The sequence below is a fragment of the Nicotiana tomentosiformis genome, chromosome 2 (genome assembly GCF_000390325.3).
Source record: "Nicotiana tomentosiformis chromosome 2, ASM39032v3, whole genome shotgun sequence".
NCBI classification, from domain to species: domain Eukaryota; kingdom Viridiplantae; phylum Streptophyta; class Magnoliopsida; order Solanales; family Solanaceae; genus Nicotiana; species Nicotiana tomentosiformis.
The window spans coordinates 115,043,639-115,115,727 of record NC_090813.1 but is presented as its reverse complement, the minus strand read 5'-3'; the positions used below and the strand labels follow the sequence as shown (position 1 = coordinate 115,115,727).

The 72,089-nt window shown below is 37.6% G+C and overlaps 4 protein-coding genes and 1 long non-coding RNA gene across 7 annotated transcripts; 3 read left to right on the top strand and 2 right to left on the bottom strand.

Moving 5' to 3' along the window:
• Positions 1-35,859: 35,859 nt before the first annotated feature.
• Positions 35,860-36,288, bottom strand: LOC138905448 (secreted RxLR effector protein 78-like). The gene has a single exon (XM_070193972.1). It carries the CDS (start codon positions 36,286-36,288, stop codon positions 35,860-35,862), a length of 429 nt encoding a protein of 142 aa, XP_070050073.1.
• Positions 36,289-36,416: 128 nt separating this feature from the next.
• LOC138905447 (uncharacterized) lies at positions 36,417-37,148 on the bottom strand. The gene has a single exon (XM_070193971.1). The coding sequence runs from the start codon at positions 37,146-37,148 to the stop codon at positions 36,417-36,419; it is 732 nt and encodes a 243-aa protein (XP_070050072.1).
• A 2,157-nt stretch (positions 37,149-39,305) lies between these two features.
• On the top strand, positions 39,306-42,213 carry LOC104113172 (uncharacterized). The gene is made up of 3 exons (XM_009623275.4): positions 39,306-39,750; positions 40,183-40,312; positions 41,769-42,213. Exons 1-3 carry the CDS (start codon positions 39,361-39,363, stop codon positions 41,975-41,977), a joined length of 729 nt encoding a protein of 242 aa, XP_009621570.1. The 5' UTR covers positions 39,306-39,360; the 3' UTR covers positions 41,978-42,213.
• A 9,281-nt stretch (positions 42,214-51,494) lies between these two features.
• LOC104090318 (mitogen-activated protein kinase kinase kinase 5-like) lies at positions 51,495-56,813 on the top strand. Of its 3 annotated transcripts, none has more exons than XM_018768824.3 (10): positions 51,495-52,274; positions 52,964-53,587; positions 53,688-53,775; positions 54,145-54,207; positions 54,303-54,466; positions 54,547-54,622; positions 54,939-54,998; positions 55,076-55,201; positions 55,815-56,028; positions 56,136-56,813. In XM_018768824.3, the coding sequence occupies exons 1-10, from the start codon at positions 51,808-51,810 to the stop codon at positions 56,177-56,179; spliced, it is 1,926 nt and encodes a 641-aa protein (XP_018624340.1). In that variant the 5' UTR covers positions 51,495-51,807; the 3' UTR covers positions 56,180-56,813. The 3 variants fall into 3 exon arrangements, with proteins under 3 accessions (XP_018624340.1, XP_009593678.1, XP_009593679.1); XM_009595383.4 differs by having other exon boundaries at positions 51,498-52,274; positions 55,815-56,024; XM_009595384.4 differs by having other exon boundaries at positions 51,499-52,274; positions 52,967-53,587; positions 55,815-56,024.
• A 1,026-nt stretch (positions 56,814-57,839) lies between these two features.
• LOC104090317 (uncharacterized) lies at positions 57,840-58,388 on the top strand. Its single transcript, XR_684929.4, has 2 exons — positions 57,840-58,042; positions 58,177-58,388. It is a non-coding gene; the product is annotated as an uncharacterized lncRNA (long non-coding RNA).
• Positions 58,389-72,089: the final 13,701 nt, after the last annotated feature.

Genomic DNA, 72,089 nt, shown 5'->3' with positions numbered 1-72,089 from the left:
GACAGTCCAAGTAATCTTTGGGATCTGTCTCTGTGAATCTCTATGCCAATGACATAAGAGGCTTCACCCATATCCTTCATCTCAAAATTTTGGATAAGAAACTATTTAGTCTCGTGTAACAATCCCAAATCACTACTAGCAAGCAAAATGTCATCCACATATAGGACTAGAAAAATGTATTTGCTCCCAGTTATCTTAAGGTATATACACTGATCAATGATATTCTCCGTAAATCCAAATGAAGAAACAACATTATGAAATTTAATATACCATTGACGGGAAGCCTGCTTTAGCCCATAAATGACTTTATTCAACTTGCAAACAAGATGACTTTTGTCCTTATCAGAAAATCATTCAGGCTGATGCATGTATACGTCATCTTCAAGATCTCTATTCAAGAAAGCTGTTTTCACATCCTTTTGATGTAACTCTAAATCAAAATGAGCTATTAATTGTCACGACCCAAAATCCCACCACAGTCATCGTGATGACACTTAGTCTCTAAGATTAGATAAGCCAATTTTAATAACAATTCAAGCCATTTTTTTTCAATACAAGTGTCAACACTACCACAGTCGGTACCCAGTAAGTATCAAGACTAACCTCAGTAGAGTAGTGACGAGGTACAACAAAAAACTCACTAGTTAAATAACCTGTGTAATTTAACATATAAAATAATAGAAAACAAATAGCAGTGATAGCAACACAAATCAACTAGTGATTTAAACAGCAAGGCAACAAGAACACCACAAATATTGCGCAAACGGATAATAAACACAGGTACAGCCAATTAATCAAGGCCTTCAAAATATACATCTTTTATCTATAAGTTTTTCAACAAAGGTCTCTAGAATATAATCCTTTCCAATAAATATATTTCGAATATACTTCCTCCAAATAAATATCTTTCCATTATAATTCTTTCAAATAAATATCTTTCGAATATAATTCTTTCAAGTAAATATCTTTCAAATATAATTATTTCAAGTAAATATCTTTCAAATATTATTCTTTCAAGTAAATATCTTTCAAATATAATTCTTTCAAGTAAAAATCTTTCAAATATGATTCTTTCAAATAAATATCTTTCGAATATAATTCTATCAAGTAAATATCTTTCAAATATAATTCTTTCAAGTAAATATCTTTCAAATATTATTCTTTCAAGTAAATATCTTTCAAATATAATTCTTTCAAGTAAATATCTTTCAAATATGATTCTTTCAAGTAAATATCTTTCAAATATGATTCTTTCAAGTAAATATCTTGCAAATATAATTCTTTCAAATAAAAGTTACCATGTGACACCTCATTTAACTTCTCTGGTGTGAGAAATATATTCAACATATCACATCAAATGGCACGACAATACCTTCGTGCACTTGTCTCATTCTCACCCAATATATATATATATATATATATATATATATATATATATATAACCAAATTAATTGGCACGACAACATCCTTCGTGTATTTATCTCTTTCTCACCGTGCATACATATAACAATACCAACTAGTTGGGAGAAAAGTCAATAACAATAAAAGAAATAAAGTGGAAGGCACACAGTAAGCAACAACGACTACAAGTCATATAGAAAACATATGTGCACAATAACATCTCAAGATAAAGGCATGAATATATACACAACAAAACGATATCACAATATAATGTATGTCTCTCGTCCTCGCCTGCACGGAAACACCATTCAATACATGAATATATGATAATATAAAAATAATTGCATGACATCACCCTTCGTGCTTTTACTCTCATCCTCACCTGATAATATAAATGAAATGGAACGGCATCACCCTTCGTGCTTTACACTCTCAATGGCACGTCATCACCCTTCGTGCTTTACACTCTCAAATGGCACGACATCAACCTTCGTGTTTTACACTCTCAAATGGCACGACATCACCCTTCGTGCTTTACACTCTTCCTTACCAAGCACATGTATATCATTAACAAGCAAGGTAGTAAGCATATATAACATCAAGGAGAGTGTTTAAACCATAACACAATACAAAAATTCATATCACAATTTTCCACTGACCACAACCAAATTCCAAATATGTAGCAGAATCAATAAATTTCTCATCAAATAGCCCAAGGCTCCACACAACGTATATAAAACCTCAAAACAGTCAACAGAGGTGAAAAATACTCAGTATAGGGCAACATCTTCATTAATCCAAATTTTTGATAATTATATTAACTCCTCAATTTAAACTTATTTAATAAATATTTGCAGATAAGGATTCCATCATGAATTTAATTCCAAGAAAAATATCAAATCAACACACACACAAAATTCACATAAAATCCAAGTGACAATAACACCAAATTATTATATAAAATACAAACTTGACAAATAAGGAATGAGGCATGATAATTCAAAGATTTACCAAATGCCAACAATTATCCAATTTAATACATAAAGATGCCTAAAACTTTAAACTAATAAAATTTGCACATATAAGCCCGAGTACATACTCGTCACCTCGCGTACATGGCTTTCAATCACACAATTTCCATATAAGAATCAATGCCTAATTGGTAATTCCCCCACTCAAGGTTAGGCAAGATACTTACCTTTTTAAAGTTATGCCGATATTCCAAAATTGCCTTCTTGCTTGAATTGACCTACAGACCTGTCACGACCCAAACTCCCTTCGTATAATGTCGTGACGGCACCTAGTCTCTACGACTAGGTAAGCCTAACAAATTGCGGAAATATAACAAAAATGAAAGTAAAACTTGGCAACTAACAATAGTGGATAACTGAATAACTAATAACAATGCCGCTCGGCATGTACAATAACCAATACTCTATAACACACAGTCTTCCCAAAACCCGGAACATCGTAAGTCACAAGCTACAGAAGGAAACTAGTATCTATATACACCAAAGTCTAACACAAGAAGTACGAAAGGTAAATGTCATAAGAGAGAATAGAGGGGGACTCCAAGGTCTGCAGATGTACCTTGAAGTCTCCATACAGCAGCAAGCATTCTCAGCTAATAGCGGGGCTAATAAGTGGTACCTGGATCTGCACACAAAAACATGTGCAGAAGAGTAACATGAGTACACCACAACGGTACCCAGTAAGTGCCAAGCCTAACCTCGGTCGAGTAGTGACGAGGTCAGGTCAGGCCCATTGGTATATAATAAATAAAGTAGGAGAATATATAGTATAATAAGAGACTAGAATTTAACAAAAGAAAACACAGCAAGGCAACAGTACAACACACAGGGATAAACAGCAGGGGATCTCCCGAGATACCGTCTCGTAGTCCCAAAATAAATATACAGGGAGAACTCCCGAGGTACCGCCTCGTAGTCTCAAAAGTAAATATACAGGGAGAACTCCCGAGGAACCACCTCGTAGTCTCAAAAGTAAATGTGCAAGGAGAACTCCCGAGGAACCGCCTCGTAGTCTCAAAAGTAAATATACAGGGAAAACTCCCGAGGAACTGCCTCGTAGTCTCAAAAGTAAATATACAGGGAGAACTCCCGAGGAACCTCCTCGTAGTCTCAAAAGTAAACACACAGCTCAACCGATAAATACCATAGTTAACAGCAAGAATTTTACAGTTAAGACTGATAAAGAAAAAGGAAAAATAGGAAATCAACTAGGCATGGTTCACAGTGTTCAAATAAGCAGTTAAAGCACGTAGACATGCGATATTAGACTAAATAGGATAACTACGCATGTTGGAATAGCTCAATTAAGAATGAAAAATAGACTAATACCCATTTAAATGGTATAACTCAAATTAAAGGAAAAACGGGTTGCTACTCAAGAAAATAAATCGGGTTTTTCAACAAATAGCTCGTGTACGTACTCGTCACCTCACATACACGGTGCTCACATATGACAACAGTACCAAATCCTAAGGAGATTTCCCCTACACAAGGTTAGGCAAGCCACTTACCTCGAACCAAGCTCAATCAATCAGTAACAATGCCTTTTCCACGAATATCCGACTCTGAATGGCCCAAATCTATCGAAAATCAATTACATACCATAAATACAACTATAAGAAATTAATCTAATTAATGAAATCAAATCTAAAATAAGAAATTAGAAAATCGCCCTAAAAGGTCTCCCCGGACCCACGTCTAGGAATCGGGTAAAAGTCACAAAATATGAACACTCATTCCCTCATGAGTTCACTCGTACCAAAATTATTCAAATCTGATGTCAAAATCTCAATCAAAATCCAAAATCTTAGTTGAAGAACTTCTGCCCATTTCCCCCCAAAATTTCAACCCAAATCCGAAATTAAATGATGAAATCAACCATATATTAGTGGAATATAACCATAAATGAGTTAAGAATCGTTACCCAAATGTTTTCTCTGAAAATCCCTCAAATAATCGCCCAATCCGAGCTCTCAAAGTCCCAAAATTGAAATGGGAAAATAGTCATCAAAATCTTATTTTCTGTCCAGCAAACTCGGTTTTGCGAGTCTTCAACTGCACCTGCGGTACCGCACCTGCGGTACCGCACCTGCGGAAAGCTCATCGCAGGTGCAAAAATGGCTGGGACCGCATCTGCGAACCCGCTCCTGCGGCTTGACTTCCGCGCATGCACTCACAAACCTTCTTGGCCAACAGCGCACCTGCGCCCTTCACTCCGCACGTGCAATCCCGCACCTGCAGTATCTCCACCGCGGGTGCGAAAATACCAGAAACTAGAAGCTTTAGCCATTTGCCTAAGTCCAAATTCAATTCGTTAAGCATCTGAAACACACCCAAGGCCCCCGAGACCTCAACTAAATATACCAACAAGTCCTAAAATACCATACGAACTTAGTTGAGTCCTCAAATCACATCAAACAACGGTAAAAACATGAATCACTCTCCAATTCAAACTTAATGAACTTGAAACTTTAAATTTCTACAACTGATGTCGAAACCTACCAAACCACGTCCGATTAACCTAAAAGTTTTCACATAAGTCATATTCAACATTACGGACCTACTCTAACTTCCGGAATCAAAATCTGACCCCGATATCAAAAAGTCCACTACTGGTCAAAATCTCCAAAATTTGACTTTCGCCAATTCAAGCCTAAATCAGTTAGAGACCTCCAATTCACATTCCGGACATGCTCCGAAGTCAAAAATCACCCAACGGAGCTAAAGGAACCTAATAAACTCCATTCCGGAGTCGTCTTCACATAGTTTTGACTACGGTCAAAATCCTAAGGCTTAAGCTTCCGTTTTAGGGACTAAGTGTCCCAATTCACTCCGAAACCGCAACAACAACTTCCCGGCAAGTCACATAAGTAGAAAAAGATACCGGAGAAGTAGTTAATAGGGGATCGAGGCTAATACACTCAAAATGACCGACCGGGTCCTTACATCCTCTCCCTTTTAAAATAATCGTTTGTCCTCGAATGAGCATAGAGACATACCTGAAGTGGTGAAAAGATGAGGATATCGGCTGTTCATATCATGCTCGGTCTCCCAAGTCGCCTCCTCGACTGGCTGACCCCTGCACTGAACCTTCACGGAAGCAATGTCCTTTGACCTCAGCTTTCAAACCTGCCTGTCCAAAATAGCCACTGGCTCCTCAACATAAGATAGATCTTTGTCCAACTAGACTGAGCTGAAATCCAACACATGAGACGGATCACCGTGATACTTCCGGAGCATAGAAACATGGAATACTGGATGGACCCCTGCAAGACTGGGAGGTAAGGCAAGCTCATAATCAACCTCCCCAACACGTCGCAACACCTCAAATGGGCCGATAAACCTTGAGCTCAGCTTGCCCTTCTTTCCGAACCTCATAACACCCTTCATAGGAAAAACCCAGAGCAAGATCCGCTCTCCAACAATGAATGCAACATCAAAAACCTTCCAATCCGCATAACTCTTCTATCTGGACCAGGTTGTGCGAAGTCGATCATGAATCACTTAAATCACCATACAGAACTATTCCCGGGCTTGGAATTCCAAACAGACTTCGATAATACCAAAACCTACTCCAAAACAATTTTAAAGAACTTTAAAACCTTCAAATAGTCAACTTTCACTATTAAGCACTGAAACGCTTTCGGGTTGTCCAAAACCCGATTCGAACATACGCCCAAGTCCAAAATCATCATACGAACCTATTGGCACCATCCTGATTCCGATGTCGTTTACTCAAAACATTGACCGAAGTAAAACTTAGCCTTTTAAAGCCAAACTAAGGAACCAAGTGTTCCGATTTCAACCCGAACCCTTCCAAATCCCGAACTAACCATCCCCGCAAGTCATAAAACAGTAAGAGCACATACAGGGAGTCTTATTTAGGGGAACGGGGTTCTAAAAAACAAAATGACTGATTGGGTCATTACATTCTCCACCTCTTAAATAAACATATGTCCTTGAACGGGTCTAGAATCATACCTGAAGAGCCGAATAAGTGTGGATATCTGCTCCGCATGTCCTCCTCGGCCTCCCAAGTCACCTCCTGGACTGGTTGGCCCCTCCACCGAACCTTTACCGCAGAAATCTTCTTGGACCTCAACTGGTGAACCTCCCTGTCAATAATGGCAACTGGTTTCCTCATAACCCATGCTCTCATCTATTTGTACCGTGCTGAGGTCTAACACATGTGACCTATCGGCATGATACCTCCAGAGCATAGACACGTGAAAAACTAGATGAACTCCTGATAGACTGGGAGGCAAATCAAGCTCATAAGAAACCTCCCCAACTAATTTCAACACCTCAAATGGACCTATAAACCTTGGGCTAAACTTGCCCTTCTTCTCGAACCTCACGATCCCCTTCATCAGCGGGACTTTGAAGAGAACTCTCTAGCCTACCATAAATGATAAATCACAGGCCTTCTGATTCGCGTAAATCTTATGTCTAGACTGTGCTGTGCAAAGTTGCTCCTGAATCAACTTTACCTTTTCCAAGGCATCCTTCACCAAATCAGTACTATATAACTTAGCCTCGCCAGGCTCAAACCATCTGATGGGTGAACGACGTCGCCGACCATATAAAGACTCAAATGGAGCCATCTCGATACTGGACTGATAACTGTTGTTGTAAGCAAACTCGGCCAAAGGCAAGAACCGATCCCACTATCCTCCAAAGTAAATCATACATGCTCTGAGCATGTCCTCCAAGATCTGAACTATATGCTCCGACTGCCCATCATTCTGCAGATGAAAAGCTATGTTGAGCTCAACCCGGGTCCCCAACTCACTATGTACTGCTCTCCAGAAATATGAAGTAAACTGAGGGCCTCTATTTGATATGATAGAAACAGGCACACCATGCAAACGAACTATCTCCTAAATATAAATCTGGGCCAACCTCTCTAAAGTATACGTGGTCACAACCGAAATGAAGTGTACCGACTTGGTCAACCTGTCGATAATGACCCAAACTTCATCAAACTTCCGCAAGGTCCACGACAACCCAACTACGAAGTCCGTAGTAATGCGCTCCCACTTTCACTCTGGTATAGTCATTTGCTGGAGTAGGCCACCTGTCCTCTGGTGCTCGTACTTAACCTACTGGCAATTTAGACACCTCACGACATACTCAACTATGTCCTTCTTCATTCGACGCCACCAATAATGCTGTCTCAGGTCGCGATACATTTTTGTAGCACCTGGATGAATAGAATACCGAGAATTATGTGCCTCCTCTAGAATCCTTTCCCTCAGCCCATCAACATTAGGAATACATAGGTGACCCTAGAGTCGCAGAACACCATCCTCACCGATAGTAACCTCCTTGGCACCACCCTGTAGTACAGTCTCTCTAAGAACCAACAAGTGTGGATCATCAAACTGATGAGCCTTGATTTGCTCCAATAGTGAAGACTGGGCAACGATGCATGCAATAACTTGACTGGGCTTTGAAATATCCAACCTCACAAGTCTATTAGCCAAGGACTGAATGTCTAAAGCTAATGGCCTCTCCTCTCCTGAAATGAATGCCAAGCTACCCAAACTCTCTGCCTTTTTGCTCAAGGCATCCGCAACTACATTCACCTTGCCCGGATGGTAAAGAATGGTAATATCATAGTCCTTTAGTAACTCAAGCCACCTGCACTGTCTCAAATTTAGATCTCTTTGCTTGAACAAATGCTACAAGTTGCGATGATCAGTGTAAACCTCACAGGACACCCTATAAAGATAATGCCTCCAGATCTTAAGGGCATGAACAATCGCGGCCAACTCTAAATCGTGCTGAAGGTAATTCTTCTCATGGGTCTTCAGCTGACGTGAAGCATATACAATAACTCGCCCCTCCTGCATTAATACACAACCCAAGCCAACGCGTGAAGTGTCACAATATACATCCCTGAACCGGAAGGCAACACTAACACTGGTGCTAAAGTCAAGGCGGTCTTGAGCTTCTGAATGCTCACCTCACAATCGTCGGACCATCGGAACGGAGCACCCTTCTGGGTCAATCTAGTCAAAAGTGTTGCAATAGATGAGAAACCCTCCACAGACCGACGATAATAACCTGCCAACCCCAAGAAGCTCCTGATCTCGGCGGCTGTGGTAGGAAGAGGCCAACTCTGAACTGCCTTGATCTTTTTAGGATCAACCTTTATACCCTCGCCTGATACAACATGCCCCAAGAATGCCATGGAATCTAACCAAAACTCATACTTGGAGAACTTAGCATATAGCTTCTGTTCTCGCAAGGCCTGAAACACCACTCTCAAATGCTGCTCGTGCTCCTCCATGCTATGCGAGTAGATCAAAATATCATCAAATCCATAAATGTCGCTGAGGTGTTAGTCAAACCAAAGTACATCACTAGAAACTCATAATGGACATATCTAGTCCGTAAAGTAGTTTTCGGAACATCTGAATCCTGAATCTTCAACTGATGGTACCCCGATCTCAAGTCGATCTTAGAGAATACCCTGCAAGTGGTCAAACAAATCATCAATATGCGCCAACGGGTACTTGTTCTTAATAGTGACTTTGCTCAACTGGCCGTAATCAATGCACATATGCATAGTCCCATATTTCTTCTTCATAAATAATACTGGTGCATACCAAGGCGATACACTTGGTCTGACGAAGCCCTTTCCTAGAAACTCCTCCAGTTGTTCCTTCAACTCTTTTAACTCTTTCGGAGCCATGTGGTATGGTGGGATAGAAATAAGCTGGCTACCTACAGACAAATCAATACAGAAATCAATATCATGATCTGATGACATGCTTGGAAGATCAGAAGAAAACACATCAGAAAACTCCCGGTCTACGGTCACTGAATCTATCACCGGAGTCTCTGTAGTAGTATCCCGAACATAAGCTAGATAAGCCAAACAACCCTTCTCGACCATGTGTCGAGCCTTCAGAAAAGAGATTACCCGGCTGAATGCACTGACAGACGAACCCTTCCACTCCAATCTAGGCAACTCTGGCATCGCCAAAGTAACAGTCTTGGCATGGCAATCAAGGATGACGTGATATGGAGATAACCTGTCCATGCCCAGGATGACCTCAAAGTTGGTCATATGAAGCAATAGATGATCCGCTCTAGTCTCATAACCACAAAATGTGACAACACAGGACCGATACATCATATCCACGACAACAGAATCGCCCACAAGAGTGGACACATAAACATGAGTACTCAAGGACTCGCGAGGAACATCCAGGAAATGAGCAAACAGAGATGACACATATAAGTAGATAGACCCTGGATCAAATAATACCGAAGCATCCTTACGGCAGACAGAAATAATACTTGTGATCACGGCATTTGAGGCCACTGCACCTGGTCTGGCCAGAAAAGCATAGAACCTAGCTGGAGCACCGACTGGCTGGCCTCCACCTGACTAGCCTGTAACTGGATGTACTCTACCTGCCTGGCCTCCATATCTAGGATGGCCCCTACTCGCCTGCCCTCCGCCTCCGAGTGGCCGGACGACTGGTGCTGTAATTAAGGGCTGATGACCCTACTGTACTGCCTTGCCCTGAAGTCTAGTACAAACCAATTCATGTTGCCAGGATCCCCGCACTCGTAACAATACCTCAGAGCGGTAGAATGCTGCCCTGAAGTCTAACCCTGATGGCTTGAATACCCACTGGTGGAACCTTGAATAGCTGGTGAGCGGTAGGAACTCTCTAACATGGCGCTAAAATAAGGTCACACTAGAGCATCCAGGGGCGGCGATGCTGGATATGTGGGTTTACTAGGCTGACCTCTCCTAAACTGACCCTTGTCCCTAGATGGAGCACCACTGAACCCTCTAGAATAACAAAACTGCTTGTCTCGTGGCATCTGCTCTCGGCCCCGCTGACGATAAACCTCAATCCTCCTAGCTATCTCCACAACTAGCTGGTAAGAAGTCCCTATCTCAACCTCTCAGGCCATAGTGGATTGAATACCTGAGTGCAACCCTGCAACAAACCTCTGTACTCTCTCCGTACTGCTGGAGCTGCTAAAACTAAAATCGCAACTCTTCCCTTTGAGATGGTAAAATATACCTATGCATAAAGGTACGTGTGAACTAGTCCCAAGTCATGGGAGGAGAACCTACTGGTCAGCCAAGAATATAAGACTGCCACCATTTAATATCCTCATGTTGTGCAGTCTGTCCCTGCACCGATCCTTGAAGTCCTGGGGATCATCATGTCGCTCACCTCCAAAGATAGGAGGGTGTAGCATGGTCCATTTGCCCAATAGCTTCTGCGGCTCGCCGGCCGCAGATGGTTTAGGTTCAGGCATGGCTGCTGCCACTGGCTGGGCTCCGCTCATGGGTAGTGCGCTCGGGGTGTGATACATGGTAGCTGCATGCCTAGGAGCCTAAGTTGTAGGGGTATGTGCACCCCCTCCCGCTTGAGATGTGGCTAGGTCCGCTGGAAATAAACTAGCCTAGGTTATAGTGTCCATGAACCGTAGCATGCGACCCATGACCTCCTAAAAGCCCGGTGCAGACATGAAATCTACCGGGGCTGGCTCTGCTGCAGGCGCCTTGCCCTGCTCCTCAATAATTGGATTCTCTATTGGGTCCACTGGTGGTATAGCTGGAGCAACCCTGGGACATCCTTGTCCTCTACCATGGGTTGGAGCCCTCCCTCGGCTTCTAGCAACATGGGGAGCAGCTCCTCCCGGGTCTAGAACATCCACTGTGCGCATTCTCACTATTTGTACGAGTAAGAGAAAGATACTTAGTATAACATCAACTGCACGATAGGAGATGGAGAAAGAGTAGTTTCCTAACACGCTATAGCCTCTCGAAGATAGGTACAGATGTCTCCGTACCGATCCGTAAGACTCTATTAGGTCTGCTCATAACTTGTGAGACATATGTGAACCTAGTGCTTTGATACCATGTTGTGACAACCCAATTTCTCCTATAGGCCGTGATGGCGCCCAATGTTACCGCTAGGCAAGCCAATAGTGAACTAATTATGTGATTGTTTCTTTTAACAATTTAGAAATATTTGATTTTTAATTATTGAACAAATAGGAAGTGAAAAATTTCATAAAAGTGAGTAATGGACAATTTAAGAGTACAAGAGAGGAAATAAATAATCAAAATCAACATGTGTCTACTAGCATAATTTTCAAGACCTAGTGTCACAAGTGTATGAGCTACTAGTAGAATATACAAAACATACTACACTAATGTCTGAAATAAAGTAGACAGGAAGTAAATGCAAAAGAAAGACTTCAGGTGCTGCAACACAGGCTCGGAAGAAAGCTCACCGCAAAGTCTCGTAGTATTAGGAGTGCGCGCCGGGATAATAACCAGATGCACCTGCCTCAGATCCTGTACGGTTAGTGCAGAAGTGTAATGTGAGTACATAAACAACATGTACCCAGTATGTATCTAGTCTAACTTTGAAGAAGTAGTGACGAGGGGTCGACTTCAACACTCACTATGGGCTAACAATAAAATATCAAAGTATCTAAATAGGCATGGGTTATGTAATTGATAATGAAACCTCAACAACAAGCACTAAATAAACAATTTTTTCATAAATAGCAAATCCCAAATAAACTCCCATCATTTAGTGGGTTTGAACCTCTCGAGCCAATAAAACGATATCAAGTATAATTGGGCTCCAAGTATTATTACGCAGAAATTATGCCGAGGTCGTACAACCTGATCCAAAATACTTATACATATACTGTGTGCGCTGCCGAGGGTTAAACGACACGAGCCATAGATGTATCTATTAACTTGCTGAGGCTAACGGCCCGCTCCCATGAATGTAGTGAAATTTACCTCGCTCGTGGAAATACTTGCGACGCGAGTGAACATAGATTTCTCAAAGTTATTATATAATTCTTCAATTCTTTCCAAAAGTAAGGAGTCTAAACAGGAAACTTTAAATCTTGAAATCCTCAATCTCAACTCTATTCAAGACAATTAATAAGCATAACTAAATAACGGTGTCAACAAAGCATTATGTAAACTTAAGATTACCCGGACATTACATGGAATATAGCTACGCACAGACTCTCATCACCTAGTGCGTCCGTAGCTCCCCACACAAGTAATTTAAAACAAAACATACCTAAGGGGATGAGTTCTATCTTACAAGGTTAGAAAAGAGACTTACCTCATCTCAAAGCTCGCTTTCCGGCTACAAATTCGCTCTAAAGCCTCAATTCGGTGCCGAACAATCCGAAACTAGGCAAATGTTATATAAATTTATCAATACATGTTCAAAAGTTCATGACTTAACAATTGAAGTAATTACCCAACCCAAATTGGAAGATTCTTAAAATTCAATCCCGGACCCACATGCCCGAATTCCGAATATTTTCAAAGAAAGTCGTTACCCATAACCTTACGAACTCAAATATATGATTTTTACCCAAATCCATAACAAATTTCGCGGTTAAATTCCATTTTTATCAAAACCTAGGTTTTCATCTAAACTCACAATTTTCACTAATTTACATGTTAAAATCTACCTATAAACTATGTATTTAACTCACATTAGATAAAAATTGCTTACCTCAAATATCTAGTGAAAATACCTCTCTAACAAGCTCCAAAATCGCCCCAAGAAGTGCAATAAATGAACCCCAAATGCTCAACCCCGACTTAAATAAAGTTCTGCCTTCAGCATTTTTCGCACCTACGGTGCCTCTGCCACATTTGCGGTCCTACTTCTGCGGAGAGCATGCCGCTCCTGCAGCTTGATCCGCTTCTGCGTCCCAACCCACGCACATGCGGCCCACAGCTCACAAGTGCGGACACACCGAAACTGATGCACCAATAGCCTTTTTAAGTCTTAACTCAACACGTGCATCGTCCGAATGGCATCCGGGGCCCCCGACACCCCGCCCGAATGTACCAACAAGTTTGAAATCATAAAACGAACTCGCTCAAACCCTCGAAATGCATAAAATAATATCAAAACTAAGAATAACATCTCAAACCAAATTGAATCAGCTTAGGAACTTCAAGTTCTTCAATTTACTCCGAGCGCGCCGAAACATACTTAAACTACTCAAAATGACACCAAATTTTGCGTGCAAGTCTTAAATCACCATACAGAACTATTCCCAGACTCGAAATTCCAAACGAACCTCGATAACACCAAAACCTACTTCAAACCAAATTTAAAGAACTTTAGAACCTTAAAATAGTCAACTTTCACTATTAAGCGTTGAAACGCTCTTGGGTCGTCCAAAATTCAATTTGAACATATGCCCAAGTCTAAAATTATTATACGAACCTATTGGAACAGTCAAATCCTGATTCTGAGATTGTTTACTCAAACGGTGACCGAAGTCAAACTTAGCCTTTTAAAGCCAAACTAAGGAACCAAGTGTTCTAATTTCAAACCGAACCCTTCAAATCCCAAACTAATCATCCCCGCAATTCATAAAATAGTAAGAGCACATACGGGAGTCTTATTTAGGACAACAAGGTTCTAGAATGCAAAACGACCGGTTGGGTTGTTTTAATTAAGTTATGTAAGCGGTTGATTTAAGGAATGAATGTTTAAATAATTCTTAAAGATGTTTGTAAGAAAGTGAACCTAAAGGCACCTTGATTCTAAAACTTGAAGAGATGCCGTCTTTTAAAAATCTATTTTTGGACGATGGTGCTTCATTATTTTATAAAAATCTGATTTACCTCTTGTTAGTAAAACCGACTATTATTTTCTAATCTTTCTTTCTCAAAATGGGGGCGCTATTTTGATTGAATTCTGGGCTACAAAAATCTTTAAGAAAAAGCAATTGCGCGAGATCATGGTAATGATATGAATAAATTATAATTAGTAAAGTGGAGACTAATTACTGACTAATTCCCTATAATTACTATATTGTTTAAAGCTTGCCTGTGTTTCATGTGATATTAAAGCATGAAGGTAAAGTACATGATCTAATATATGAGTGTTAAATACATGATAACAAAATGCGATAAAACGACAAGGGCAGTAGGTGAAAGTAATCAAGCAGTAAACTAGATTATCGAAGCAATAAATATTAACGAAGGAGATGAGGGAAAGAAGACTGGACTCTGGTGGTTGGGCCTCAAGAAGGTAGGCCCAACAATTGAAAGATACAACTATAGCTGACTGGACCCTCCAGAAAATGCAACAAAGCTGGTTTGGGCCTGAGTTCCTTAGGAACTCAACAGGCCCAAGTGTGTATATACCCAAAAGAAGAAAGAAGATCATTAAATATATATTCCATATTTTCAGCATATTCAAACATGTATGAAATGTATATAGACAAACGACTGGAACAAGAAATTTACCAATACTCAAATACTATGGGAAATTATATTAATGTGGTAGTTATACACGTCAAATAATTTATATTGAAATCCCTAAAGAAATAAATGTGTCAATGAATTAAGGGCTAAGGAGGAAGTTCTACTCAAGGTCAATTCTCCCTTTGAATCCCCGGACACTTTAAAGTTCCCAAGGGACTCAAGGCCCAGGGCAATGCTTGTGTCGGGGAGGCAGCCCAACCTAAAATTAAACCCCACTCCCAAATACCCCTAACCAATAACAACAAGTTTTCCTTATAGGTTTAAATACCAATGAGGCTCTTTCAATCTAAAATAAATACTATAGCATTACTTACCACAAAATTATACTTTCCCTCCTAACATAAGAACACATAGTCTATATTTGATACCAAATAAAAATACATATCAAGTGAATTCAAGGTCTGACTTTCGAACACACATAAGTGAGGAGCAGAAACATCACAAGCATATTGTAAAGGTCTGAACATTAGGGAAAAACACACTCAAAGGAAAGGCAAGCTATACATGGTTCATATATGCAACAATACAAAAGATACAGATGTTCCTGTCTCCGACAAACCTACTGTGAACTGATTGGTTTGCTTCTAGCATATGCATGGGTTGATGATACTACTTAGCACTTTAAGGGTCATCAATAAAGATTCAGACAAAACAGTTATGGTTGGACACTTTTACAGAAGATATTAGAAACAGGATTGCACTTCCAACATGACTATAAGTTCACAGATTTGAACATGGAATCCCTAAGGGCTCAACAAAGTTATATTTCTAACAGTATTAACCTTAGAAAGTCATCATCTTCAGATAGTATCAACAAAGGACCTCATAAAGTTTAAGGATCAGGTTTAGTTTCAAATTAACAATAGGGAAATGACTGGGATAATTCAGGACAAAGCCTGAAATCAAGAATCAAACAGGAACATACAGTATTCAGTTAGTTATATGAATACTTCAAGTAAGGTTATGACTTCATATAGACAAGGGAGCTTTGCACATTACAGAATCAGGTTAAATATGTCATGAGGAGAGTGAGTTACATTTAAAGGAAAGCAGTGTATTGAAACAAGTTTAAATTAGACTACATAAGTCTAATTTAGTATCTAAATGTGAAGTAGTTATGCTTCAGCTTTTAAAATTTATCACGTGATTAATACAGAATAACTAAGTCCTACTTTTTATAGAAGATAACTTAATGATAGATGCATGTAAGCTTCACAAAAACCAACAGTAGTTCAAAGAGTTTAAAGACAGGGAAGTACTACACCAAGTAAGTTTTGAATTAAACATGTATTTGAAGATTTTAACTAATAATGATACAACCAAGTTTAGTTATACATCAATAACCAGTTGACTCTAACCAGACATGATCAGAATTGTTCTATGAAGAGGAATATGGCTTAATCTTAACAGAATATATATACAGTAAAGGTTCATGAAAAGAAGAAAGTTCAATTCAAACAAGATTAGGTCAACAAATGCAACCAATAATAAGATGAGATCATGAGAATGTCATAGTGACAACCCAGAAGTTACTTTCAAAATTAACAGACACAAGTATAGAGAAGAAAAACACCCAAGCACTTAGATTTGCATGCTTATGGTAGATGATATGAACTACGGAGCTTTCAGATTCATCTCAGTTATGATTGTCAAACAATAAAATCAACTATAAAACTAGTAGAATACATGGAAAACAATATGTAAAGGCAAAGATCAATGCAGAATCATCAATGAGAGGCTGTGAAGTTTAGGTAAGTATGAACAACCATTCAAGATGCATTACAGCTTAAACATGTAGACTATTGGTACTCAGAAACGAAAATCTTCAGGAATCACTTAATAACTTGATCAATCATCAATTAAAGACTCAAATGGCATGACAAAAAATCACAAGAAGACAATATGCTATCAAAACATAAGCATTCCCATACTAATTACAAACACCGTAAACTATTGTAATTCTTAGAAGATAAGTAGCACATTTATAGCATTCAAATAAGATGAGCAAAAGAGAGAGATGAGGGATGTACTGACCTTTTTAGGACAACAGACCAAATAAAGACTCTCTTAGTTGCTTAATACCCAAAAACTTCAAGTTCAAAGCAGCGACAATACTAAAAAAATGAAAAAGAAAAGAAATAGTAAGAAACCCTAGCCTTTTGAACTCAGAATTGCTCTTAAGTGATTGTGTAGATAATTTCAGTGTTAGGTCATTGTGTTGGTGAGAACATTAAAAAGTTCTATCTATAGTTCCATTAAAGGCTCTTAGGGCTTCATAAATTCAAATCGGTAGTGGAGAGTGACGCATGGTAGGTGATGATATCAAATCGAGTTAAAAAATCTCAAAGACAGATGGGAATTGATGATAATGTTTACTTGCATGGAGAACAGTCGACCACTGAAGGAAAAGAATCAATGGACAAATCCTAAAACCTAGAGGTCACTTCATTTGACCTCTGGGTATAGAATATTCATGATGAAATTCTGCATCGTGCATGTTCATGCTCCATTTTGGCAGAATGAGTGGAAAACCCAGATGAAATGAAAGTTCATCAATTAGGTCTAGGGTTTAAAATTGGGGTTTTTGAATTCTAACAACGAGAATGGAAACTGGGCTCACTGGCTTCATCTCTTAGGGACAAAGGAGATAAATTTGCAAGTTGATTTGAAAGAACAAAGGAATGGTGTTTCCACCTCATGAGTTGTATCTAATCTCTCAGATTTGGAGAGCAAAAAGGTGAAACTAGCGAGATTTAGGGGGATGGAGATACAAAAAGTATGAATCTCTGGTTGATTTGAAGCCTTGCACGAATTTGTGCAAGGTTTCTTTGCTAGCCATGTCTGTGAGGTTGAGAGAAGTGGGAGAGAAAATGGAAAGAAGGGCGGCGGGGTCATAGGTGAAATGATTTAGGTTTAGGGGATTGGGGTTGGTTAATGAGGGTTATGGTTGAGATATAAAATATGGGTTGTTTGATCATTTGATCAATGACCCTGATAAATCGGGGCTTTATGTGTTTAAAGTAATAAATTTGGGAAAATACGGGAACCGTTGGATTTGTATGAGGGTTGCACATTTGAATGAATTGGATGAGTTCTGGTACCATGCTTATGTGAGTTCTTCCTTGTACAAATAAAAGATGAAATATCTTCATGACAAATACATTTGGAACAAAGAGTTCAATGTGGGCGATCTTGTATTGTTGTTTAACTCAAGGTTGAGAATGTTTCCCGGGAAGCTAAAATCCAAGTGGAGTGGTCCATTTGAAATTGTTGGTGTGATTTCTTTTGCTGCATTAGATTTAAAGAACAAAAACAATGAAGAATTCTGAGTCAATGGTCACCGGGTGAAGCACTACTTGGGCAAGGTTGTAGATAGCCACGTAGTGGCGGTCATTCACTTTACTTGAGGGTATTTTGCGTCATGTCGCGATGTTAAATCAAGCGCTTCTTGGGAGTCAACCCATATTATTTTCCTTTTTCTTTTGTAGTTAAGTGTTATTTGTGTTCTAACTTGATTTAAAGTGGGCTACAGGGATGAGTGTGACTTGCAGGAAAGGTGGACAAACATATAGCTAAGTGTTCAAATGATTTGCGGACCGCACTTTATTTCCTTTATGTTGAAGGTGGACAAAAAGTGTAAAAATCTTAACTCTCTGAACTTAGAGCTTGTCAGTGCGGAGGCTGATCTGCGGCATCATGTGAAATCTACAGTTCCATCCAAAACTGCGCGGACCGCACAATGAGATCAGAGACAATTTCTCTAGGTGACAGAGTGCAGACCGCACATGGAATTGTGCGGCCGCACTCGACTCTTTGCCTCTTCAAAAATTCTTGGTATTAATAGAAGTTTGAAAGTCATTTTACACTTTTCACTCTCTTAACAAACATTGTTGCTCTACTGATTTTCTTGAGAGATTTTCACTATCCCCACACACAAGCACCTATGATTATTCACCCAGTGCACTTACTCTATCTGGTATGCTTTAATTCCTGTTAATTTTTTGTGTTAGTTTAATTTTTTTTAGTTACTTTTTAGGTTATATGTTATTAGAGTTCATCCATGTAGGGTAGATCTGAACTGGGTAATCATAATACATACTCTAATGGGATTGGGTTAGTGAAATTTCATGTTTTTACCATGTTTCCATGTCTATTTTTGCAAGAATTTGAAAATTCCAAGTAGAAAAAATGTGACTCTATGTAATGCTTGAAATCTGCGGCCGCACTTGAATTTGTGCAGTTCGCAGATTAGGAGATCTGGGCAACTTAGTGAAGCAAGTGATCTGCGACCGCAATTTAAAATGCGCGGACCACAAATTTCTCTTGAGGCCGCAAAACGGCCATCGTACTGTCTTCAGAGAGGCCCCTAAGCCTCTAAACTTTGAAAGTCTGAAGTGCGGCCGCACTTGCAATTATGCGGACCACACTTCCATTCTGCGGCCGAACATAAAGAATGTACGGACTGCAAAACCCAATACCAACAAACCTATGATTTTATCATAACCACAATGTTTCCCCATGTTCCTCCCTTGCCTAAATAAGTCCTAAATATGTTGAATGATGACTTGCAACTAACAATCTTCTTTGTTTTGAAACAAATAATGGTTCGATTGCGAGGCCAAGGCGACACTACAAAGGGAAGAGGTGAATCTTCTAGCGGTCGAGGTAGAGGTACCTTTCCCCTTGGCCAGCCTAAGAACATCAGAAAGAAATCCACAACAGGCAGAGAGAGAGGTGCAGACCTCTCCGAGTCTAGTTCCTATATCTTGTCTTGGGAAATTTCAGAGGGAAACTAAGATTCTATTCAGGAGGAGCAGACAACCACTCAGTCTAGGCCACAGGGGAGATACCATCTCAAGGATAAGCCCTCTTCATCTCACAGCACCTCTGAGGGTTTGAAGAGTGCTAGCCAGACCTCTGAGCCAGCAACTACACCAAACACATAGTTATCGACTGTACAAGAGATCCTCGATTATGGTAGAGGTGGAGATGGTACATCCACATGTGTGGAGAGATCAAAGAAAAAGGTGATATGGGAGGATAGGTTTGTTAGCTTGGCTCCCTTCACTGATTTTTGTATATGGTGGTTAGTAAGATCTTTGACATTTGAGAGGCAGTTCCTATTGAAGGATTTGAATAAATACAACCCGGTAATCTTGAGACAGTTCAGAGCAAGAAAGAGTTGCATGTGGTTTACTGAGAGAGTTGAGGATGCCAAGTAGTACCTCGTACGAGAGTTCTATGCTAATGTTTCTCACATCAAGAGCAAGAAAGAGTTGCATGTGGTTTACTGAGAGAGTTGAGGACTCCAAGTAGTACCTCATACGAGAGTTCTATGCTAATGTTTCTCACATCAAGAAGGGGACAAAGGTGACCAAAGTACGCAACCTCAAGGTGAGGTTTGATCAGCATACGCTGAACGCGTACTTGGGGTTTGAGGACTTGGAGCTAAAGGAGTATCTGGAGAAATGTGCAATGAAGGAAGAAGTTCGGCCTTTGCTGGATGAGATCTTAGAACCACTAAGGCCACCACTATCATGGATTACTGTTGGGGTTCCCATTCAGCCGAACACATTGAGCTTCAAGGCGAAGGGGTGGTAGACCTTGTTTCCAGCAGACTTGATCCATGCCAGAATGAGACTCATCTACCTATTCCTCGAGCTATTCTTGTGGCTTCCATCATGGTGGGGTACCCAATTAAAGTGGGTGTCATGACGTCGGCTAATACTTCATTGATAGAACGGTAGGCTAGCTCGGCCTACCATTATCCCAACACTATCACAGAGTACCTCACTGATGCACAGGTAGAGCTGAGATCATTTGACACCAAGGTGAAGCCGAAGAAGCCATTTGACTAGTATTCACTAATGGATGAGACCAACCCAAAGAAGAGAGCCCGACCTTCTACCACCACAGGCCAGTTCGATGAGCCGACAGTGGTAGTTACTTAGACAACTGGCCTTCCATCAACCTCTGTTGAGTCCTCTTCCGGTGATGTTGTTATGCTTCTGCCATCATCCTCAGCTCCAACCACAGCCCCCAGGGCAGCCCCTGCTCTAGCTCTTAGGCTAGTGCACATGCTTACAACTCCATTATCTGCTCTACGAATCTCCCAGTCATTAGCGAGCCTCAATAATTGGATGCAGAAAGCTACTTCTAGTACTGTTGCAGTGCAGTCATCTACACAGGAACCACATGTCTCCTCTAGTCTAATGAGAAATTAAAGAAGATTCTGGATAACCAGAAGATGATCATAGAGACTCTGGTACAACACGGGTCGGTTATTGAGGAGTTGGGAAAAGAAGTGAAGAAGATGAGGAAGTCCAAGGCAAGAAAGAAATTAGTTGACAAGCTCCAGAGGAAGGTGACCAGACTTGCGATGGTTAAGGATCTAGCATACATGCTACTTGACCCAGACCAGTCCGCCCCAAATCTATTAGCACCATCTGCACCAATTGCACCAGCTGGCCAGTCTGAGGAGCCAGACCTTGCTGCTGACACTGCTGAGGCAGTACGTGCGATGTTCACCACTCTCGCTACGCCTAGATTTGATGATGATGATGAGATATAGTTGGCTGACCCTACAGGAGATGATATTGCTGGGGACACTGAGAGGTCCAAGGATCCTTTGGGATTTTTCTTCACCCTCTCTTCTTTCACGCTTATTTTTTAAGCATTGGGAATAATGCTTACTTTTATTCGGGGGGGGGGAGGGAGGGAGTCTATTTGATACATTGACACATTTTGGATACATTTAGACTGTAATAATTGGATAATTCTCTTACTTTTCTTATTTTTGGTTTATCTATCTTTAGTAGTTATTATTCATTAGCTTATTTATTTTTTTCACTTTAGTTCTTGTTTATTTAGTAGCTTATTCTTATTAGCTTATTTATTTTTTCCACTTTAGTTCTTGTTTTGATAGTAGCTTCCTTTTATGCTTTCGTAGATAATAAACCTTTGTGTGAACCGGGTGACTCATCCCAACGATGGATAGTGTGATAATCTTCTTAAGGGAATGAGTCTATTTTGGTGTTTATGTAATAAAACTAATAGTAATATTAATGAATAAAAGGCCTAATCAAGTCGTTCTCGAAAAATAGTTATTCAAGCTTCATTTGGCACTAGCACACTTAACTGCGTTCTTATGGTTTGAAACAAGGTTTTTGAATGAAAATAGATCTAGTTAGCGACTTTGAGACTCTTGAGTTGACTTTGGTAATCATCGGATGGTTTATTGGACCATAGTGATCTTTAAACTTGAGTGTGGTTGTTGTAGGATCTCGACTCTATCCTCTTTTACATGAGGGGTGAGATGATTTGTTGTTAGTCAAAGTATCCGCACGAATGGTCTAGAACTTGCCCCGAATGTGATTCGAAGAAAAATCATAAGTTTTGCTTGGTTTGAGAAATGATTGTTGGATTTCCTTGGCCCGTTTGAGCTTTCTATGGCCAACCAATGTCATTATCCCTAGTCAACCCCCTTCAAGCCTCTAGACTTTCTCATTTGATAACACCATGTCATAAGCCTTTTACCCATTTTGTCGTGATCCTCTCTTGGCACCCAGACCTTCCTTAACACTCTTATGAAATAAGTGGCTTAAGGCATAAGTTTGGGTGGAGAGTTGAGGAATTTGAAAGAGGTATCGAGGCACCAAAAAGGAAAAATAAATAATCTCTGTGAAAAGAGAAGGCAAGAAAAGAAAAGGAACAAAAAGAAAAATGCAAGAAAAAGAGAATTAGTGGAAGGGTTGATGGATTCAAAAAGAGGTAATAATCCCTAACAAGAGCATCAAAGGGAGAAAAAGAATAAAATAAACAAGAAAGAGTGATGTCAAGTCTCTCTAGCCCCCAATAAAAAGAAAATGCTTCTAAAAATTGGTAATTGTGAGCCGAGAAATGAAAATATGAAGTGCTTAAGGAAATGTGTAACCACTTAGTCATATGGTAGCATACCCTAATCCAAAAGCCTTCATTATAACCTGAAAGAAGTCCTACTTGATTTTGAACCGAGTGAGCTTACATTAGTGGTGTCCACATGAGGGAGCAAGCCTATGGTACTTGAAGTCGTACTTGTAACATTCTCTTGTGAGAGAAGAGTGAACCTTTCATGAATCTTAAGATTGAGTGCTAACTTTTGAAGTGAGCTTGGCAAATGGAAGGTAGAGAAGAAAGAGTTTGGAGTCCACCATACCCTACATGATAGAACAAGAATCCTTGATGAGTAAAGTCAATTCTTGAAGCTCAAATGTCACATTAGAACTATATGTGCATGAATATTTGACTTGTCACCTTGTTGATAATGCATGAGTAATATGAGTAATTGTTGGACCCAACTGAATATGAATGGCTCATCATTGACTCGCCGAAATTACCTTTCACTTTGAGGATATAGGAACTAATCTATTTGCTTGAGGACAAGCAAAATATTAAGTGTGGGGGAGTTGATAAGTGCGGATTTTGACAACTTATTAGTATCTTATTACTTTTGTTTTAGTCCGAAAGTATTAATTTATATTCCAAAACTAATGAAAGTGTGCAAATTGCAGGAATGTTGGAGATTTGAGCTAAAATAAAGAAATCCGACTAAAAAGGGAGTGCTCCAACTCACAAGGCAAGAAGGGGCGCAACATACTAGAAGTGCGGTCCACAGAAGCAAGTGCGGGACACAGAATCCTCTCTGCGGCCGCAGAACATGGTCCGCACTTATAAAAATTTAAAAAGTTCAGAGAGTGTGCAAATGGCAAAGACTGAAGCCTTGCCTGAAGTGCGGATCGCACATAAATTGTGCGGCCGCAGAAGCTAAATCGCATCCACACAACAAATTGTGCGGCTACAGAATCCAGTCCCCTGCAAACTCAAGCAATGTGCGGCCGCAGAACCTCCCTAGGGGCATTTTTTCAGCGAATTTTGAGCCACTATAAATAGACGGGAATCACATTTTTAGATCAAGTTTTGAAGTTCTAGCAGTCGTAGTCGTTGTAACTTTTTACTTTAGGAATTTTGTGATCATTTTGGGATAAATACATCATAGTTTATTATTTTAATTTTATATTATGAGTTTAATTAGTATTTCTTCTTTATTTTCTTTATTTTCTACTGTGAGTAGCTAGATATTTATTAGGGTTATGACCCACCCTAGTGTGTGAACCTTATTAGTATTTAATTTAGTGCTTGTTTATGATTGGGTGTTTATTATTTAGCCTTGTTCAAACTTTAATTTTAGAATTAATGGTTGTAAACATTGATTCATGCCTTTTTTTACTTGATTTTTACTTGAAAAGGAGAGACCTAGTCTAGGAAAACTTGCTAAAAAAAATTGGGCTAGTTGAGGATTTGACTAGCCTAATTAAAGGTTTTGAACTAGAGATAGGAAAATTCCGACTTGAGCTCATATCAACTATTTTGCTTGATACCCATTTGGGCTTGAGAAAGCCAAAATGGGCAAAATCACTCTATGACCGAGAGGTATTTAGTGGGTAACTTAGAGTTGAGAACTACAATACACCCCGATCAATAAAATAAGTGTTAACGTACTTAACTCATTAGGCAAACACCTAGGTGAATATCACATCCCTAATCCTTTTAACCATTTGATAAAAACAATAAAAATAATTACTTGCTTTCTAGTTTCTTCTCATTAGTTTACAATTGTTAGTGTTAATTTAGAAGTAGAAAATAAACTCCTTTGTTGGGAAGCGCAATTGAGTTATTTTATTTACTCTCATCAAGTGTGCACTCTAACACTCATATTAAACTCCCTGTGAAAATCGATCCCGACTCTCGTTGGATATTATTTTTCCAACGACCGTTTTTACTCACTATTGAATGCAGATTGGATGTGGATCGGTAGCCTAATCCATATAGTTGTGGCTTGTATCCTTGTATTTGCAGGTACAAAGTTTGGCTCCCAGTTCCGAACAGAGAGGAGGTGGCCCATGACGAACCATGGTCCCCTGTGTGCAGCGCACTGGTCATGTTTTCCTCTTTCGCAAACTTTACTGTAAAGAAGTCCCATCCTAGATCAATTAGGATAAGTTGTTCAGTTGGGTTCCAAAGCTACTGGAGCTTGGTCCACAAGAGGTAATGGGGGATTTTTCTTCCAAATACCTTAATGGTAAGTGAGAATTTCCATGGTTGGTAAATCCTAAGCATTTGCTCCTGCGACAGTAGGATTGGCTCGGTGTTTCCTACGTTTGAGACCGTTTCAAGCTTTGTTCTTGCCTGATGGTATTGTGGATAGTAAACATTTGTTTTTCTGCTAGGATTTCCTTGAAGGTGTTCTTGATTGTTGTTTCCATGTCCATCGGTGTGTTGTTAAGGTCCGGTTGAGTCCTTTGTGTGTGTGTGGGGGGGGGGGGGGGGTTATATATAATTGTAGAGATTAGTTAGACTTTGTTTCTCTAACTTCCAAAGTTAGCGTAACTTCCTCAATTTTCTTCTATTCACTGCACAAATGCATTACAATTTGAAAATAAAGATAAAGCCCTCAACCAAATGAATATTTGCGTATTGTTGTTCTACCAATTTTTTATTGGTTCATGTTTCTTTTTTGCCTCTAAAATATTTGCTCACGTAGGTTGCGTTATTAGCTTCTTCTCTTCTTTTTATTTTAATTGACTTGGGGAATTTAGAAGACTTGTATTGGTTGGAGCTACAAATTATTTGGGTCAATTTATTATATTTCCATGTGTTCAGAAAGATGCTTATCATATTTCAGTTTATTATCTTCTTGAAGGTAGTTAGAAGAAAGCACACATTATGGCTTCATATTCGTAACTATACAGTAGTCAACTTTCTATTAAAGGTAAAGAAATAAAACACTCAAAAGAATTGCAATCAATTTTATTAGAGATTATAGGAAGAATGAGAAAAGCGAAAAGCTTGGACAATGACTTTTTATCTCCTTTACGGGGTTAATTTCACTTATGGTCATTGAACTATCTTATAATTTTACTAAAGTCATTTAACTATTTTTTGTCACTTAAAAGTAACTAAACTTTATCATTGACACTTAAAAGTCATTTTGTCTCAAACTCCTACCATAAATATGACATGACATTAAATTTTATGATAAAAATCCAAAAATAAATGCCACATAAGCTAATATGGGTCATACCCATTTTAGATCCATTTATAATTTAATGTGATTTGACCCATAATCCAAATGGGCTTCGATAAATAAAAAAAAATTAAGTTCCACATTAGATTAAAATAATTATCCTATACTATAAAGTTTTGCCTTTTCTGTTATATAATGCACATTCATAATTATTCTATACTAAAATAATCTATTCTAGAAATTTTTTATTTTGTTTGTATGCCCCATCCGAGTCATTTTAAATAGAGTTATAAAATGACTCGGATGGGGCATACAAACAAAATAAGAATTTTCTAGCATAGATTATTTTAGTATAGAATAATTATAAATGACTCGGATGGGGCATACAAACAAAATAAGAATTTTCTAGCACATTAGTTTGGATACAATAGTATTTTAGTTTCAGCAGAGTTATAAAATGACTCGGATGTGGCATACAAATAAAATAAGAATTTTCTAGCATAGATTATTTTAGTATAGAATAATTATGAATGTGCATTATGTAATAGAAAAAGCAAAACTTTATAGTATAGGATAATCATTTTAAACTAATGTGGAACTTAATATTTTTTTTTTAATCGAAACCCATTTGGATTATGGGTCAAATCACATTAAAGAATAAATGGATCTAAAATGGGTATGACCCATATTAGCTTATGTGGCAGTTATTTTTGGATTTTTATCATAAAATTTATTGCCATGTCATATTTATGGTAGGAGTTTGAGGCAAAATGACTTTTAAGTGACAATGATAAAGTTTAGTTACTTTTAAATGACAAAAAATATTTAAATAATTTTAGTGAAATTGAAAGATAGTTCAATGACCATCAGTGAAATTAGCCCCTCCTTTACGTGTCAATTTGTCCTAAAGATTTTTAACTACTATTTAAGAAAATTGATACCGTTATAACAAGGTAACGATAATGATATGAGATCAAGTGGACTGTAACAAGTATTATCCCGAAAAAGTTGTTAACCATGTTTTAGCAAGTCTGTAAGTAACATATATATTAATGATGTTATAACAAGTTTATAAGTAACATAGAGCTTTACTTCTCTTTCTTAAAATTGTGATTTGAGCTTAAATATGTAAGATGGGCTAACCTAGGCTCTAGTTGGGTTGTTAAAACTTGGCCCACGGATTTTCATCTTTTGTTACTCGTTATCGTTAACAGCCTAGCACCTTCGCACTGTGGATCCTCAAGAAAATCCGACCCAAACAGAAGGTGCGGGCAATACATTTTGCCCCAAAAGTAGAAGAAAAGTGCTATTCTTCGTAGTTGGCAATATACAACTATATATACTAGTAATATACACACTCAAAAATTTTGTTTTTCAGCCTGATTCCTTACCACAGAAGCTATCACGTAACTCCCACATGACACGTTGCAAAGAATTTTATTGGCGTTATTTTTTTCGCAAAAGATATAAAAGGGAAGATAACATTTACTAGTATATTTGTTATTTTTAGTTGTTTCCTGTGATGAAATATCAATCATACGTTAATATTGTCATATTGTTACACTAAATGCAATGAGACAGTTGGGACTTGGAAGTATGCGCTTTATCTTGAGATGATTTCAACCAAACAGTTAGCTCTCCGCAAGCTAAAGTTAAAGTAGAATGAAAATGAGGGGTAGGAGTATCTGTTTAAAAGGTTCTCATTTTAGGGTCACATTCTCTATGCCTTGCTATTGATTTATGCCTTGCTATTGATTTATGACTTATCGGGTTAGTTGGTTCGAGTCCGAAAAGAATTCGGAGTGAAATGAAACACTTAGTCTCATAATTGAAAAAAATTAAGTTAGAAAAGTGGACCGGATATGGACCTATGTGTAAACGACCTCGGATTCGAATTCTGATAATTTCAATAGCTCCGTATAGTGATTTAGGACTTAGGAGCGTGTCCGGAAGAATGTTTGGAGGTCCGTAGAGGAATCAGACTTGAAATGCCGAAAGTTGAATTTTTGGGAAGTTTGACCGAGGGGTTGACTTTTTGATATCGGGGTCGAAATCTGATTCTGAAAATTTTAATAGGTATGTTATGTCATTTATGACTTGTGTGCAAAATTTGAGGTCAATCGGAAATGATTTGATAGGTTTTGGCGTTATTTGTAGAAATTAGAAATTTTAAAGTTCAATAGGCTTGAATTGGGGCGTAATTCATAGTTTTAGCGTTGTTTGAGGTGATTTGAAGATTCGACTAAGTTTGTATAATGTTTTAGGACTTGTTGGTATATTTGAACTACAACAGTTGTTGCAATTTCCTTATGCTGGAAATTTCTTCTGCCAGATTCGAGCCCAGAAATCGAGCCCATATGTGAGCCCAGATCGAGCCCAGGGTCAAGGGCCACGATCAAAGCCATGATTGAGCCCAGGTTCGAGGGTCACGATCGAAACCATGATCGAGCCCAGGGTCGAGGGCCACGATCGAAGGCATGGTCGAAGACATGATCGAAGATCAGGGTCGAGGGCCATGATCGAGGAACAGGATCGAAGCCACGATCGAGGCCTAAGATCGAGGACCAGGATCGAGGCCCAAGATCGAGGCCTAGGATCGAGGACCTCGATCGAAGGCCAAGATCGAGGCAGAACCGAGGTTGTCTGGGCAGAATTATTAAAATAGGGACTTCGTCCCATTCGCCATTTTTGACAAATTGGAGCTTGAGGAGAGGAGATATTTGATATATTTTCAAGGAAAACTTGAGGTAAGTCCCTTGTGATCATTTCTTGTCACGACCCAAAATTCTCACCTTCGGACCGTGATGGCGCCTAACATTTCACTTGCTAGGCAAGCCAACGTTAGAATAATATTATCCATTTTAAAATAATTTTTAAATGTATTAATAACAAGAAAACAAATCCCAAAGCAATTTTGAAACAATCCATAATAATAACGGTGTCTAAATACCATCCCAGAATTAGTGTCACAAGTGCACGAGCTTCTAGAATAAATATAAATAAAGGTCTGAATAAAGTAAAGCTGTCTCGAAATAAACACACAGCCAAATTAAAATAGACGTGGACTTCAGAACTGCGGACGCCATGAAATTATACCTCAAGTCTCCTCTGGTCACTGAAATCCGAGCAAATCTGTGGTATGCCGCTAGGACCAACTCCAAAATCTGCACAAGAAGTGCAGAGTGTAGTATCAGTACAACCGACTCCATGTACTGGTAAGTGCTGAGCCTAACCTCGATGAAGTAGTGACGAGGCTAAGGCGGTTCACTTACATTAACCTGTACGCAATATTAGTAACAACAACAATAATAGGAATAAATCAGGTAATTCATTCATAATAATTGAAGGCAACTCAGCAGTCATAACCAATTATCATTTCCATTATTTCTGTTGTAGCGTGCAACCCGCTCTCACAATATATCCACATTCAGTTCTGTTGCGGCGTGCAACCCGCTCCTCCAGCATATTCATTTTAAATCAAGTCTGTTGCGGCGTGCAACCCGATCCTCTAATATTAACTTTTTAACAAGTCTAATATTCATTATAATCAATCATGTTGCGGCGTACAACCCGCTCCTCCAACATTTTTATTTACCAATTCTTATAGAAGAAATTTTCCCAATAAATGTAACAATTAATATAAAATTACGAGACAACAAGTATACAATAATTATGGTTTAATTATGAAGCAAACAATGACAAATAATAAATTATTATGGAAATCAGGGAGCAAATAGACAGTTTAATATTTATTATGCTATATGTCAAATAATAATTAAGGCACATAATTCAAATAGCATGTAACAATTAATGCAGGAATTCAAGAATTTATATTTGCAAAGAATAAGAGAGAAATAATTATTATAATAATTAATTTATGATTTTTTTCAAGTAAGCATGCAAACAATTAATTTGACGACGTATAGACACTCGTCACCTCGTCTATACGTCGTTTACCTGCAATTCACATAACAAACAATTTAAGGGTTCTATTCCCTCAAGTCAAGGTTAACCCCGACACTTACCTCGCTTTGCAAATTCCAATTAATTATTCAACCACAGCTTTTCCTTTTAAATTTGCCTCCGAAAGCTTCAAATCTATTCACAAACAATTCGATATATTCAATACGAATCATAAGAATTAATTCCATATGAATTTATAATTTTTTCGGATAAAAATCAGAAATTTATTAAAATATTCGGCAGTGGGACTCACATCTCAAATCCCAGAAAAACTTGCAAAATCCGAACACCCGTTCCGATACGAGTTCAAACATACCAAATTTGTCCAATTCCGATATCAAATGGACCTTCAAATCTTAATTTTTCATTTTTGGAAAGTTTTACAAAAAGTCCAATTTATTCCATCTAAATCCGAAATAAATGATAAATATAGACATGGATTTGTGAAATATAATCACTTTATGATAAAGAACACTTAACCACTTCAAAGTCGTGAAAATTCCCCTTGAAATCGACCAAATCCGAAACTTAAAACTCAAAAATGAGTAAAAATGACTAAGACCCGATTTTATGTATTCTGCCCAGCATTTTCGCATCTGCGGTGCCTGGTATCGCATATGCGAAAAGGGGCTGACAAGCGAGGTTCTGCATCTATGGAAAAAATGCCACACCTGCGACGTCCGCTTTTGCGCACAAGGGCCGCACCTGCGAAGGCCGCATCTGCGATGGAAGTCTCGTTTCTGCGAGCTCGCACCTGCGGTCAAAATTCCGCAGGTGCGATTACACCAAAACTCAAAATTTCAGATTTTGCTTAAGTTCAATTCTTGTTCCGATTTTGATCTGTTTTACTTTCGGGGTACTTGGGACACCGCTCGAATATACCAACAAGTCCCGTAACATAATACGAACTGACTCGGGGTCTAAAATCATGTCAAACAACACTGAAATTACAATTCACACCCCGATTCGAACTTTGAGTTTTAAACTTTCAATTTGCAAATCTCGTGCCCAAATATATTAAATGAATCTGTAATGACTTAAAATTTGGCACACAAGTCATAAATGACATAACATAGCTGTTCAAATTTCCAGAATCGGATTCCGGCTTCGATATCAAAAAGTCAACCCCGTGGTCAAACTTGGAATATTTAGCCTTTAAATTGCTAGTTTCATTAAATGGCTATAACTTGAGCTAGGGACCTCCAAATTAAATGCTGGTCATACGCCCAAGTCCCAAATCACGATACAGAGCTATCAAAATTGTCAAAATACTGATCCGGATCCGTTTACTAAAAACGTTGACCAAAGTCAACTCACTTGAATTTTACAGCTCTATTTCATATTTTAATCTATTTTTCACATAAAAACTTTCCGAAAAATTGTACGGATTACGCACGCAAGTCGAGGAATGATAAATGGTGCTTTTCGAGCTCTTAGAACACAGAATTACTTATTAAATTTAAAGATGACATTTTGGGTCATCACATTCTCCACCTCTAAAACAAACGTTCATCCTCAAACGGAGTTAGAAAAAGTACCTGAGCTGGAGAAAAGGTGTGGATATTTACTCCGCATGTCTGACTCGGACTCCCAGGTAGATGCCTCTACCGACTGACCTCTCTATTACACCCGAACTGAAGGATAACTCTTTGACCTCAACTGTCGGACCTGCCGAGCTAGAATAGCCACCGGCTCCTCCTAGTAAGTCAAATCTTTATCCAATTGGACTGAGCTGAAATCTAACACATGGGACGGATCACCATGATATATTCGGAGCATAGACACATGGAATACCGGATGAACCGCTGATAAACTAGGTGGTAATGCAAGCCTGTAGGCTACTTTACCCACCCTTTCAAGAATTTCAAAGGGTCCGATATACCTAGGGCTCAACTTGCCCTTCTTTTCGAACCTCATTACACCTTTCATAGGTGAAACCCGGAGCAATATTCTTTCTCCTACCATGAATGCAATATCACAAACTTTACGGTCGACATAACTCTTTTGCCTAGACTAATCTATGCGAAGTCGATCCTGAATAATCTTTACCTTATCCAAGGCATCCTGTATCAAATCGGTACCCAACAACCAAGCCTCTCCCGGTTCAAACCAACCAACTGGTGATCGACATCGCATTCCGTATAATGCCTCATATGGAGCCATCTGAATGCTCGACTGGTAGCTATTATTATAAGCAAACTCCGCAAGTGGCAAGAAATGATCCCAAGAACCTCCAAAGTCTATAACACAAGCGCGAAGCATATCTTTCAATATCTGAATAGTGCGCTCTGACTGTCCGTCTATCTGTGGATGAAATGTTGTACTCAACTCCATCTGCGTGCCTAACTCATGTTGTACACCCCTCCAGAAATGTGAGATAAACTGCGTACCTCAATATGAAATAATAGACACGGGCACACCGTGAAGGCGGACAATCTCACGAATGTAAATTTCAGCTAACCTCTCTGAAGAATAGGTAACTACCACTGGAATGAAATGTGCTAACTTGGTCAACCTGTCCACAATGACCCAAACTGCGTCAAATTTTCTCTGAGTCCATGGGAGCCCAACAACAAAATCCATAGTGATACGCTCCCACTTCCACTCAGGAATTTCTAACTTCTGAAGCAAACCACTAGGCCTCTGATGCTTGTACCTAACTTGCTAACAATTCATACACCGAGCTACATATACAACTATATCCTTTTTCATTCTCATCCACCAATAATGTTACCGCAAATCTTGATACATTTTAGCAGTATCTGGATGAATAGAATACCTGGAACTGTGTGCTTCTTTAAGAATTAATTCACGAATCCCATCCATATTTGGCACACAAATACGACCCTGCATTCGTAGAACCCCATCTTCCCCCACAGCAACCTGTTTGGCATCACCGTGCCACACCGTGTCCTTAAGGACAAGTAAGTGAGGATCATCATATTGCCTCTCTCTGATGCGCTCATATAAAGAAGACCGAGCGACTGTGCAAGCTAGAACTTGACTGGGTTCTGAAACATTTAACCTCACGAACTGATTAGCCAAACTCTGAACATTTGCAGCTAATGGCCTCTCACCAACCGGAATATACGCAAGACTGACCATACTCACAGCCTTCCTACTCAAGTCATCGGCCACCATATTGGCCTTTCCGGAGTGATACAAAATGGTGATATCATAGTCTTTCAACAACTCCATCCATCTTCTTTGCCTCAAATTAAGATCTTTTTGTTTGAACAGATACTGAAGGCTACGATGATCAGTAAATACCTCACACGAGACACCGTAGAGGTAATGCCTCCAAATCTTCAGCGCATGAATAATGGCTGCCAATTCTAGGTCATGAACAAGATAATTCTTCTCGTGAACTTTTAACTGACGCGACGCATATGCAATTACCTTGCCATCTGAATTATTAATCGAACTAGAAAATAGGGAAATATTCATGAGAAGTTACCCTTTTAGATCATAACCATCATTTGATTGTTGCAATTGTTTATCGTGCTTCAATTGGATTAATTATTAAATTAACATTTAATCGAAAGAGGAACATTAATTTCAAGTGCAGTCTGATTATCAGTTGAATTCCTGAGAATCAACCGTATTATAGAGTGAATTAACTCAAGAATTGGATCCCGAGTCATTTATCTTTCACCTATCTAGTCAAATACCCTTATCCATCTCATTGATATTTCTTTGATGCTCATATGCTGTCTTTTGTGATAAGTTGTTATTTGCTTAATTTTTAGTAGTTCACCGTAGTAACAGGTATCAAATCAAGTATTAATTTTTCTGGATAGTAATCAACTGGAGATTATTCAAACATTGTTTAAATCCAATACTTGTGGAGATGATAATAAATCTATACCCTCTTTGACTAGCAAACAATAATTTTGTGTTGTGTTTTGCACTTGTCAGAGCCTTTAGCCTTTCTCATTTTATAAACAAGATATAAGCCTTTACCCATTTTGTTATGATTCTCTCTTGGCACCCGACCTTCCTTAACACTCTTGTGAAATAAGTGGCTTAAAGCATAAGCTTAGGAAGAGAGTTGAGGAATTTGAAAGAGGTACCAATGCTCCAAAAAGAGAAAAGAAATGACCTCTATGAAAAGAGAAGGAACAAAAAGAAAATGCAAGAAAGAGAATAAGAGGAAGGGTAGATGGAATCAAAAAGAGGTAATTATCCCTAACATGAGCATCAAGGAAGAAAAAGAGTGAAATGAACAAGAAAGAGTGATGTCAAGTCTGTCTAACCTCCAAGAAAAAAAAGAATACCTCGTAGAATTGGTAAAAGAGAGCAAAGAAATGAAAATGTTGAGTGCTTAAGGAACGGTATAACCGCTCACCCATATGGTATCCTACCTCAATCCAAAAGCCTTCATTATAACCCGAAAGAAGTTCTACTTGATTTTGAACCGGGTGAGCTTACATTAGTGGTGATCTACATGAGGGGCAAGCTTATAGTACTTGAAGCCGTACTTATGACATTCTTTTATGAGAGAAGAGTGAATCTTTCATTGATCTAAAGATTGAGTGCTAACTTTTGAAGTGAGCTTGGCAAATGGAAGGTAGATGAGGAAGAGTTTGGAGTCCACCATGATCTACATGATAGAACAAGAGTCCTTGATGAGTAAAGTCAATTCTTGAAGCTCAAATGTCACATTAGAACTATATGTGCATGATATATGATTTGTCACCTTGTTGAAAATGCATGAGTAGTATGGGTAATTATTGGTTCCAACTGAGTATGAATGGCTTGCCATTGACTCTCTAAAATGACCTTTCACTCTGAGATTGTCAATATTGCACGTGGCATTGTGTCATTAGGCACTTGCGTTGCATTAGACAATGTTATTGCAACAATTAAGATTTAGTTTTTTTTAGTACAAAAATTTATCGTTTTTTAAATACACACAAAGACTGCGCCATCTCCTTAACAAAATAGGAAAAAGAGTATACGGTATCGCTTATTAAAAGTTACAACAACAACAACAACCCAGTAAAATCTCACTAGTGGGATCTGAGGAGGGTAGTGTGTACGCAAACCTTACCCCTACCCTGAAGAGGTAGAGAGGCTATTTTCGAAAGACCCTCAGCTCAAGAGGACAAAAAGACAAAATAAGACAATATTAGTATCACCACATAAATCATAAAAAAATAGGAACAACATGAAATCCAAAAGAAAGATGCAAAGCAAAAATGAAAAAAAGCAAAAACAAAAATGATATCTAGTAAATAGGTCCGACACTAAAACGCAAAATAGTAAGACACGACATTGCCACTAGCTAGTTTAGACAAAAACCCTACCAGACTAGTCTCACAACGGTACGAAATAAAATAAGACTCAACTACCTCCTAACCTACAACCCTAATACTCGACCTCCACATCTTCCTATCAAGTTCCATATTCTCAGAAATCTAAAGCCTCGCCATGTCCTGCCTGATCACCTCTCTCCAATACTTCTTCAGCCTCCCTCTACCTCTTCTCGTGCCCTCGCCGCTCACACCTCCTTACCGGGGTATCTAGGATCCTCCTCTGTACATGCCCGAACCATCTGAGCCTTGCTTCCCGCATCTTGTCATCAATAGGAGCCACGCGCACCTTCTCCCGAATATCAATATTCTTGATCTTATCCATCCTAGTGTGCCCGCACATCCACCTCAACATCCTCATTTCTGCTACTCTCATCTTCTGGATATGTGAGTTCTTAACAGCCCAACACTCAGCCCCGTACATCATGGCCAGTCTAACCACCGCTTTATAGAATTACCTTTGAGTATCAGTGGCACTTTTTTATCACACAGGACTCCAGATGTTAATCTCCACTTCATCCATCCTACCCCAATACGGTGTGTGACATCATTGTCGATCTCCCCTCCCACATGGATAACCGACCCAAGGTACTTGAAGCTATCTCTACTTGGGATGACCTGTGAGTCAAGCCTCACATCCACACCCATTTCCCCCGGCTCAGCATTGAACTTACACTCCAAGTATTTCATCTTTGTCCTGCTCAGCTTGAAACCCTTAGACTCAAGAGCCCGTCTCCAAACCTCCAACCTCTCGTTAACACTGGCTCGCGTTTAATCAATCAAAACTATGTCATCAGCAAATAGCATGCACCATGGCACCTCCCCTTGAATATGGTGTGTTAATGCGTCCAACACAAGGGCGAATAGGAATGGACTGAGCGCAGAGCCTTGATGTAGCCCCATAACAACCGGAAAATGCTCAGAGTCGCCTCTTACTATCCTTATATGTGTCTTAGACCCATCATACATGTCCTTAATCGCCATAATGTAAGGAACCGATATACCTTTTGCCTCCAAGCATCTCCAGAGAAGTTCTCTAGGAACTTTGTCATATGCTTTCTCTAGGTTAATAAAAACCATGTCCATGTCCTTCTTCCTATCTCTGTACTGTTCCACCAACTGCCTAACAAGGTGTATAGCTTCTGTAATATAACGACCCGGCATGAACCCGAACTGGTTGTCGGAAACAGACACCGACATCCTCACCCTCGCTTCAACCACCCTCTCCCACACTTTCATGGTATGACTCAATAATTTGATATCCCTATAATTGTTACAACTATGGATATCACCTTTGTTCTTATACAATGGACTACCGTACTCCACCTTCACTCATCCGGAATCCTCTTCGCCTTAAATATAACATTGAACAACCCAGTCAACCACTCCAAACCTGCTCTCCCCACACACTTCCAAAAATCCACTGGAATCTCGTCAGGCCCTGTCGTTCTGCCCCTACTCATCTTACTTATAGCTCCTACGACCTCCTCCACCTTGATGTGCCTGTAGTACCCAAAGTCACGGTGACTCTCGGAATGCTCCAATTCACCTAGAACGATATCCCGATCCCCTTCTTCATTCAGAAGTTTATGAAAGTAAGTCTGCCATCTCTTCTTAATCTGGGAATCTTCCATCAATACTCTACCAGCGTCGTCCTTGATGCATCTCACTTGGTCCAAATCCCGAGCCTTCCTCTCTCTCAACTTGGCCAGCCGGAATAACTTTTTCTCCCTGTCTTTTTCCCCCAGTTCCTCGTATATACGACCATAAGCTGCAGTCTTAGCCTCCGTGACCGCCAGCTTAGCTTCCTTCCTAGCTACTTTATACCTCTCCATGCATGCACGCCTCGCATTCTCACCTATGATCCCCACTAACTTCAGGTACGCCGCTTTCTTCGCTTCCACTTTACCCTGGACCACTTCATTCCACCACCAGTCTCTTTTGTGCTCGCCAGCGATGCCCATCGAGACCCCTAACACCTCTCTCGTAGCCTCCCTTATACAGTCTGATGTCGTTGACCACATAGTGCTCGCGTCACCACTGCTCCTCCAAGCTCCCATAGCCGATAACCTCCCTTCCAACTCTTGGGCTTTATCCTTAGTTAAGGCTCCCCACCTGATTTCTCGGTCTTCCTCGAGCAAACCTTTTCCTCATATTCAATATAATACCAACGTCCATTACCAAGAGCACATGTTGCATCGTGAGTATCTCACCTGGAATCACCTTGTAATCCTTGCACAACCCTCTGTCACACTTCCTGAGGAGGAGATAGTCAATCTGAGTCTTCGCCACCGCATTTTGAAAAGTAACCAAATATTCCTCCCTCTTCGAAAAGGTAGAGGTCGCAATCACCAACCCAAAATCCTTAGCGAAGTCCAACAATAAGGTACCTCATCCGTTCCTCTCCCCAAAATCGAAGCCTCCATGCAGCTCGCCATAACCACATGTGGTCGACCCATTATGACCATTGAAATCCCCTCTAATGAATAGCTTCTCAGCATGCAAAACTTGGCGCACAATCTCATCCAACCCCTCCAGGAAACGCCGTTCAACCTCCTCATCTAGGCCTGCATGCGGCGCATAGGCGCTAACGATGTTTAGGGTGCACTCTCCAATCACCAACTTAATAATCATCAATCTATCATTCACTCGTCTAACCTCAGTCACAGACTCTCTAAGTTCCATATCTACCAAGATACCCACTCCATTCTTACTCTTCTGGATTCCTGAGTACCAAAGTTTATACCCGTCCGCGTCCCTCGCCCTCGACCCTACCTACTTTGTCTCTTGGACGCACGCTATATTGACCCTCATCTTCTGGAGGATCTTTGCCAACTCTATAGACTTACCTATCAATGTACCTACATTACATGACTCAATTCTCAACCAGTGGACACCCTTGTTTCCTTTAATTCCCTTGCCTCCTGACCCGCCCCAACCCCCACCCTACCTCCCGTTCCCCCGATGACATGACCCCACTCGACCATCCCAGACCACAGCCACTATACGTAGGCAGACTAAGGGGAATCACTAACACACACAAGGTAACAACCCAAACTAGAAGAAGACAAGTTGCAACTACAGGCACACTAATACGGTAATAAACAAATATGGACTAAGAAGATAACAATTTAACTAATTATAAATTAAAGACACAGGATCAGCAAGATATGTGCAACTAAATATCCTAGACAGTGTTAATAGGGCCAAGAGCAAATACAAATGATCTAAACAGTACAGGTGAGTCAAACAATTAAATGATCTAAGCAAATAAACCACGGCTATAGCACAATACTACTATAGAACACACTACGAACAATGAAACAAATTTAAACAAAGTGTATCTACGACAAAGTGTAATGAGACAAGAGCGTATAACCTGGTATCGTCGACGGAGACGGTGGGGCCGATGGTGGTAGTCGAAAAACTGGCCGGAGTTGATGGGTAATGAATCACTTGGCTTGCAGACGGGTCTGGTTTGCGTGTGACCACGGCGCCGCAAACAGACCTGAAACCTGACTGTGGTTGTTCCCACTCGCCGGCGACTGGTCTGTATCTCTCCGGAGTCTGCTATCTTGTTCACTCTGGAGTAAAAGAGCACACCCCCAGAGCACACGGGGATGGACAAGTGAAACGAGGGGGGAAAGAGGGCGATCGGCAGAGTGTAGAAGATTAGAGAGATGTCGCCGGCGTCTCACCGACAGTGAGAGAGGGAGAAGACAAGACGGGAAAGAGGAGAAGTGGGGTGAGAGAGATAGGGGAAGAGAGGGAGTAGGGATGTGGGCTGATCGCTTATTAAAAGTTACTCTAATTTAAATAAAAATTGTTTTGTTAAAAAACGATTATTTTGTGTCCCCAATAAAAGTAAATCGAATGGTCAAAAATCATTTGTTTGAATTCTTTTCTTTTTGACAAACAGTCTTGGGATTTATTAGGATTAGCAATCTAGTCCAAATTAACCTAATCTTTTGGATGAGTTAATGTAAGAACTCATTTTGACCTAAAATGAATATTTACCTAGTCATTAAAGTATGAACGGATTGAGAGTTGCACTTTCATTTGCTAGAAATTCCACATCTGATGCAAAGGCTCAAGATTTGGGCTTCCCTATTATCCTAAGGCCCTAAGCGAAGTCATAGTCCATATTAAAGGTCGGGAAAACACTCAATCAGAAGCCCATGAAAAGCCCAGAAAGCTTAAACCCTTCAAATTGTATGCAACAGAACCCTAACCCGGATTTTCCAAACTGAAGGACGCTTTCACAGGAAGATCATGTCGAAATGGTGGCGCGCGGTGGCAACCACCGCCGGAGCTCGGAGGGCGGCGGAGGAAACAAACCGGAGATATTATTTCACAATCCAAGCCATTCCTAGAGAGGTCACCGGAAACAGAGTTTCCAGCAGGGACCGAGCCCAAGGTCGTATTCCGGCCGTCGTATTCTCACAGAACTACGTCCAATCAAAACCTAACGATCCTACTTCTATTGTGGCCGCAAGTTCTGTTTCTAGAAAGTTCCTCCTTACAACTGAAAAGAAGCAGATAAAAACGATCCTTAAGTCGGTTGATCTCCCTTTCTTCTATTCTACGACCTTTCCCCTTCAGATCCGGGCCGGTTCGGGTTCGTCAACTTTACTTGAATCCGGAAATGTGCTTCCCATTAAGGCAAGTGATCCTTGTTCGTGTTCATTCAGTACATTCGTTAATGTGCTAGTCGGCTACTCCCTTTGTTCTAGTTAATATGACTGTGTTTGGCTTTGACGGAGTTTAAGATATTGGTTTGACTTATACGCTTACTACGACAACAACAACATATCTAGTATTATACCACACCGTGGGTACGGGGGAGGGTAGCGAGAACGCAGGCCTTACCCCTACCTTGTCAAGAAAAAAATTTACTCCGGAATGGTTGAAGAATTAGTTTGATAGAAAAAAGTACTTTAAAGGTTACATTTTAATAGATTAATGAATTTGAATTAGGAAATTGTCTTAAAATTAGAGTTATGTCTATCATTTGGCAGTGTTGCAAATGGATTGTCGTAGGGATAGTATTTGGTGGTAGTTTTAACTCATGGTTTCTTTCTGTTATTTACATAGATTCATAGGGATGAAGAGACCGGGAAGATATTGAATTTGGTGTTCGTATGGGCGGAAGAGGGAACAAAATTAAAGGTAGACGTGCCTGTTGTATTCAAAGGGGAGGAAGAGTGCCCTGGTCTCAAGAAAGGTTTAGTCTTTTTCTTCACCTTGTATCTCCATGTTTTATTTTCTCCATAATTCCTTTTCACTTTGCTTATGGACAACCATATTGTTCTGAGAAAGGTTAATCATTTGTAATTACTAGGACCTATCTCATTTCGGAAACTGTTTTTTGAAATACTCTAGTGTGTCATTTGTAATAGAATGATGAAAACGAAAAATGGTGAAACATGCTTGTTTGAATTCTTTCAGAACACTATTTTTTTTATATGTAGTTGTTTGCCATTTGTTTCTGTGAAACCAACTAATCAATTACACCTCAATCTCAAATTAATCGTAATTTAAAGCGTCAAACAATGATTATTATGGAACAAGAGTGACATATTGTAACATTTTGAATTTGTAACTTTATATATGAGCTTCTGTATATATGCGGTAGTTTGCTAAAGTATTGCCAATTATTATCAGAAACACCTATGGGCTGATTTGAACCTGCAAAGCCAGCATGTCCAAATATCCAAGAACTCCTATTTCCTTTTCTGAAAGAGAGGACTTTTACTGTTTTCTTTGTTAATAACCTTATGAGGTAATATTACCATGGAAGAGCATCATACTCAGGTAAACTGAGGAATTTAATTGCTTTGCAACCTCATGGCATATATGCTGTCTTGAAGGGTATCGAGGGGAGTATTTCATTTAATCCATTGAGATATTAACTGCATTTAGCAAACAGCTTAAAACATTGAACTTAAATATCGAAGGAAGCAGATGGTCTCTACAAGTTTAATACTCTTATAAAGAAAACAAGTATAACATTCTTATAAAGAAAACAAGTATAACACTCTACTGTATTTGTCTAATTTCAAACTCATTTTCTGGCGTTAGTAAGCTCCTATCTTTGTATCCTTAGAACATAATAAGAGGAACTCCTAAATATGTGAACGAGAATTTTCCAAGTAGTTCACTTAAGATACTGCAAAGCCTGAACTTTCTCTAATGGAAACCCATGATAAGCTAAATTTGGTTTAAACCTAGATACGTTACCAAAGCCGTTTTGTATATGCTTCAGAGTTCAGAAAACATGACTTCTCAATAACAACATGTGGAAGGGTTATCTTGCTTAATGAGATTAACTTTTCTGTCCAAATTCTATGAATTAACTGCCTTCTTAACTTAAATACTACTTGTTGTCTTGACATTGGAAAGTGGAAATTAATGGCAATTCTTTGTTCGAAATATTATGGTACCATCATTTTCATAGTTTCTTTGACGTGCTATTTTTGTTATTTTGTCAGTTGTTACAAATGTTAATAGAGAACTTTAATGCATAGATTGTCTTGGACTAGATTACTATTGCTCTTTAATATGCTTTGAAACAGTGTTGTGCTACCTTTTGCAATTTATTACTCCATGAGATAATCCGGCATGCAGATGATTATTGCAATTTCAATGAAGATGATTATTAGCTTTTAATGTGAAAGCAGGTGGCTCTTTAAACAAGATAAGACCTACTCTAAGGTTCTTGTGCCCATCTGAGCATATACCTCAAAAAATTGAGGTTGATGTAAGTCAGCTAGATGTTGAAGACAAAGTGTCCCTGCATGATATCGATCTTCATCCGACGTGGAAGCTCTTAAGCAAGAACGAGGCCATCCCCGTTTGTAAGATTAAGGCAACTTCAATTGATAGCTAATTCTGTCGAAGCTATTGTGCAACTACTGCAAGAGGCATTTGAAGTCCATTAGTTCAACAAGGTTTGTTCTAATTTGACCAAGCTTTGTAGGTTGAGTACTGTATAAGGTGCTTGGTCAAATGAAATTTGAAGCTTTTGCTATAGTGCAGTAAATTGTGTTTTTAGGGGGACTTGTTCTAGAATAATAAACGTGTGCGTTAATGAGTAAATTGCAAGTGGAACTGCAGTCTTTTAAAGTTTTTAGCATCAAATAATTTTCAAGTCCACTGCGAAGGGAATCACACATTGATAGAACTTTAGTCACCGGTGGTGTGCGTCATGAGTTCATTTGTTTTTAAGCAGGAATCGCGCTCCAGGATATTGTTAGAAGATACTATTTTGATATAAGACTATTTTGAAATTTAGTCTTATATGACTTATTCTAAACATGAATTTCCCTTAATAAAAAAATATATCCTTTCATCTATCCACCGGAAGATCTGGCAACTTCTAATCAGTTTTGATGCATAGAATGAACGGGTCAAGCACGATGAAGAGAGGGAGATGACGGCTGAACTAAGGGGTCGTGGTTACAAGGAATAAGGAATTATAATTTCGAGATAAAAAGCCATTCTCCAAAAAAAAAAAAAATTGGAGAATATTTTATCTCAAGTTTGGTAGAATTTTATTCTAGAATTATCAATTCCGAGATTGTCTATTCCACAATTATGGTGTTATTTTTGGTACCATATTGTAAGTGGTCTAACAATTCTAGGACTAATAGTCCAAAGATAAAGCAACATGATACATTTGCCCTTTCCCAAATATTTTTCTTCCAATGTCTTTTTAAAGTCAAGGTTAAAAACTTAAAATTAAACATAAAAATTGTCATACCCCTTTTACCCCACAAAAGATATGTGTATGGATTGTTGTGTGTTAAAGTGTTTTTCCAATTAAAGTGACAAATTTGAGTAGGGATTATTTTATTTACATAGCCGTCACTTGGAATTGATTTTTTGGGTGTTCCAAGTCACCTTTTATTTGAATTCCTATTCAAAGGAAGATTTGGCTCTTTTATTATTGGTCTGTGAAAATAAAGTCTGGGTTAATTCTGTTGACGGGGGAGAAGGTGTAAGGCATTTTCCAAGTCACGTGGTTCCAGCACGGTCGCTTTATTGACTACAACTTGGCTTGAATTAATTTTGAATAAACTGTGATTTATGGGTTTTCATGTTTTATCTATCCGTTTTTAATTATTAAAATATAAAATTATCTTTGAAACGAATCACGTGTGTGAATCCGTTTTGTTTATTATGCCAAAATCCTGTCACGCGTACGTGTACACAATTAATAGAATTTTATTATTAAGATTGTTTTGGCCATAGTTAACACATACTTCGGTTTTATTTTTGGAAATCACAATTATGCCACGCGAACGTATACATAATCGCGATAAACTAATTAAAGGCGTGCCTAAAGACTCTATCGGTATTCATTATTCTTCCTATATATTTGAGATTATTGTAAGGTCATGAATTATGGAATTACTTGTAGAAGAAGTGTATGATTTTAGATATTTGAATAAATAAACCGTCATATACCAATACCCTACAATCCAACAATTGAAGCCCAAACTTATTATGGTCCTAATCTTCCTAACTTTAAAGCAAGTTTGAATACCATATTTCCAGAAACATGATTAAGTATATAGCATTTAAGGACTAATTTACATTATTATTTATAAAGTTTAAAGGCAAATAAATAAAATCACATGAAATAAGATTAAAAGAAAAGAGGAAAGAATAAACCTTTAATGCAAAATTTCCAATTAAATGAGTTTCCAAGAACATGTACAGTAACTCAGACGAACGTCGAAAAAGAATAAGCAAAAAAGAACATCAAAGCTAGTGAACGGAGCTCCAACGGAATCCTCGACCTCGACCATTGACTTCACTTTTTGGCGTATAAAAAGGGATGTTATGAAGTATTTTTGTTGGGTTTTGGTTGATGAATAGCTAGATTTTTCGAAAAGAAGAGACGAAGAAAGAATGACACGAGTAGAAATTCCCTTAACATAGAAGAAGAAAACAAAATTCTCTCAATTCCCTCCTCTCTTTTTTTCTTCTCTTTCTCTCTCTCTTTCTCCTCACATTTCTCTTCTATTTATAGAAAAATAATTCGGAATTTTTTCAGTTTTTGTTTTTTTTTATTTTATTTTTTAATTAAAAAGAATTCTCACTTCCCATTTTTCTTCTTTTTTAAAAAAATAATTCCCCACTTTCCTTTACTTTTATTTTTTAATTTTCCACTTTTTTTACTTTACCTTTTTATTTATTTTTCACTTATTTTATTTTTCTTTTTTTAATTTTCACTTTTTTTACTTTTCTTTTTTTAATTTTCACTTTCTTTTACTTTTTTTAAAAAAAAATTCAGCTACCTTTACTTTTATTTTTTTAATTCCAACTTCTTTTACTTTTCATTTTTTAAATTTCCACATTCTTTTACTTTAAGTTTTTAAATTTTTCACTTTCTTTTACTTTTAAAAAAAAAACAATTTTCACCTACTTTTATTTTTAATTTTTTATTCCATACTTTTAATTTTCCTATTATTTTATTCCCATCCGAAAATTAAAAAAAAATATTTAATTTTTTCAGTTTTATTTATTTTATTTTAAAATAAAGATAAAAAATAAAAATAATACTAATAGTAATAATTTGTCCTTTTAAATTATTTATAATTTTTACCCTATATTAAAAAAAATGTAACAAAGCTAAAAATATATATATATATATATATATATTAAATTTCTAAAAATATTTACATAGTAGAAGGTGATAAAAATTTAAATATAGTAAAAGAATTAGGTGCTCACAGCTGCCCCTCTTTGCTTGGAAATATAAAGAGTTTTCAGGCAAAGACTATGTGATTCATGTGACTAATTTTTGACCAAACCGTTATTCAAAAGGAAAATAAATAAAAGATAGGGTGTAACCGAGTCCTGGTTTTGGACAGCCTACATATCCCGGGTTATAGGGGGAATTAGGTCACGTGTAGTTCAAGAAAAATGGTGGAATGATGAGTTGAGGAGTAGAGTGAGATTTCGTCGAGGCTCCGGTCCCCGATCCTGCTATTATAAAAATAAAAAATAAAAAGCCTATCAGCTATGAGTTACAAGATTCCTATCTATGAGTCTTCTCAAACTTGATCTTGAGTCTTGACTGGTTCTTCATGCAGACTCTGATATAAAACCTTGATGCTCGCTAGCTGTAGGTGCTAGTTCATTGTTCTATAGCTTCTTCTAATCAAAACATAACTCCAATGCTCGTGGCTTTAGTCATGTCTTGAGCATTCCACATCTTTTCAATTGCTTTTTCATTTTGGATTCGTTTATTTTTTCTTTTCTTTTATTCTGAATTGAGACTTTTTCTTTTGGTCATTTCGAATATTACAACCCAAATTCGGATACCATAGATCACGCCGTAAGTTAGTCGACGTAAATCCAAGAAGATATTATCTTTGAGATAATAAGAAGTTAATCCTATTGGTCTTAAATGATACAAGGGTGTATAAGAGTGGTTAACAAGTATTTGAAGTTAAACGAATTAAGGATGTTGTAACCTGTATTTTCGGGTAACACTAGAGGTGATTAACTGTACCAAGAGGTCTTGTTTAAATGTATTTGAATCATATAATATCTGTATCATAAGTCTTGAAGTCAAGCGAGTTATGAAACAAAAGTCGATAAAAGTTGTCGCAACTTAGGTTTATAATTTTACTTAAACATTAGGTCAAATGTTACTGCATTTTTCTCCCAATGTGCTTAGAATTATGGGGTGATCTACCTATCAAATTGAATATCTATGAGTCTAGTTTCCAACGCATTAAACCGTTTGTCGATACGATATCGGAATAGAGAGATATTTGCGTTTTCGCGAGAGTGCGCCAAGCTGCTCTCTATGGGGCCCACAAAGGCGGTTTAAGACATTTGGACATATATAAGATACCTCAACCCCGTTTTAAGTCATTATTTTTCAGTATATTCAGACCTTAGAACCCTAAAAACACTCTCTCAAGGTTCTCTCATGATCCAAGACCCAAACAAAGGGCAAACAACACAAATCAAGTGTCGGGAATCCCGTGGCGCTAGTAAGTTTCTTGTTCTTCTTGTTGTTGCTGATTTTTGTGTTGTTCCAACTCGTGTGGAAGGTTGTTGTAAGTTCTTTATGTTCTGTAAATACAACTTCAAGTTTTTAATATCAACCCTAGGTGATTTCAAGTCTTCTAAAGTAATTCTAGTGCCGAAAAACCCGAATTAATTGCTAGTTTCGCTTCCTTGTTCTTGTAGCAGAATTGAAGGGATATTTCATGGAAAATTAAGGTCAAATTGGAGTTGTTCTTTCTGTTTAAAGGTAAGGAACCTCTTACTCTATATATATTTAAGATTATCCAAGTTGCAGCTAAGTCATTGAAGCTAGAACTTGTGAAATATATATCGAAAGGGTTGGTAGTAATGTTGTTGGTTGGTGGACTGTTTTGGAGGCTCAATATGATTATTAATGATATTGTTTGGGCTGTTTGGTGATTGTATTGACTTTTGGGAAGTCATATAAATAGGGGAGGTGCTGTCCGTTTCATCGTAAGATAGGTTGCGGTCGATACATAATAGTTACGACGCTTTAACGATAATGACAGTGTCATTTCTCTTATTGTAGACTAAGGAGTCGTGACATTTGCATAGCTTGAGGTTGGGCAGTATATACAAGGTATGTGTGGCTATCCCCTTCATTCTTTTGCACGACTCCGATTGTACATAATGTAATGAACGAGCTCCCAAAGATACTCTACTCTTAGAAGCTAGCAGTACTTACATTGCTGTCCTTCTTATGAAACAATTGATATTGATGTTACTTCTCTTATTCTTATATTATCAATGTTGTTGGTAATTCCTGATTCTTATAATATTCTTGATGAAGATTTAATCCTAATAACGTGTACGAAGGATACCGACCTTACGTCACTCTGAAAGGTTCAAAATGTGATTCCAATGAGTCCAGCATGCATCATATATATGTATCTATTTTACTCTACCGAGCCGCGCTATAGTTGGCCGGGTACGGCACCTATTGTGCAACCACTGATCAGTTGGGTTTTACCGAGCTCCACGTGGCCGGGTATGATTCTACCGAGCCCTATGATGGCCGGGTACGTTTTACCGAGCCTATTACGGCCGGGTACGATATGATGATGGTGATGCCACAAAGGCGTATATTTTAAAAGTTTATGTATATATATGTATGTATCATGTGTTTCATGTCAGTAGCCCTCAGAGGTACCCAGATGTCACAGGTTGTATATTCCCTATCCCTGTTTACATTACTGTTCTTACTTATGCTTTCCTGCCTTACATACTCAGTACTTTATTCGTACTGACGTCCCTTTTATTTGTGGACGCTGCATGTCGTGCTGCAGGTCCTGATAGACGGGTAGACGCAGCTCCCCCACCACAGTAGGCTATCCAGTTCAGCAGTTATTGGCGAGATCCCTTCTCCGGACTTGCCGTGGTCTTGGTATGCATTTTTGTTATAGACATTATGGGTATGTCGGGGCCCTGTTCCGGCAATGTTGTAGAACTTATGTTCCTTTAGAGGCTCATAGACAAATGTAGACTCATGGTAGCTCGTACCTTATATATAGTTTCTTGACAGTCTTGTCGTCCCATCTTATGTATGTTCATGACATTATCTTTCATTGTTGGATGTTCATGATCCATGTCTACCATTTATATTGATCTTGTCGGCCCTTAAAGATAATAAGGAAGGTTAGATAAAATATACGTTGGTGCTCGGCAAGTATGGCCCGAGTGCTAGTCATGACCCTCCAGTTGGGTCGTGACATCGAACCCCGTGCCTCGAGGTAAAACTCACTCAGACACCAAAACAAACAAACGAGCGAAATATTTCTGCCCCAATTTGTACTAGGAAAATTTCGTGAGTTATTGTAACAAAATTCTAAACTATTTCTTTATTGAAAGCAATAAAAGGTCGGGAATGGTGTATCCCGAAAAACAAAAAGAGACTAGGGAATTGAGCCCCTATGTCTAAAATGAAAGAAACTAGGAAGTGGAGACCCTATATTGGAAAAACGACTAGGGATTGGTGTACTCTGCTATTGGTAAGGAAATGTAACCAAGGGTTGGTACCCTCTATTACGGAAAAAGAATATAATTATGGGATGGCGTCCTGTATTACTGAAAGGAAATGTAACCAGGGGATGACACTCTGTATTACGGAAAATAAATATAACCAGGGGTTTGTGCCATGTATTACTGAAATGAAAATGAATCCCCTAGGCCTAGGGGGATCCAGCTCATAGTTTCAGGTAGAAGTACTCTTCGCCGAGGCTTATTTTTCGTAGCTTAACCCAGGTAAAACCTTTTCGCCTACGAGGATCCAGCTCATAGTTTCGGGTAGAAGTACTCTTCGCTCAGGTTGTTTTACGGAGCTTAACCCAGGTATAGCCTTTTCGCCTAGGGGGATCCAGCTCATAGTTCCGGGTAGAAGTACTCTTTGCTCAGGTTGTTTTATGTAGTTTAACCCAAGTAGAAACTTTTCGCCTAGGGAGATCCAGTTCATATTCCGGGTAGAAGTACTCTTCGCTCAGGCTCGCTTTTCACAATTTAACCCGGGTAGAGTTATTTTAAAATATTATTTTCTATAGTTACCTTTTATATTTTATAACAAAATAGGTATCTATGGTATATACTACAATTGAAGAATGAAATAAGCTATTTATGTTTTTCCTCTCTTTTTCTTTCAATTAACACAAGATTCTCTCCCAAATATTTTCTTCTTTCTCTCTCTTCCTTCTTTTTCTTTCAATTAATACACAATTTTCTCTCAAAATCCCAACAACATTTTTCTTCCTCTCTCTTCGAGCAAAATACCTGCTTAGTTTATACGCCGGATATTGCAATTGATTTGTACTGCTTAGTTTCTACGCCGGATATTTGCAATGGATTTGTACTGTAATATTAGAAAGAAAGAGACTGCGTCTTTCTTCTACGCCGGATATTGCAATGGATTACTCTACACGGATAATGCAATATTTTTTACACCGGAGAAGATTTGAGGACCGAGGTTTTTGTTCGTCTTCATTTTTAGTTTTAATATAATGTATACAAATTTTTGCTTGGCTGGAAAACGCCATCTCCAGCGAACTTTCTTCCCTTCTTTGCTATTTAGTCACATACGATGATTCAAACACATTGTATTATGTGCAAATTTACTCAAATACATTGTATTTTTGTATAAATATATTATTTTTTGCCTGTATTTTTGTATTTCAAAGGTTTGTATATTTTTAATACAGTTGAATACACTTGTATTCATGCATGAATACATGATATAAACATTGAAATACACTGAATACAAACATTAAAATAGAACAGAATATAAACAATGAATACAATTAATTTTAAAATATAGTGAAATACAATAAAATACACTGAATACAAGTAGAAATATCGTGAATACAACCAATAAAATATACTGAATACAACAGTAATAACATGTATTAGGAATACTAAGATACTGTTAGCACAAATTCATTTGAATACATTGTATATAAAATAGCGAAAACAGTAAATACAAACATTGAATCTAACGAATGCAACAGTAAAAAAAAATATTGAAACACACTAAATACAAAAGTTATATACAACTGAAAAATCATTCTAATTAATTGGGTTGATAATGAGGCATGTTAGAATTGATTTTGTTGAGTTATATTAGGAGTGTATCACGCTAATTGATATTATTTCCGTTATTAGACAGCTGGACATACCTATTTTGAAGGTGATTGTCGTTACTGTATACATGAATACATGGCGCGAATACATGTGAATACATGCGCGTACAACTTGACTGCCCTGATTTAGGTACTTTTTGCTGCTGTATTCATAAATACATCAGTGTGAATACATGTAAATACATGCGCGTACAGTCAGACTGCCCTGATTTTATGCGTTTTTTGCACCTGTATTCCTGAATACATCAGAGCGAATGCAGCGAATACACTATCGTAACAACTGAATAGTAGTTATAGAAAATAATTATGTATATTGTAGCTATAAAAAATTAATAGCCACTAAAAAATAATAATTTTTAAAAATTTGTCTTTTATGATATTAATAACAGTGGTGCAACTCCTCTTTTAGTATAACTTGTTTACAAATCAATATAAAAAGGACAGTATATCGCTGGCATGTTTTGGTTTGTGCTGACTTTCATATATAAATTTTTGTCTACTCCAAGTCCTTGCTCCGTACAAATCTTGTCCCTTTCAGATTTTGCAATTTCCTGAGAAATAGATGCCGAAAATAGATTGTTGAAATGCTTGATAAGTATAAAAGAAAAACACGTTCTGTACTTTCAGAGGAAAAAAGAAAAATACGTTATTTCTTTTTTGCTTTTTGGTTGTTAGTCTTCTCTTAAATTTTGTGACATTCACAATTTCTCTAGTCCTTTCCAAGCCCTGTGGGGTGTGCACAATTGATATACGGAAGATCTGTTATCTTAAAAATAAGAACAAATAAACAAACCGGATTGAAGGTAATAATGAAAAACTAATCGCAAACATTATAATTTCTAACGTGACTATTTTTCCAGGAGAAAAAAAAGAAAAGAAACTCCGATAAGAGAAACTAGCTTAGCTAAAACTAAGAAGTTAGTTGCTTTCGAGCTATTGAAATCCTTAAATTACAACTTTTATTCTGCATGTTTTTTTTTTTTTTCATTTTCAATAATGACCCGTGATGTTTCCACATTATAACAAATTCAGAGATCCGTCGTATTTTCAATTTTCATATTACAGAGAGCTAAAATAGGTCATACGGACATACCAGCCTAATATGCTCCCTCTACCCCAATAACTTTACTCATGGGTTTAGAACGTGCTTAAGTGTTTGGCAACATTTTATTAATTGTAGTATTTTGAGATACATGTTGACCAATTTAAACTATACCATACTAGCCTATTTTATTAATATTTTAATACTTTCTAATTTAATTAGTATCCTTAATTTTGTATTTAGTAAAATGCAACAACATGAAATTGAATAAACAAATACCACACAAGTAAATGTACAAAGAAGAAGGAAAAGACCCAAATCATTGGGTCCAATGTGTTGGTCCTGTCACCGTCAAAAGAATATTCAAAAATGGTAATTTATGTGAACGTGTGACTGGGCTAAGAGTTTAATAAAAAATGATTTTTTTTGAAATTTATGGTTCTAAATAATTTTAAAAAAGGTCATAGTATTTGTGTGGTTATAAAAATTTCTTATTAAGAATATAATTGTCAGTTTAAGTAAAATTATTTCTAAACTTAAAAACAGGTCATTCTTTTTGAAACGGACCAAAAAGAAAATAGATTTATATAAACTAAAACGGAGGTACGGCTAGTATGGTTGTAATTTTTTTTATTAAAATAAACATCTATTTTTTATTTATTATTAAAGTTGGAACAACAGAAATGTACTAGAAGAAGAAGAAGAAAGAATAGAAAGGGGAAGAGGAGGGTATTTATTATATTTTGACCTCAGGAGTCAGGATGGAGATAGTTTTCTTCTTGTATCATTTTTCCTTAAAACTCTCCATTCCCTCCTCCTTTTAGAAAATTTTTCCGGGAACCCACCGACGCCGACGAACACGACGCCGGCGAGTTTTCCCCCATTTCAATTTATAAAAACCATGCTCCTGAGCCCAGGTTTTGTACAGTATTATGATTTCCTAATTTAGGCGCGCGTACCCATGCATTGTGTAATATTTATTCACAAATACTAAAACAGGCAATGCGTTGGTGGCAGAGCGCGTTTTCATCTTCAACATCTTCATCTTCAACATCCTCTTTATCATCCAAAGTACACTCTGACGATAGTCTTATTGCCTCCTCCACCGGAGGAGGCATTCGTTACACCTTAAAATCCGCTTTTTTCTTCGCCCGCAGACGCCGTCACGCACGTGCCAGAAAACTTCAGAACCTCGCGGAGAATGACGTGGATGATTGGCGTTCGCACTATTCAGAAAACGAGAATTTGTCGTCGTCCAAATGTTCTTCCTCCTCCGACCGTCGTCCGCCTCCGCAACCTTTGCCTTTGCCGGAACTCCAGCTGTTGCTCCGCCACGACGCCGATGCTGCGGTTTCGAATGAACCCAGCGTTCCGTTGCCGTCCCCCACAGACGCACATAATTCCCATCATACAACTGGAGAGGAAAGAAATAAGGATACACATAAGGATGGTGTAGCGTCCCATGGGAGGTATACAATCTTTTTTCTCAACATTTTTTTTAGTTTTGCTTTAATTTCACATAGGATTAGATTATTACTTGTCTCATTATATTCCTATTTATTTTGTTTTAATTGTGAATCCCGAATTGGATGTTTGTGTTTCTTTTTTGAAAAAAAAACTCAGGTTACGTTAATACGGAGTGTTTGGTTTTCTTTATAAAATTAGACTTTTTATAGTGTTCCTCATTTCGGAGGAGAGAGCTGGAAATTCATGGTTATTAACTCTTGAATTAGAGAGGATGGTGTAGTTTATGGATTAATCTTAACTCCTCCAAAAAGAGGAAAAGGAAACCAATGCTGGAGATGAAAGGATTGAAGTTAATAGATTCGACACTGAAATGTAGCCTAGTGGAAAGGATACTCTGACCTTCAATGATTAGATTGGGGGTTCGGGTCAGCATTCGGCAAAATGGGCCACTGTTGACTCATTGTTGGTGGTGGCGTTTTCCATGAAAATGATAAAAGTTCAGATTATCTTGCACTTTTTCTTTTCTTCTCTCTTTTCAGACATTTGCAAAATAAGAGAAAAAAAGAAGAAGATAACTTGGAAGGACATTCTGCTTTCACTTAGCATTGAATTGGTCATTCAGTTGGCTAACTCGTGTAAGTTTTGGATTATATTGACCCTGTATTTGTGTTCTTCTGTTATCCTGTTTCAGCAGATTATCAAGCCAAGATGCTCGAAAGAAGAAAAAGGAGCACTTGGGAAGTCGATTGTCTAGGAAGACACCTCAGAAGCTGCATGTTGCTGATAGAGTCTCTGCTATCAGGATCAGCGCGCCCATTAGTGCTCCTACCACTCCTTATGCAAGTCCTGGACTCAGCCCGCTCAAAGCTGAGGATTTTTTAAGTCCCAATTGCATGGCATTCCCTGGTGCTTTTCAAGTTTGTTCTGCCCCGGAGATGCCTCCATCGGACACCCCTCATTATCCGGGTTTCTCTTATAAAGTTATCCCGGAGAAAAATGCTTTTAGTGTTGATAATTCTCCTCATCACAGTCCAAGAGCAAGTCCTCAGAGGAGTAGAAAGATCGCAAGTGGATCTGCATCGCCTTTGCATAACTTATTACCACACGAGAGCTCAGCAGCACGCCGTGAGAGTAGTGCTCAGGGTAATGTCCATCCACTACCACTTCCTCCTTTAAGTGCCACTCCGTCACAGCAGCCTTCGGCCATTCCACCAGTTTCCCCTAACGCAGAGCTGACGCCAATCAAAGGCCAATGGCAAAAAGGGAAGCTTATTGGGCGTGGGACATTTGGAAGTGTATATGTTGCATCAAACAGGTATAATTTCGAAATAGATCTCATTGCATATGAGTATGTTTCTTCTCGTCCATACACGTGTAGTTCTAATGTTGCCAGGTGGATTTTTGTTCTTGACCAGAGAGACTGGAGCTTTATGTGCAATGAAAGAAGTTGAATTATTACCGGATGACCCAAAATCTGCTGAGAGCATAAGGCAATTGCAGCAGGTTCTATTTCCTTCATATACTCCGTGTCTTGATTTTGATTGTACATAGTCACATCATTAAAAAACATTCTTATCTGTTGCACTGATTCAAATATTTGAAGTGGAGCTTCTTATCTGTAGATTTTTCTCCACATTTATGAGTTAGTGACATGAATGATAAACAAGTTGTACATGTTCTCTTTCTGTGTTAAGAAAATAATAATTTATATTATGTGTTCAAAGCAGCAGTAGCAAGCACATTGGGTATGAATACTTGAATGTGAATACAATTCGATAGCAGCGGTCAAACCACTATCATGAGCACATGAAAACATCTCTGTTGTAAAATCGTTTCGACTTCTAATTTTCTCCAATTTTTATGTTGGTATAGGAAATTAATGTTCTCAGTCAACTCAAGCACCCAAATATTGTCCAGTATTACGGCAGCGAAATAGTACGTACTAGTTGTTATTCTCCAATTAAGTTATATACTTGATATATCTGAGCTTGTTGTCCTCAATGAGAGTCTTTACTACTTTGATTGTGCAGGTTGGTGACCGATTTTACATTTATCTGGAATATGTTCATCCTGGTTCTATCAATAAATTCATCCATGACCATTGTGGAGCAATTACAGAATCCATAGTACGGAATTTCACTCGCCATATTCTTTGTGGATTGGCTTACTTGCATAGCAAAAAAACCATTCACAGGTAACAGTCTGAGACTTCACTTGTGATGAGGATTATATAGAACCTTCTGAAGAACAAATTGGAATTTTTTACATGTATAGGGACATAAAAGGAGCTAATTTGCTTGTTGATGCTTATGGGGTTGTAAAGCTTGCAGATTTTGGGATGGCTAAGCACGTAAGTTCTCAACTCAAAATATGGAGTACACATTTTGTTAATGGAAGTAAACATGTCGTCAGGAGATTCCCTATTCCTGGAAGCCAGTAAATGTAGCATAACCAATCACTTTGACTATACTTAATGACTAAAATAAAAATGGCCAGTAGGAAAACTAATGTTTAAAATGACAACTATACAGTTATAACAAAGATACTTAATTTGTATTTCATAAAGCGTGCAGTTTTCTTAATCTTTATAACTTACATTGACTGTGTGTAGGGCCGACTTTTGCTAGTTTTATATTTGATCTCGAACCTTTACTCTTTCTATGCAGCTTAATGGGCAAGCAGCTAATCTCTCCTTGAAGGGAAGTCCTTACTGGATGGCTCCTGAGGTACTTTGTTTGAAACATCACTTCTGTCTAATTTCGTTCTCCTACCTCTCATGCTTATACCTTTTGTTACCTGGCAGCTCTTGCAGTCAGTTATGCAGAAGGATACTAACAGTGATCTTGCCTTTGCTACTGACATATGGAGTTTGGGTTGTACAGTAATTGAAATGCTGAATGGCAAACCACCTTGGAGTGAATATGAAGCAGTAAGAACTTCTATTCGCTCATGCTTAGCTCACACATACTCTTTTATTTTTTCATGCTTAGCCCACATGTAATCTTACTTGTCAGAGATGCGTTCTGTTGCATGCTCCCGTAGGTTCACGGGTTCTTCAAGAAGTCTGTCCCCTTTTAGGAATATTTCAAGGCAACTCTATCTCTTAGAGTGAGAGAGAGGTTTTCTTGTAGGTGTAATTACACTAAATAAGACTGATGCTACTATATTTTGCATCATCTTGAGGTGCTTGCTCAGTTTCACTACACTTGAGAGCTCATTTGGTTCGTAGTAAATGGGTCCATATAGTTTCCCAATTCATAGGTGTTAAACAAATATTTGACTTTCTTTTCTGGATCAGTAAGTAATTTCATTGCATAAGTAAGATCTGCAGAGATACATTACTGACTCTGCATAGAACCAATAAAGTCAAGCAACTCGTCTAACTGCCCCTCCTTTTGTGTCTTAGCTCTCAAGCACAGGTTCAATAGTTTCTTTCATCCTGTAGTTTTACTCCAATCAGAACTCAACATTTAGTTTTCTTCAAATGTATGATCTCGTAAACGGACGCTAAATCTTACAACACAACCATATCCGTTTTGCAGGCTGCAGCCATGTTCAAGGTTTTAAAAGATACGCCTCCAATACCGGAAACATTATCACCTGAAGGGAAAGATTTCCTGCGCCGGTGTTTCTGTAGGAACCCAGCGGAGAGGCCCTCGGCCAGCATGTTATTAGAACATCGATTTATGAGAATCTCTCATCAGCCAGATGTTCCTTCTTTCCTCAAACCAGTTGGTGGGGTACGGATCAAAGTAAGTACGTTCAATTCCTCTCCTCTCCTCTCCTCTCCAGCTCTTCTTCCTCCTCTTTCTTTTTTATGGTGTATGAGTTATGATCTTTAATGCAATTGTATAATGTAACAGGAAAAGTTGAATTCTCAAAAAGAGCAGACAACATACAATCTTGACCAAGGGCGTTTATCTCTAGAGAGGTAGCTCTCAAAAGAACTATCAATGAAGTGAAAATTACGTTCCAGATGGTGGAACACTTAGGCTAACACATCCTTGATATGGGCATTTCTTCATGCCTGGACACTTAATCTATACGTGCAATTCGGACAGCCCAAATGTGCGTCATCGATTCCAATGGAGCCCCATCATTTCGCTCGTTCAACTCCTCTGGCCCTGTCCCCAGTTAATTCCCACCCTGCTCGATGTATTGATGTTGCAAATGTAAGTCGTTGCCAAAACCTGGTGCAATTACGAAACCTCAACTGATATTGAGATGGAAGTAGCAGGGCATATTTTTGGTGTCGCTTTCCATGAGAAGCTGGATTTGTGAATACAATGGAGACCTTTATACACGTGCTCTGTAGATAGCTTGCAGGCGAAAAGTGAGTTGGAGCCAGTGGGTACTCCGCCTTGTTGTCAATATGTTACACCTTGAGAGGAACATAGTGTTATCGTCCAGGGAAGTTTTTTTCCTGCAGACCTTGGAGTTTAGAAGTAGGTTTTCTGTAATGACTTCCAAAGGAGGAGCTTCAACAACAATCAAAAGAAAATGAAATGCTTTGACCGTTTATACAATTCATTATTGAATCTCGTACTCTGCATTTTTTTTTTTTCCAAATTTTTTGACTAGCATGTCCAATGGGGCAAGCAAAGGCCAAAAAATTAAGATAATCTATTTTCAAGGTCATTTAATATAATTTGTTGCAAGTAAATGGTATGACAAATTGAACAGTGCTAGAAAGAAGTCTTTAAGCGGCGATTATAAATAATACTACTTTCTCCGATCTACTTTAATTGATTTTTTTGATTATTTTCATATTAAGAAATTTACCTTTTAAATGGTCGCTTGTTGTGCAACTTGAAGCACTGCTAGTCTGCTACTCGTCCGTAAAGGCCAGAATTTATTTTTTGTCTAATGTCATCATGTTCTCTATTACTTCAAAAATGAAACATGAAGTAAAAGGATTAAGTAAACGAGTGATTTGCACAAATAGGGTACTTCGGTGCCAATATTAATTTTTTGACCCATTTGTCTCATAGGCAAAACTTCAAGTTTAACGATCGTTGTCCCATGCTTGCTCGATAGGTAATGTTTTTAACTTTTGATCTTAAAGATTTGCCAATGAGGCAAGCAGAAGCCAAAAAATTAAGATCTATTTTCAAGGTCATCTGATATAATTTGTTGTAAGTAAACAGTATGACAAATTGAACAGTGCTAGAAAGAAGTCTTTAAGCAGAGATTATAAATAATACTACTTTCTCCGGTCTACTTTAATTGATTTTTTTAATTATTTTTACATTAAGAAATTCATCTTTTAACATTAATAAACAATGAATTACTATCTCTTTAATTTGTTCATCGGAAATATAACAGATATTCTTAGACTTTTTATTCAGAGCGTAACTTCGAAAAAAAGAAGCTAAATATTTTTTAATATCTAAAATTGAGGTGGCACGTACTGGAACCTTGTTTGGAGCAGAGATGGAAAGTTAGGTCAACGGAAAAGTGGAGAAACGTCAATGAAAGATATAAAAAGGAAAGAATAAAGCATGTAGCTAGGCTATAGCATAAAAAGAGAAAGTTGAAAGAGTTTGTTTTCTTTCCATTTTACCCCTCATCCCCCAATCAAAGTGCTATCACGTGCCCTTTCTTTTGCCCGTACATCTCCTTTCAATATCCAAAATTTCCATAAAACAAAACCTTCATATCTTTGATTGATTGAGAGAGAGATGGATCCACCACAGATACAAGCCATAGACAGCTCCAGCAAAAGCTATCCCCCAATTGAAGATGAGCAAGACAAAATAGTCGACCAATGGTATATTTTTCCAACTTCCCCTGCTTTTTCTTTCTACTTAGTACGATTATTTCTGTTTTATATCTTCTTACTGTTTTAATAAAACCGATTTGGTTTACTCTAATCTTTTTATTGTCTTCATTTTGTTTCTGCAGTTGTTCTTGCTTTTACGACTGTACTGATAGCCTTTTGGAGTACTTGTGTTGCTATGATTTCTGGTGTTCCTAGGGATACATATTATAACTATAAGGGAACTTGTTAGATGAACTAATTATGTTCTTTCGCTTTTGGTTATCATGATTTTGCACTGCATTACTCGATTTACATAAAACAAATTTAGTCCTCCTATACTGAAAATTTATAATGAGATTGTCGTTGGCTTCTTAATTATTAGGTTATAGTGGTGTTTTTCCAACTATATGCCTAGGGTTCATAAACTTATATGCTAGAATTTGAACCCTTTTTGATCGTGCATTAATCAATTTTGATAATCAAAGAGGCGTTGGTTCTTTTAGCACAATTCTGATAAAAAGTTTGACTGGTGTTTCAGTTGTGAGGCTTAACAGATAAAGTAAAAGGAAGGTGACAAATGACAACTAGTCATAAATTATGGTGGCAAATTAAATACGACCAGAGAGTTGAAGAGTGGTCAGGAATTCTCCTAACTTCTGTCTAGTGCCCTAGTCTTAAAGTGATGTTGGTCTGTACATTCATTGACATTCTTTCCTAAAGTGGTTTTCCCACTGTTGGTGGAGCCCTATATACAATTTGCTTGATCCTGCGAATCGATTTTCAAACTAGTTTGAGTTCGTGCCGGATAGATTAAATGAGAAAAGTTAAACGCACTCTATCAAGAGATTTTTGATTCTTTGGCTATGTATACTATCAAAATCGAATTTGCCTGCGACATGGTAGATCAGGCTCGAAACGTGGCAATAAAGGGATGAAAATCGACCCCAAGTCCCACCGGGTTAGAACCCGGGGGCAGAACGCCTGCCTTCGAAAAATATCGAAACCGTGATCCCGGAATCGGTCCTAACCTCGAACAAGTTCGAAGAAACATTGGTAGCATAACCAACAGAAGGTCGAAATATCCGTGGCCGGTCGGATGTTACGGCGGGAATCACGACACGTATAGATAAGAGATTGTTAATCTCTAAATCAAGAGATTTATTTAGCATTTATAGAATTATACCTAAAGTATGATTCATCTATTATATAAATAAGTATGATAATTCATAGAACGCATTATAACACGCACTAAAAAGCAATATATTATTATTTCTCTCTTTAAGCTCTTATTCATTTGTATCTCAAGACCGATCGAAGTACATCCGGTTCGAGGGTGACTGGTCTTCCAAGACTGAAATTATCCAATTCGTGTGGTTTGAATTTAATTTATCGTTATTTATTTCAATTGCAATTCAATTTATCATTTTGTATAAAGTTAATAAATTCAATTGTTATCCGGGTAAGATCTCAACTTTAAGTTATGTCAAGATTACTTTAATGATGCTAAGAAAGTAATTTTCATCTTTAGCGCCGTTATTTTACATTTTGTTCAAAGTGCCAGTACCGATACCTTTTGTTCATGCTTGCGTTACTAGTAGTTAATTAACGACTTAACTACTTTTGAAAACAGTAGTCTCCATTGATTTGAGAGACCACCTCACTTTACGTTCCCCCAGAAAAACTGCTCTTATTTCAAAGCAGAAGCTCCTCAGTAGTGTTCCAAAATTTCATGGGATAACTAATGTCGCTGTACTTAGAAAAAAATAAGGCTAATCTCTCTGTAGCCATATGATCAATTTTTCACATGCCTAATTTTTTTTTTTGGACACGTGATCTACTTCTGCTTCTGGTAAATCAAAAGGTAATCTTTCACACTCGGTTAGAAAAGAAATTTGAAAAACGATAAATCCGATGGGTTGACGCCACAAATTTCACCCCCAAAAATTATATTTTGGCTGCGCTTACACTATATCAACTGTACTTGAACTGTTAGATAATCATAATCGATGATAACATCATTGTGCCAATCGCTATTACAAAATCGTACGTGAAATTTTCACCTCATACGGCTCCTTAGAGGTCACAAAATGAGTAAAATTCATTTGATCCCCTTAACCTTTAAGGTTTGAAAAACAATACACCTCTCACATTTTGAATGGGAAAGGGAAACCCCCTTATGCAATAGTTTTTCGGTGAAACCATTTTTTGAATAAAATCTTTTCCTTTTTCAATTGATAATTTTTAGAATAACCAAGTTCTTTCATTATAACCAAAATCTCAAGATATGACAAACAATTAGGATCTATATAATTTATGGAGTTCCCCTTTAACCTTATTCTTGTATAGTTTAAGATATAATGTAATGCAAAAATGCTCCGTAATGAATTTTAAAATGTGGCATTATCAATTATAATTTTTGTTCAATAAAAATATTTTCAAAATAAGTAAAGTTTAATAATTGCTTTAGTATAATAATTTAAATATATAAAAAAAATACATAAATAAATTAATACTCATAGCAGTAATTCTTTCATCTAATATATATATATATATATATATATATATATATATATATATATATATATATATATATATATCAGAGAATTGACTATTTTAGTGTATTCTTTCCCTTCAAATTGAAATGCTAAAGCATTGAAGGTGAATCTGCATTCATCATCTTTCTCGAATTTTGCACGCAATTTTTTTTTATTGCAAATTTTTTAACAATGGCCTCAATATAATAAAAAAATATCTTAAATTTTACAGCAAGAAAAACAAAATTCAAGTATTGGTTTGGATGAAAAATATTTGTCACGTTCTAGAAATCCTAACCTGTCATGACGACATCTATCTCAATACTAGGCAAGCCGACAACCTCAATAAATCACAATTTCTTTTAGGTTTGAAAAACATAATAATTAAGTTTAAGAGAAAATCCCACAAATACTGGATATAACTACACTCCCAAAACCTGGTGTCACTGAGTACATGAGCATGTAAATGATAACAAAGTCTGATTGCTAAAAATAATGTCTAAAAATATAGAATAGTACAAAAACTGAAAGGAAAGAGAGTCAAGGTCTGCGGATGTCAAGCAGCTATCTCAATAATCTCCAACAGATAAAACTCCAAGAACTAGCAACAGTCGTGTCCGAAAGTACCTGGATCTGCACACGAGGTGCAGGGTGTAGTATGAGTACAACCAACTCAACAAACAACAATACTAAATAGAGAACTGAAAGTAGTGACGAGCGTCACAACTAAGTCCAATTACAGTAATTTCCAACATAAGACGGTAGGAATGCTTTCAAGCTCAACATTAAGACCCAAACAGTAATTTCATATCAAGTTCAAATGAAATAGAAAATAGTATCCCTCAAAAATTTCCAAAACAGTGATATATGACAGCTGAAGTGCAAAAATAATGAAATCAATGCATCCTTTCACAGCAACAGTCACCCAGTCCTCCAATTCACTCCAACCTCACAAACACTCTTTCCTCACAATCACTCATTCCTCTCAATCACTTATCACTCGACACTCGGCACTCGCACTCAGTAGGTACCTGCGCTCACTGGGGGTGTGTACAGACTCCGGAGGGGCTCCTTCAGCCCAAACGCTATAATAAGCCAATCATGGCATAAATCAATGAAATATATTGCGTCGTGAAGCCCGATCCCATAAATATCCTCACAATCAAGCCCTCGACCTCACTTAGTCATCAACCTCTCCAGTCTCTCGGGCTCTCAGAAATCACGATAAGCAGCCCAAATAGAAATGATATGATGTATCAATAATGAACAATAGAGACTGAGATGTAATGTGCAAGTAAAACTGTGACTGAGTGCAAAACAATAATTTAGCAGATAATTTACATGTACACAACCTCTATGGGTCCCTACAGTGTCAACACATGTCTTAAAAATGATTTATAGTTCGATTTGTCTAATACGTGAAAAATGTATCGATATCAACAGATTATTCAACCACACAGTTACATGAAATTTATCAAGTCACAAGTCCTACGGTGAACGCCCACACGCCCATCACCTAGCATGTGTGTCACCTCAAAACCAATCACATATCACATAATCCGGGGTTTCATACCATCAGGACCAAAATTAGAACTGTTACTTAACTCAAATCGTATAATTCTTTATTCTGCTATGCCTTTGCCTCGCGATTTGGTCTCCAACCGCATCGAATCTAGTCACAAATAATTTGATTTAGTCAATATAATTTATAAGAATTAATTCCATATGAAAATATAAAATTTTCAACAAAATCCGAAATTGCACTCAAAAAATCGCCAGTGGGGCCCATGTCTCGGAACCCGACAAAAGTTAGAAAATATGAACGCTCATTCAACCATAAGTCCAACCATATAAATTTTACCAAAACTTCAAATTAAACCAAGAGGGTTTTCACAAAATTTCAACTTAAATCACCAGTTAAATGTTAAAAATAACATAGATTTAGGTAATTTGACCATAATTGAGTTAAGAACACTTACCCCGTTGTTTTCCTTGAAAATCTCCCAAAAATCACCTCTACTCGAGCTCCAAATCGAAAAAATAGAAAGTGGGACGAAATCCCATTTTCAGAACTTAAACATTCTGTCCAGACCTTTCTTCTTCGCGAACGCGACCACTGTCTCGCGTCCGCGAAGCACAATTTTGTCCCGCCTAAGTTTCCTCCTTCGCGAACGCGACATCTCCCTCGTGTTCGCGAAGCACAAAGTGCTACTGCCCCCAAAACCTTATACGCGAACGCGAGAGCCCACTCTTGAACGCTATGACCAAACTCCCCAAGCCGGCTTTCCCCTTCGCGAACGCGAGGCCCTAATCGCGAACGCGCAGCTTTGCCCCTCAAACCTTCGCTAACGCGCAATTTTGCCCCTCAAACCTTCGCGAACGCATATCACCAGTCGCGAACGCGAAGCACAAAATGGCCAGTTCAATTTTCCTTCTTCGCGAACGCGTGAGTCCCTTCGCGTTCGCGAAGAACAACATCAGAACCAGCACACAATAGTAGCAAAACATGAAGAAATGATCCGAAACCATTCCGGAACTCACCCGAGGCCCCTGAGATCTCAACCAAATATACCAGCAAGTCCCAAAACATCATACAAACTTAGTCGAAACCTCAATGCACATCAAACAACGCTAAAAACATGAATCATATCCCAATTCAAGTTTAATGAAACTAAAAATTTTCAACTTCTACATTTAATGCCGAAACCTATCAAATCAAGTCCGATTGACCTCAAATTTTGTACACTAGTCATAAATGACATAACAGACCTATTCCAATTTTCAGAATCGGATTCCGACCCAATATCGAAAAGTCAACTCCCCGATCAAACTTCCAAACTTAAATTTCTATTTTAGCCATTTCAAGCCTAATTTAACTACGCACTTCCAAATAATTTTTCGGACACACTACTAAGTCCAAAATGAGCATACGAAGCTATTGAAATTATCAAAATTTTATTCCGGGGCCGTTTACACATAAGTCAACATCCGCTCAACCTTTTCAACTTAAGTTTTCATTTTGGAGATTAAGTGTGTCATTTCATTTCAAAACCTCACCGGATTCGAACCAATTACCCCCGACAAGTCATATAACCACTGTAAAGCATAAATTGAGCAGTAAATAGAAAAATTGGGTTGTAATACTCAAAACGACAGGCCGAGTCGTTACAATATTATATTTCACCTTTGAAAGGATAGAGAGAGAATTTTTTTTTATTTTAAAAAGAAACTCTCACTAAAAAAATATTGCATAAGGGGGTTTTCTTCCCCATTCAAAATGTGAGAGGGGTATTGTTTCCCAACTCTTAAAGATTAAAGGGGTAAAGTAAATTTTACTCCGTGAAAATACTACTTAATATAGTAATGTAGCCTTCTCTTTTTTGCTTTTTTTTTTTTTTTTTTTTTACCAAAAGAAAAACTTGATCATTATTGATGTACAATACTTGACATTTTAGAACCGGAGGCAAGCGGCTTGGGGTTGGGGTTGTGGACAGTCTATGTAGCACGGATTATGTGCGCGAAGTCGGATACAGACACGAATGTACAGAAGTTTTAAGTATTGTAAGGGACGTGTCGACATGACATAGGTTTTAAAATTCATACATTTTCTAAATTAATACTCCAACTAGAACACTGCAAGAAGTATTAAAACCAAAAAAATAAAAAATAAAATAAAATTGCAAATACAACAACACTCACAGTGTGAGATCGAAGAATAAAAACAAAGAGGCACATAATTATGGGTGTTAAAACCGAACCGGAAAACCCCACCAAATCGAAAAATTCAAACCGATTAAAAAACCCGATTAAGTTTGGTTTGACTTGATTTCGTATTGAGTAAAAAAATCCGAACCAAACCGACATATAAATATATAATTTATATATATATTTTTAAGACTTTATATTAAATTTTCTTTAAAAAATATTGAAATATTTGGGATCCTCTCATGTGCTAACCTTGAAAACGTACATTAACAAAAATTACTGTTAGACGATTAAGAAAATAACTATTATGTGTTATTAAAAAACTTCTCCCATTAAAATATTTTAATAGATCATATGTTTGTCAATATTTTTAATATTTACTAAACATATATTCACTTATCAAAACTTTATCTATAACTTTAACAAAGTAAGATTGGAATAATATTCATGTAACCCCCCCTCCCCCCGAAAAACCTAAGAAAATCGAACAAATCCAAACCGATATAGTTGGTTTGGTTGGATTTTGATAAAAATCGAACCAACCCGGTCCATGTACATCCCTACACAGAATACTGGATCTAAGAAACAATAACAACCGATTAGGGGTGTACAGATCGAATCGCAAAAGCGCACCAAACCGAAAAGTCAAACCAAGTCGATTAAAAAATCCGACTAGGTTTGAATTGATTTGGTTTGGTATTGAGTAAAAAATCCGAAACCGACATATAAATATATAATTTATATATATATACTTTTAAGCCTTTATATAGAATTTTCTTTACAAAAATTCTAGAAATATTTGAGATTCTTTTATGGGATGTAATATTTAATAGAATATGAAGTTCTCCATTTTTATTAACCTTAAGTAATAGTTATATGATCACCTTCTTGTCAAGTGTTACTCAAATGTGTCAATCTCTTTGTTCTTCCATGTTCATATGTCGAGATTTATTAAATTTTTATATCTTTTTCGAATTTAAAGTGGTATTTCGACAATCTTAGTCTTCCTTCCCCCTATGGAATGAGCACAACAAGGTGCTAATACCACCATTGAGAAGAAAAAGAAACTAATCAAGATGTGCCAAAATACAAGTTACATATTAATTTACATAGTATCTCTTACAAATTTCATAAATCCTTCAAGGTCCGGAGGAATTTTCGTTGGTGGTGGAGGAAAAGAAGCTTGGTCATCACCGCTTCCAGGCGAAGCATCATCCTCCGCAAGTTCAACTAGCATTTCTTCGTAAGTTTCGTCTACCTCTGGTTGTGATTCAGCAACTCCAAGATTTCTTCTTTCCGAACGGATCCAATCTCTGAAAAGTACTGATTTTTCCAAGCTCTCCCTCATAGACGCTCTATAATCACCGAGTTGAAGTCTTGCTTGACAGAAAGCGCTCTCTGATTCCACTGTTGAAGCTTGAATAGTTAAAATGTCTCGGGCCACCTTGAAAGAATCAAAAAGTATTTTTCTTTGTCCTTCCACCATTCCAAAATATTAAAGGAGCCGTCGGGATTCACTTCCTCAATTCCCTGTGACAAATAAATTTCAAGCTCATTTAGTTGTGAAAAATCACTAGTACTAGAACCTTGAGAACCTCTAAACCTTGCTCAAGCACTAAGTGCTCTTACTCCCGCAGTTCTTTTAGATGATTGAGAACTAAAAGAAGAAGGAGTTGGAACATTGGTCTAGCATGATCTAATGCAACTTGATAAGCATTATAAATTATTTGAACATTTATTTTAATTGAGGCTATTGCATCCGGAAGTTTAGACAACTCCTCATCTTCAAGTGCTAAACCATTATAAACAGTTTCATACAAAAATTGAGAACCTCCTAATTTCATAGTAGGATTTAACAATGAAGCAACACCGTAAATAGGGGGAATAGGGAAAAAATATTTTTAAAACTTTTTTCTCATAGAATCAATAGCAAGTTGATAAATTTCCCCACCCTCTGAAAAATGATCAAATAAATTTTCAAGTTCTGCAATATAAACTAAACAGTTAGAAATAGTAGGATAATATTGCCCAGAAAATTCATTTGTAGCAATATGAATTTTTTCTAAAAAATCTACAAGCATTTTAACATTAGCTCAATCTGCATTTGTAAGGTGCTCATAATCATCACTTACATGAGCATTAAACGTTGAGTTTATGGGGTTTCTATATTCATATGCAACAACTAAACTTTCATACATGTAATTCCATCTAGTCGGACAAGGTTTAGGAACCTTTCTTTCTCTTAGGTCAAATTCATCGCATCTTTTAAAATATTCTCTAAGTCTACTTCTACGATTTGAATAAAAAAGCTAATTAAGAGCCATTTTAACCTTTTCAATTTCAACATTTAAAATTCGCATACCATCACCCACAATTAAATGGTAAATATGACAAATACATCTAACATGAAAAATGTTACTAAATGCAGGACTTAGTGTAGTGGTAAGCAAGGCTACAACATTTGTGTTACTAGTAGCATTATCCATTGAAACTGATATTATTTTATTATTAATGCAAAAATATCTACAAATATCCGTAATCGTGCTGAAATAAACTGCCTTGTGTGACATGAATTAATTATTCTATAAGCAATAATGCGCTTTTGCATTATCCAATCCTCATCAATCCAATGACTGGTAACAGTAAGGTAATCACAGTCATTACCACTTCTACCAATATCAGTTGTAATAGCAACACGATAATTTATATGAGTAAATAAATAGCGCAAATATTGTTCATATTCATGTTTATATTTATAAATATCGTTCTTTATGGTTGTGCGAGGAAAACCTTTATAAGTAGGATTATAAACTTTTCTAATATAATGCACAAAGTGAGGGTTAGAAGGAAAACTATAGGGTAATCACATAACAGTAACTATTTTTGCCAATTTTTCCCGATCTTTTTTTTGGATCATAATATAAAATACCATCGGTAATAATATTAATTTCCGGTTGAAATTGATTTAACCCGGTACTAAGGTCAGCTTGACTAGGTGCACTTGTCCCCTCGGCCAAAGCTTTCATACGAAAATATCTAGCTTTATCTTGAGGGTGTAGCAATATGTGTCTAGTCAAACTTTCCTGCCCCCTCCCCTCCCCCGACTTCCAACATATTTAAAAACTAACTTTTTGCCACAAATTTTACACTTAGCCCTATTTTTTTTTCTCTTAGTTGAGTAAAAAATGGCCAAACAAGAGATGTTTCTGCCCGTTTAGAAGGTTGTCTAGAAAAAGTAGGGGCATTAACAGGAGGGTCAGACGGGACATCATTTGGATTATTATTAGTTGGGTTAACTTCAGGAGCAGTACTAGTGGGTGTATCGTCATCCGGTTGTATTTTATCAAAATCTATTTCTTCATCATCATTTTCATCAATAGTTGGATTACCATAAAGAGCATTCATATATTCATGCTTTAATTGTTCATCGGGTGCAATATTATGGCAAAATTAGCTCTCGGTAAATTGTAATAAACTATTATCGCTATCAAGAATAGGAGGTGTAGGACATGTAACATGTTTGGGTCGGGGAGCCGGGGGAAGTGGAGGAGGAACAGATTGGCCACTAGATTCACCACTCTTGGATTTTTCTTTATTTTTACTAAATATTTTTTTAAGGAATAATCCATCTTAATTAATCAAGCAAAGTAAATATAACAAACAAAACTATAATATTAAAACTTAAGAGTTGGAACGAGTTTACCGAATTGACGAACAACTTGTTGAAAATTAATTATCGTTGAAGACTTGAAGACTTCAATTCACCAACTTCACAATTTTGCACAAAATATAACAATTAAGTAAGCAATTATAGAAGAATAGAATATTAGAGAGAGATTGAGAGAGATTGATGATTTTGTGAGAAAAATGAAAGAATGAGAGGGTATTTATAGTTGAAAATAGGGAAAAAGTGTAATTATAAAAAGTTTGGGGTTAAAACAAAGTTTGGTCGATTAAATGGCTATTTTTGCAAATAGCCAACGACTATTTTGACAGACCAAACATCTAGTTTTTAAATGGCCAAACGGTCAAATGTTTTTTATAAAAATTATCCGTTGGGACCGGATAGGCCTGCTTGAACTGGCCCACTTCTCAGCCGGTCCCGGTCTCGCGGGCCTCGCCTATAGGACCTGCCCACTACCCAGCCCACCTCTCCACGGTCCCAGTCCTATCCAGTTAGGACCGTTTAGGCCCACCGCCCATTTGGGCTTGCGGTCCTGGGCCGGTCCTAACCGGCCCACATGCCACCCTTAATTAGGTATCATATTGATTTTTATGTTTAATTAGTAAATTCGTTTAATCTTGAAAGTATACACCAACTAAAAATTATTGTCAAACGACTAAAAAAGTAACTATCTTGTGTTATTAACAAAATTCTCCCATAAATTTTTTTAATAGATCATATATTTGTCAATTTTTTTAATTTTTACTAAACATATATTTACTTATAAAAAATTTAACAAAGTAAGATTGAAATAATATACAGGTAACAAAAAAAGTCGAAAACCTAAAAAACCCGACAACACCGAATCAATCCAAACTGATATAGTTGGTTTGGTTTGGTTTTAATAAAAAGCGAACCAATCCGGTCCATGTACATCCCTACAGCTGAGATCAAGCAGCAATAAAGGTAAATCATGTTACATTTTCGTTGTCAAATCGAGCTCTTCTTTTTCTTCTTTTACTTGGTGGCAGAGTTACTTGGTACTTGTATTAGCAAAAAATATCATATGTACGGCAAAACAAATTCAGATGAGCGCAAGCAAAAACCTTCCTAATAAAAAAAATAAAAAAAGAACTCAGTACACAAGGCCCCATATTTCTTTTCAAGTTGGAATACATTGAGTGACCAAATATTGGATATTCATGTCCAAATCATAGGTCAACACTTATAAATTATTTTAAAAAAAAAGACAATCTGAAAAATGTGTCTAATTGTGAACCGGCACACCAATACGTAGCAGTATAATTGGTGTCTGGGCTTAGCAGTTGACTTGCAAACGAGGACGATATGGATAAATGCATAGTCTCCTAAAATCAAGATAGAGACAACAATCGTAATTTAGTTAATTGTTACCAGTAGACGATTAAATTTGTTAACCACACATAGTTTATTGGATTATTACAGCACGGACCAAATTCATTGTTTACACTTTACAGATGATGTGATCACGACAGGAATTGCACTATTTGCCAAAGTGTGTTCTTTTTATATATTCTTAGCTTTATCTAACTGCCGTCAAGTTGTAGTCGAAGCTAAATCAATCAATAATTTTTCCACAAACTTGGAATATTACAAAGAGATCAAGATAACATATACAGTAGTAATATTTTTTTCCAAAGCCGAAGTTCTCAAGAAACATTCTCTCACGGTCAACTCGAAATGCATCTGAAATATGCTTTGTTCGAGAGATACGACACTTAGCCCTCGATTGAAGAAACAAGCAGGAATGATCAAGAGAATTCTTTTTTGTGATCGATCTGAAATACTGCCCGACTTATAAAGATCAAATACATTGCGAGTAGCTCCGCATCATCCTATGATCGGGAAATAGATTGCTTGAGCCCTCGAATCATGAAGAATAATCTGGAGAGAAGAATTAAGAGAACAAACATAAACTAATATGAATTGTAGAAAAAAACTACTACTATATTTCTTTTATTTTTGTGATTGTAGAAAAAAAAAGTTAATTACATCTCAATCCTAAACTAATCGAGTTTGTCAATATGAATATTCTTCATCTTTTCTGTTATATTCAGACTTTATAATTTCAAGACTCAACAATCTGTTTTTTAAGACTACATTGAAAAGTTCTGTAAAATCAGAGGTTCTCTAAATATGAACAACTCTAGTTGCTTGCTTATATTTTAATCTGGTTCGTGTAGCTTCAGGATCACACTCTTGCATCTCACAAAAATTGCTCACAAAGTGCCTTGCTATTTTTCTCTCAATTATGCTTTTACTTCAGTACATGTGTGTCACTTGTTAAAAGAGAACACAACGGATATATATATATATATATATATAGTTAGTTAGTTAGTTAGTCAATAAAGAACTATAAGTCTAATGCTTTACTCTTCCTTGGTGGAATAGTTCTAGTCAACTTCAACTTTTAACTCTTCTCTTATCTTGGATATAGCTCTCTTCAAGTAAGGAGTCCCGCTCCTTATCAATTATGTAACCTTTTTGTTCAGGGAATATCATATATAACCACTTATACTTATCCACTTCACGTGTATTCCTTGTGCTCAAATCTGACCGCGACATGTATACACTGTCTATGGATCTGGTTCATGCATGTGTTCCTTTGTTAATCATCAAAATCAAAATCACTCAAGTCAACAAATTTCTCTCTTTTTGATAATGACAAACTCTATACTTTTTAGAAGCATAGAACCTGTTTCAACTCAGCTCAACATCGAACACAATGTCAGAAGCATGGAATATGTTTCGACTCATCTCAACATCGAACACAATGTCAAATATTTTCCATTTAAAGTCACAAATCATCAAGGACCAGGTTCATTAGGTTATAAATATCACAGTCCAAAGTAAAACCACACCTTATCTCCCCCCTTTTGGCATCATCAAAAAATTGCATAATTAAGTCAAGTAACCAGATTTTAACATATATCACTCATGGCCACTTGGCTACTTCAAATGCAATCATGGATTCAATTTTCTCTTTTTCAGTCTAAGGATATTACCATCTAAGATATATCAACAAACAATTAGAGCAAAAGCAGTGAATTTCATTAATTGGTAAGATCCTACCACAAAGTACAAGAAGAAATAAAAACATAGAACCATGAGGAAAAATAGAAAAATCCCACTTGGGTCACTAGTTACAAACTGGGCTAGAAAGGGTTTAGGACTGGGAAGGACCATATTCTTAGTTCTTGGCTTGAAGCAGTTTTTAGCATATCTTGAAGAATGCCCTCATTCTTCTCTTTCTCATTTGCAAGCTCAGACTTGAGAGAGTCTCTCTAAGCTTCCACTTCAGTAAGCCTTTTCCGCAGCCTCTCAATCTCAACATCCTTCACTATTTTCTTCCACTATTTGAGCCTTCTTGCTCCTTTTGGCAAATCTAGTTCTTTTATATATAGCTGAGCCATCTGCCTCAGCCTATGTTTCTTGAGAGTTCTTTTGATAAGTCTTTCTACTTTTAGCACTAGGTGTGAGTACTTTCACATCCTTATCTTCATTTTTAAGAACCGGGTTCATCTCCTCTATCTGGACTACTTCTCTTGGCTTACCAGCCTTTTTCTTTCCTTTCAACTTTCTTGGCACTCTTAGCTAAGGCCTTTTTTACATTGGCCTCATTCTACTTCTTCTGGCTCCTTGTAGTTCTTCCTTTTGTGGGATGAGTTGCTATAGGGATAGAAGGAGCAGTTTTTCTCTACCCATTCCCTTTTCTGGAGTCTTTCCAACTTTGCTCTTCTTCTTTGGATTGTAACTATCTGACACCTTTTGCACCAAATCATGAATAAGCTCTTGCCTATTTTCATCAAGAGAAGGAACTGGTTTATGAAACCATTTCCTCAACCTAACCAGCCCTCTGCTACACTTCTATCACCAGAACCATCATTTATCTCCTGTAATTCTATCCCCATACTTTCATTCATAATTTTCTCATTATCACTAATCTTTTTGCTCTAGACAACCATTGCCCATGTTTTTTCATCCAACCCAATACGAGTGGGTGAAGTAGATCCAACCACTCGTGCTTCTTTCATTCCCCTCACATCTGCCTCAACATCCTCACTCTTTTTTTTCTTTTTCTTTTTTATTTTTACCATCAATATCTGTATCTTTT

Bases quoted from the DNA above. Each gene is read 5' to 3' on its own strand.
- LOC138905448 (XM_070193972.1), bottom strand. From the start codon at position 36,288: ATGTCGGTGTCTGTTTCCGACAACCAGTTCGGGTTCATGCCGGGTCGT.
- LOC138905447 (XM_070193971.1), bottom strand. From the start codon at position 37,148: ATGGGAGCTTGGAGGAGCAGTGGTGACGCGAGCACTATGTGGTCAACG.
- LOC104113172 (XM_009623275.4), top strand. From the start codon at position 39,361: ATGTCGAAATGGTGGCGCGCGGTGGCAACCACCGCCGGAGCTCGGAGG. The intron at 39,751-40,182 runs GCAAGTGATCCT...TTATTTACATAG, and splicing joins GAAATGTGCTTCCCATTAAG to ATTCATAGGGATGAAGAGAC. The intron at 40,313-41,768 runs GTTTAGTCTTTT...ATGTGAAAGCAG, and splicing joins GTGCCCTGGTCTCAAGAAAG to GTGGCTCTTTAAACAAGATA.
- LOC104090318 (XM_009595383.4), top strand. From the start codon at position 51,808: ATGCGTTGGTGGCAGAGCGCGTTTTCATCTTCAACATCTTCATCTTCA. The intron at 52,275-52,963 runs GTATACAATCTT...ATCCTGTTTCAG, and splicing joins GGTGTAGCGTCCCATGGGAG to CAGATTATCAAGCCAAGATG. The intron at 53,588-53,687 runs GTATAATTTCGA...GTTCTTGACCAG, and splicing joins GTATATGTTGCATCAAACAG to AGAGACTGGAGCTTTATGTG.